The sequence below is a fragment of the Hordeum vulgare genome, chromosome 3H (genome assembly GCF_904849725.1).
Source record: "Hordeum vulgare subsp. vulgare chromosome 3H, MorexV3_pseudomolecules_assembly, whole genome shotgun sequence".
In the NCBI taxonomy this organism is placed as follows: domain Eukaryota; kingdom Viridiplantae; phylum Streptophyta; class Magnoliopsida; order Poales; family Poaceae; genus Hordeum; species Hordeum vulgare.
Window position 1 is genome coordinate 196,377,202 of NC_058520.1, and position 72,089 is coordinate 196,449,290.

Here is a 72,089-nt window from a genome sequence, read left to right on the forward strand (position 1 = left end):
GTTCTCGGATATAAGAGTATTAGACTAAGGTTGTTGTGATGATGATAGGTGTCTTGGGGATATAGCTAGACTATCTTGGTGAATCGTAAGACCTTATAAAGGTAGGTGAACTTGGTGGAACAAGTTGATAAGTAGCATAACCTACATATTCCTGGAGTAAGCTTGGATTCAGTAGGACGATTATGATCATGAGCAATAATTCTTGGTGGTGTAATTGACTTTATCAAGTAGTCGACATGGTTTGATGATTTTCCCATAAAGACTTGAAGTAGAAAGTAAGAGTTCTTATTGGACTCGAGTTTGGATTTAAATAGGTAACCATAATGGAGCATCAATAATGTATAAGGCCACGTGGTTTGGGTTAAATTGGATTTAGTCCGATGACCTCGATCAAGATGCCATGTTTGTCAGTGGATAACAAGTAGAAGTAATTGGAGTTGTCGGATTGATTTACGAACCAGTATAAGCATGGCCTTGGAGATTAGTTGGCCATGATAATGGAAGTTGGTGGATATACTGTGACGTAATCCTTGCAGTAATATGTGAATCATGAGGACTCTAAGTGATCATGTAGAACCCCATCAATATTGGATTTGTAGGAGTGATGGATCCAGTGGTGATCGACCAAATTGATGGACCACTTGATCGATTCGTAGGAAGGAAACAAGACCTTGGATTGCTACACTACGTGTTTCCTTAATATAGGGATGCAGTACCCTGTCCATTGGGTAATCTAGGTGGGCATTTGGATTTGTAACATCCCAGTTCAAGCTTAGCAGCTTGTATGCTTCCCCGAGGTTCTTGCATAGGAATGCATGTGCAACGTAGCTACATCACACCTGTGGTGTTGGGTTTAGTCCTTCCCTCAACCCCGGAGTCGACTAGCATGAGTGGTGTGGATTTGACTTATGTGAGATGGTATATTTGGTGAAGTAGGGTGATTTTGTCCACAGTGAGAGGTCAGACTATTGGCATCTAGGAATGTGCTAGGATAAGATGATAGACGTTCGCTCACGTCCTAAGTTCCTTGAGACCCAAAGCTTCACCAAGCCATAAGGTGATCGGATTATGACCATAGGAAACTGCTCTAAGTCGTTAGAATATGGTCGGTACTCCGCCCGACCGCCACCCCTCGTGTCTATGCCAAACTTGGGCATGAGGTACAAGGTCATGTTGGACCACAAACCTCTCGGCCAGTGACTGCCCATAGCAAGTTTCCACTCTCCTCACTTGTCTCATGAGCACTGTGCTTATGTGATGCTTGGGGAAGTATGGTGTTATCCTCAGGGATGACATACTTATGCCCCTCGAGAGTAAGGTGTTATCTCGAGAAGGTGGGCTTCTCGAAGCAACATCAAGGCAGCGGAAGTCTATCCTACCCAAGATAAGTCAAAGGACCGCCATGATTGGGAAAATCATGACAATGAAGGAGAAGCAAAAGAAGTCAACCACTGATCTCGCGCCGACTACATCAACAAAGCCATGAAGCCTCGACGATTCAAGCCGATGAAACCTTTGGACAGCGAGAGAAACCAGAGGGCTTCTTCTTGGTCCAGACCAAGGACGAGAGTCCTAATTGGAACATGGTAAAATCCTGCTAAAGGAGATCCACCGCTTGCCGAGCCGCAGACCTTGGGAGTGGATGATTGGTCTATGCTCTTGGGTAGCCAGCTCATCCAGAACCTGTCGCGAACCTTCCAAGATAGTAGAACCTGTTCTGAACACCGAGTCTCCGAGCTTAGACTCATGGGAGAGACCCGACCCAGACCCTTTCACGAGAAGCCTTTGAACATCCGTTGCAACATCCTCAAGGGTGGAGACCACCTGCGACCATAGCTCACCTGCCTTAAGGGAGTCAGGCACTTCCCCATTAGCAGGGAGCTACGCGAAGATCCTGACCATTATGTTCTAACACGAGACATCTAGATGTCACTAACCGACATTAGCAGCCCGAGGACCAGAACCCAGACACAGTATATTGCCACGTATTCCGACTTTGGAATGCACTTGCAAGCCAGTACCTTGCACGAACTTAGTTCACCTACCCCTTGACCCTCGGTCAAGCCTAACTTATTGCCACAACACGCTCATGGTCAGACAAGGAGTGTGGAGCACTCGAAGTTATATCATCAAGCACGTCAAGACCCACAGAAGCAACATGGGGACATGAAGACTACCTCCGATTCAAGACTTTGTATATCTCCAACCCTAGCCTAGAAATCTCGGGGACGAGATTTTCTTAAGGGGGTAAGGTCTGTGACACCCTGTGTTTAACTCTCCTGGCTTATTTGACTTTTCTCAAAAGTTAGGACCAATTAAATTTTTTGTGATTGCTTGTGATGCTTGATGTGATGGTTTCTTGCTTGCCTATTGCTTGTGTTTGGATACACTGCACCTGCTTCTCTCCAAACTCAGCTCCTTGACCCAAACACTTGCCTAATGATCATGCCATGCGTTTAGGACGAGAAACTATTTTTACCAAACCTTATTTTCACCACAAAGCATTTCCTCTATTTAAGCTTTCAAAAACCCCTGAGTTGGGATTTGTACTGGAAGTCCACAAATTAGGGAAGTTATTTTGCATAAAATATTTTATTTAAATCCCATTATCAAAATGACTTCCCAAAACCACAATATCATTATTTTAAAAGTTATTTTACCATTTTTAATACCTTTCTGCGAGGCCAGAAATGGTCCCTTATGAAGGAAAGTTATTTTTATTGCTTTCAAAATATTTGAGAGAATTCAGGAAAGCTCGGTAGACATATATATTCCATATATATGAGTTTCAACACATTGTGATGTTCAAAATATAGGGCAAAGCCCTTCAAAACTGTTTCTGCCTATTTCAAGCTTCTAGAATATTTCTCAATAAATTCCTGTAAAATTCTAGCATGTCACATATGATATATGTGATGATCTTGCCAAGTTTCATCTCAATCCAAGTTGATTTGATTCCCCTAATTGTTCTAAAACTCTATCTATCCAGATCCAAATTTGAGCAACTCTACATTGCCAAGTGTCTCCAATTGTGCTCAAATTTGGTTGACATGTTCTAATACTCCAATAATGCATCCACACCAAGTGGTGCATCAAGGAGAATAGAAGAACTTGTCCCAGGCCCCTCAAAACCCTCTTTGTTGATTTCTGACTTTGGGAAACTTTACATTATAAACTTTCTCCAATTGATTCCAAACTTTTTGGGCATGCTTTAATGCTCAAATAATGCCCCACACCAAATATTGGATTTGTGGGAATTGATTTGAATAGTTTTGTAAGAAGAAGGCCATTTCTTCCCATTTCATGGGTTTTCCAAGTCTACATTGGAGACCTTCTCCACCAAATTCCAAATTTGGTGTCCAAGCTTATTTTCATCTATTTTGATCCCGTTAAATTTCATATCAATTGGAATCCATCTGGTAGCCCTAACACCCATCCAACACCTTGTGAGCATTCACCAAAGTTGTTGCTTTGGCCCATTCCACTATTACCCTTGAGCTTAAGTTTTTACCACAACTCTATATAGTTACATTTTACCTACGGTAGCTTTTCCATGGCCTATGGTCAATTATTGAAGGGAAACTCCATGTAGCTACCTCTCATTTTCACCTTGGCAACACCATTTTTACCCCTCTTGACCCACCTCTGCTTAAGGTAATGCCCCCACCTCTTTCCAGAGGGCCCCTAGCATCCCAAGGCATTATTTAAAACCAAGTTATGGCATTATCATGTGGGAAAAATGAGCAACACATCTACAAGTTGATTTCTGGCTGAAAATGTAGCTTTGTACAGCAAGTACTAGCTACCCACCTGTGCGTGAGCTCAAACTTGCCATTGTTGTAGTCCTTCCATGTATAAGACTGGTAGACAAGGTTTCACCTCAATTCTCTTTCTGTGAAAATCACTTTTGCTAGCCCCTAGTTTCCTGTTGCAAACTTAATCACAGTCAAAACCCCACCTACCCTACCCCAAGTGCAACCAAATTCCTCCATCAGTCTCCATAGGGCATGCCTTTCATGTTTGACATCAAGGCTTGACCATAAGATGGTCCTGGATGCGCAGTGTCGCCGTGACCATGCCACTGGCATGCAAAACTGGTGCTTTGTGCATTTTTCTTTTGTTGCAGCACTTGTCCAGCCGTGGTAGCGTGTCCCAGCTCACCAAGGCATCTTCCTCTTCGTCTTTGACCACTCCCCGATACCAGCTTACCTCCAAAAACCCCCTGGCACGTGTCCATATCCCGTGCACAGAGTGCACCGAGGCACATCCGAGCTTCCCTCAGTTGCCCTCCTCTACTTGGCATCTCCCCCCGAGCCTCTCTTTCTCCCATCTCCCTTGTGCACCTCTAGGGCTCCCCCTTTTGAGCCCCCGCTCTCCTCCCAGGCATCCTCCTCCTACCCCTCCAATGGTCGAAGCCCCATCGGTGGCCTCCGCTCGAGCCGGACCAACCAGGGGCTCCCCCTCGCCTCTAGCCTCCCGTGGGATCCCTCCTAGCCGGCGCGAGTCCTCCCCACTCTCCCTCCTTCCTCTCAGGTGGCCGGAGCGCCGCTCTCACGGCCACCATCGCCACTCCTTGTCGCGGCCAGTGGCACGCTCGCCCTCGTCCTCCCAAGGCTCCAGGGGCAGCCAGGCGGTGCGGCGCGTCGCCCCGAGCCCGCCAGTGGGTGGAGCATCGCCGGGGCTGGCCAGTGCCGCCGGAGAAAGCGCTAGTGTCAGTCAGCTCCTCCCTCTCGTGCTCCCTCTCTGTTCGAGCGGAGGAGGAAGAAGACACACCTGTAGGCAGGGGCCCTGTCAGCGAGCCAAGGTCAGGCCCAAGTGTTTTAAGTAGAAGCGCCCCGTTGGGATTATGCCTCCCTATTGCAGAAGCGCCCTAGAGGGAAGCCGTCTTCGGCGTGGCCCTCTGCTGGCGTGCGCAAGCTGCTGGGTCGGCCCATCCGTCTATCTAGCATGCAGAGCATGATATAAGACTCTGGTAGCCCCCTTTTCCATTTTATTATCACCTGAATCTTCAAAAATCCATCCAAAATTTATCTGAAGTCCAAATATGGTGATTCGAGTTTCTGCACGTTTCTTAAATCAAGACCTACTCAGATATATGCCTTGCACAATTTTCCAGGGACATTTTTTGTAGATATCAAATCCAAACATGAAATTGATTTATTCAAACCCACTTTGTAAATTCCTAGAGCATTCCAATCAACTCCAAATGGAGTGATTCCAATTTCCAGAGCCTTCTTATAACTTGCACTATTTTTGAAGCCTTAGTCAACATTTTTATCTGGCATGATTCCGTTGCATTAAATAAATAGCTTCCTTTTCCTATTTATCCAATATTAGAAAATCCCTATAATATCCATATCAACTCCAAATCCGGTGAAACAACTTCCTAAATATTTCTAAAATCATGTTCTGTTTATTGAGTGCCTCCACTCACTTTTAACAGGATAATTTTTGTAGACTTCTTTAAGAATCACCTATTCCTGTTTTCATCCATTCAAAAATCCCTGATGATCCAAATCTCCTATGGCAAGCTTCAGGTATTTTTCTTATCACCAGAGAGGTCCAAGAAATAAAACTTCCATTTATATAGCTCTTTTGTTTTGGCTTGTTGTGTGGCTTACTGTGGTTATTTCCGACGGTAGTTGACGGGTAGACGGAGTACTCGGAGTTGGACCGGAAGACCTCGAAGACCCCGAGGACTTATGTGAGCAAGGAAAGCAGCCCTTTGACCATGTTTGAGCAAAGTATTATTTGCATGCCAAGTAGAGTAGTATTCCCGTTGCATATGATCATGAGTATTCGGTAAATCATTGATATGATGTTACCGGTGGCTCCTCCGGAGCCCTTGCATTTGAGCATGATCCTACCACCTATGAGGGTCACGCTAATATTATGTTGACAAGTAAATAGTAGATATAAGCATAGTAGAAGCATATGCATGATGACGGTAGATATCACAGGTTTATGAAAACCCCGTCCGGTGCCACTAATGACCGAGGGTGATGATGAGTTAGGTGGCCACTTGTGAAGAAGTGGTGCACCGGGTATATTTGGTGTGAGTATTTTCGGAAACAGTAATAGATTTATGATGTGTCGACCGTCCCAACCTTACATGTGCGACCACATTACCCCTTTATGGGACGGGGCTTTGTTGATTACTCTGCTCGATGCTAGCAAAGAACCACATTACTAGTGGCGGGAGTGATATGTGGTCACTCTCATGACGGGGTCATACCAAGTAGGTCGACTATGCTGTTTTTACGTGTTCCGGACACACCGTTGGTACCCACATGGATGATACTGTCCAGAGTTGGTACTCTTAAGACATACATCATGTGGGATGGGTACCAATCGAGTGGAACTCTTTGTCTAGTATCGTCAGGGGAAAGGCATTAATCGGGTACTTACCTCGGGTATGTTATATACCGCGAGTCGTGGATGACACAAAAGTTTCCCGGATCACGCCAGTACACCGTACAACCTTTGCAGAGTGTAAAACTATTCGAATACATGTGTCCACGGTCAAGGACAGTTGGGTAATCTTGCTTAGACTACGTCCGATTGTTTCCACATAAACCAAGTGTGTGTGTGTGTGTGTGTTCAAGGAGTTACGTGAAAGAGTTGATATGACCAAGTTTGGTGACTTGGCATATCGGGTGAACCCGAAGTGTTCAGCCCTCAACAGATATGTTGATATCTGTAACCTGTCCTTCTGGATACCATCTAGCTTATGATGCATATCCATACACATCTATGATCATGTTTATTTACCTTCAAAGCTTGCTTTCCGCAAAGGTTGCATACCACTTATTATCGTACCAACTGCATTATCCACATCATGGGATGTTTGCGAGTACATTCAAAGTACTCATTGGCTTGCCACTGGTTATTTCATTGACCAGGTATGAGAGATCAGGATATGGTGAAGAGTAGCTCGGTGACAATCCTGCAAGCTAGGACACTTCCCAGTCAGAAAGCCTGTAGGTTAAGGCTGATGGCATGGGTTCTCTCTTTCGACCAATATTTCCGCTATTGGTCCAGTTTGGTTTGCTGGCCTTCAAGGCCCAATATATGTAAGACTTGACCGCAATGGTCATTTATTGTAACAAACGATATGTGTGGATGTAAGACTCTTGTTATTCTGTTTCTGTGTGTTCAGTGAGCATTGATCTCTGGGATCACTGAGCACGTTCAGTCGGCAATCTCAACTCTTAAGTCGGGGTTCCCACAGTTTACTTGTTTTGCTTGTTACTATGGCTGGTTCTTCTCCTCTTCCGTGCATTCCCGAGAATGAGGTGCTTAATTTTAAACAAAGTGGTGTACAAAGTTTTTAAAAATGCTAGGCATATGATTTGCGATGCTTAAAAAAGATCACACATTTTGCTTCGTAATTTATATGTGGGTGTTACTACTTTGTATAGGTTTGTGCTTGACATTGAATGCAATCCATCTCTCTTTCTTGTTCTTAAGATGTCACGATTTTGATGTAACACAGGCTTTCTTAATATAGTTCAATCATATGGTGTTGTCCCTTGCTATCTTGATGTGATGAATTAAATCTTTCCCTTGCAATTTTTTTCTACGTGAGACTCAATATTGGATTTGGGATCACTTGATGTATGTCTTGCATGTGTATACACGTGGTGACAATGGGGTGTTCTATTGATTCGCTTGATATCTGTTTTGGTACTCAACTTGCGTATTATCGTGGTAACAATGGGGTAATCTATGCATATGGGTTTATACACGTTATTGTCCTACTTTGTCCGATAGAAATCTTGGGATACTTTTGAAGTTATTTGTTTTGGATTGATATGATGAATCTGAAATTGTTTGTTACATGCCAAATAATTAACCTATGGATACTTGAGGTGACATTGGAGTATCTATGTGACATTAGGGTTGATTTATGTGTATCATAGGTGCTAATCTTGTACGTACTCTAGGGATGTTTGTGCCACTTATAGGTATAGCTCAATAGATTGATCAGAAATAATAGCTTTGAGGTGGTTCTACTACCTACAACAATTTCATCTTATGTTCTCCGCTACTTATGAACTTTGGAGTGATTCTTTGCCGCGCGTTGAGGGATGATCATATGATTCTGTTATGTTAGCATTCTTGAGAAATTGCACTAGTGAAAGTATGAACCCTAGGCTTTATTTCCAATCATTGCAATACCATTTATGCTCGTTGTTTACTACTTGTTACCTTGTTGTTTTTTATATTTTCATATTACAAAAACCTATATGTACTACACTTTTATCACCATCTCTTGTCCGAACTAGTGCACCTATACAATTTTCCATTATGTTGGGTGAGTTTTGGACATAAGAGATTTCTTGTATTTCATTGCGGGGTTGTTTGAGAGAGATCATCTTCATCCTACACCTCCCGCGGATTGATAGACCTTAGGTCATCCACTTGAGGGAAAATTGTTATTGTCCTACAAAACTCTGCACTTGGTGGCCCAACTGAATCTACAAGAATAAAGTTGTGTAGTGGACATAACACCTCCCATGGATTGATAAACCTTAGGTCATCCACTTGAGGGAAATTTGATGTCCTACAAAACTCTACACTTGGAGGCCCAACAATGTCTACAAGAATAAAGTTGTGTAATAGACATCATTCACTTGTTCTAATTTTTATCTCCTTTTATATTTGCTTGCTTAAAATTTCGATAAAACAAAAATATTTATCTTGCTAGTTTACTTGTTTTGCTTGTTACTATGGTTAGTTCTTCTCTTGTTCCCTGCACTTGAGGTGCTTAATTTTAAACAAAGTGGATGACAAAGTTTAAAAGATGCTTGTCATTTGATTTGTAATACTTAAATAGATTAAATCATAGGCAATCCACAAATATTTTTCTTTGTAATTTATATGTGGTTGTTACTATTTGGTATAGATTTGTGCTTGATATTGAATGTAATTCGTTTCTCTCTCTCTCTCCCTCCCTCTCTCTTATTCTTGAGATGTCACGATTTCGATGTAACACACGCCTTCTTAACATTGTTGAATCATATGGTGTTGTCCCTTGCTATCTAGATGTGATGAATTAAATGTCTCCCTTGCAATATTGTTATGTCAGACTGAATATTGGATTTGAGATCACCTTATGTATGTCTTGCATGTGGATACATGTGGTGACAACGGGTTGTTCTATTTAGTCACTTGATATATATTTTGGTACTCAACTTGCGCTTTATCGTGGTAGCAATGGGGTTATCTATGCATATGGGTAGATGCACATTCTTGTCCTACTTTCTCCGATAGAAATCTTGGGATACTTTTTGAATTTCTGTGTGTTAAATTGAATATGATGAATATGAAGTTGTTTGATGCATGCCAAAAAATTAACCCATGGGTACTTGAGGTGACATTGGAGTCTCTAGGTGACATTAGAATTGATTTATGTGTATCATAGGTGTTATTCTTGTATGAACTCGAGGGATGTTTGTGACACTTATAGGAATAGCTCAATAGATTGATCAGAAAGAATAGCTTTGAGGTGGTTCTACTACCTACAAAAGTTTCATCTTATGGTCTGTGCTACTTATGAACTTTGGAGTGATTATTTGTCGCACATCGAGGGGTGATCATATGATTTTGTTATGTTACCTTTTTTCAGAGATTGCACTAGTGAAAGTATGAACCCTAGGCTTTATTACCAATCATTGCAATACCGTTTATGCTCGTTATTTACTACTTATTACCTTGTTGTTTTTATATTTTCAGATTTTGAAAACATATATCTACTATCCATACTACACTTGTATCACCATCTCTTAGCAAGCTAGTGCACCTATACGTTTTGCCATTGTATTGGGTGAGTTGAGGACACAAGAGATTTCTTGTATTTGATTGTAGGATTGTTTGAGACAGATCATCTTCATCCTACACCTCGTGCAGATTGATAAACCTTAGGTCATCCACTTGAGGGAAAATTCCTATTGTCCTACAAAACTCTGTGCTTGGTGGCCCAACTGAGTCTACAAGAATAAATATGTGTAGTAGACATCACACCTCCCATGGATTGATAAACCTTAGGTCATCCACTTGAGGGAAATTTCATGTTGTCGTACAAAACTCGGCACTTGGAGGCCCAACAACTTCTACAAGAATAAAGTTGTGTAGTAGACATCATTCACTTGTTCTACTTTATATTAGCTTGCTTAAAATTTCGATAACACAAAAATGTTTATCTTTGCTAGTTTACTTGTTTTGCTTGTTACTATGTCTAGTTGATGTGAGACTTCCTTTTCATTTTGACTCCTTTTGATATATACCACCATACTTTATTCCATCCATATGCTATATCCATGGTTCACGCTAATGTATTGAGTGAGTTTGAAAATGTTCAAGCACATTAAAAGTATGATCCAATTGCCTCACTCGACACCGAGGTGCTCCTGATGCAAATATGATAAAATGAGTAGGGAATAACATTCCTTAAGGATCATATATTTTTAATATGAATGATTATGCTTCTTATGTTTACGGATATTATTATGTTGATATCAATTAGTTCATCATTTCTCAAGATCTTACCTAAAAGAGATTATATGTTGGGTAGCATGCCTCATCAAAATTCTAGTTTTATCATCTACCTACTCGAGGACGACTAGGAATTAAGCTTGGGATGCTGATAAGTCTACAACATATCAATAAGTTTTTTATTGTTCCATGCTATTATATTATCAATCTTGGACGCTTTATATGCTATTTTATATATTTTTAGGGAACTAACCTATTAACCCAGTGATGACCCACAAGTATAGGGGATCAATCGTAGTCCTTTCGATAAGTAAGAGTGTCGAACCCAACGAGGAGCAGAAGGATCTGACAAGTGGTTTTCAGCAAGGTAAAATTTGCACGCACTGAAATTGTCGGTAACAAGTGATTGTGTGGTAAGATGATTCAGAGCAAGCAACAAGTAACAAAAGTAGCAACGGTGCAGCAAAGTGGCCCGGTCCCTTTTGTAGCAAGGGACAAGCCTGGACAAAGTCTTATAGGAGGAAAACCGCTCCCGAGGACACACGGGAATTTCTGTCATGCTAGTTTCATCATGTTCATATGATTCGCGTTCGTTACTTTGATAGTTTGATATGTGGGTGGACCAGCGCTTGGGTACTGCCCTTACTTGGACAAGAATCCCACTTATGATTAACCCCTCTCGCAAGCATCCGCAACTACGAAAGAAGAATTAAGACAAAGTCTAACCATAGCATTAAACTAGTGGATCCAAATCAGCCCCTTACGAAGCAACGCATAAACTAGGGTATAAGCTTCTGTCACTCTAGCAACTCATCATCTACTTACTACTTCCCAATGCCTTCCTCTAGGCCCAAATAATGGTGAAGTGTTATGTAGTCGACGTTCACATAACACCACTAGAGGAAAAACAACATACAACAATATCAAAATACCGAACGAATACCAAATTCACATGACTACTATTAGCATGACTTATCCCATGTCCTCAGGAACCAAAGTAACTACTCACAAAGCATAATCATATTCATGACCACAGAGGTAATGAGTAGCATCAAGGATCTGAACATAAAATCTTCCACCAAATAATCCAACTAGCATCAACTACAAAGAGTAATCAACACTACTAGCAACCTTACAAGTACCAATCGGAGTCGCGAGACGGAGATTGGTTACAAGTGATGAACTAGGGTTTGGAGATGAGATGGTGCTGATGAAGATGTTGATGGTGACGAGTCCCCTCCGATGAGAGGAGTGTTGGTGATGATGATGGCGACGATTTCCCCCTCCAGGAGGGAAGTTTCCCGGGCAGGATCGTCCTGCCGGAGCTCTAGATTGGTTCTGCTTAAGTTCCGCCTCGTGGCGGCAACGAATCCATGAAAAAGCTCCTCCTTGATTTTTTTTCCTGGACGAAACCCTTCATATAGCAAAAGAGGGGGGAAGTGGGCCAGTGGGCTGCCCACAAGCCCTCATGGCGCGGCCTGGGGGGTGGCCGCACCGTGCAGGCTTGTGGGAACCCCCTGGTGCCCCTCTAGCACTTCTTCGGCCCAGTATTTTTGATAAATCAAGAAAAAAATCCTCGTTGATTTTTACGGTGTTTGGAGTTGCGCAGAATATGTATCTCAACTTTGCTCCACTTTCAGGCCAGAATTCCAGTTGCCGGCATTCTCCCTCTTCATGCAAACCTTGCAAAATAAGAGAGAAAAGGCATAAGAATTGTACCGTGAAGTGAAATAACAGCCAAAGAAACGAAAATATCAACATGAAAACATGATGCAAAATGGACGTATCAACTCCCCCAAGCTTAGACCTCGCTTGTCCTCAAGCGAAAGCCTAGCTCAATAAATATGTCCACATGTTTAGGGAGAGAGGTGTCGACAAAACAAGATACAAACATGCATGCATCATGATCATGATCAGAACAGCAATACCAACATATAATCTCTCATGCTAAAGTGATAATTCCTTCACAAAGTAAAGCATGGATCAAGAACCTTACCGAGAAGTAATTAACAACCGATAGCCTTTAGTCATTGAAGCAATTGCAATTTATCACAACATCAGAAAGAGTCAAATAAGAGCTTGTAAAGCAAATCCACATACTCAATCATTCTTTCGTTCTCTACAATTGCCACAACTCACGTGGTACTCATGAGATCAAAGTTTCAGCTGGACACAGAGAAAGATAGGGCCTTATAGTTTTGCTTCCCAACTGCTTACCTCAAGGTTAATGTCAACAATAATAATTCATGAATGCCTACCTCCAAGTTGACATATGAATATAGATATTTCCCAAGCATATGATGTTAGCCAAGACATAGGCGAAGTAAGGAATTGTTGAAGATCACCATGACTCTTTCAAGGGCAAAAAGTAAAGGTACAAGATAGGCCCTTCGCAGAGGGAAGCAGAGGTTGTCATGCGCTTTTGAGGTTTGGATGCGTGTCCTCTTAGTGCGTGTCCTCTTTATATTGCCTCCTGTGATAAAGAACTTTATTATGCAGTTTGTTGCTTTTATGTCTTCCTCATCACAGGTTCGTATAAAGTTTATTTTCCACACACTAATAGATCATACATATTAGAGAGAAATTTTTATTGCTTGCACCGATGACAACTTACTTGAGGGATCTTATTCAATCCATAGGTAGGTATGGTGGACACTCATGGCAAAACTGGTTTGAAGGTTTATGGATGCACAAGTAGTATCTCTACTTGGTGCAGGGGGTTTGGCTAATGTGAGGTGGAAGCAATCGTCACATGCTAAGGGATCTCTAATCATATAACATTGTTCAGAGCCAAGCAAACACAATTCATTACGTTGTCTTCCTTGTCCAACATCTACTTCTAGGCATGCAATAGTTTAGTGAGTGTTCACAATCATAGGTGGTGTCAGAGATGATATATTTATATGTGAACCTCTCCTTCCTTATCATTTCCTATTAATTGCAACCATGACCAAGGTCTACGTTTGCCTACCCTCAACAAATTTAAATCCTCATTCTTTTTATATGTGAAGCCATCACTTCCCATAAGATCATTACATGATCTTTCATGCTTTTGTTCTATTCTCACTCTTTTGATCATGGCAAGAGGCAAATCCCTTCAACTAAGACACTCTTTATTATATGGCTCACGAGCAAGAATACATCGGGGGTGACACAAAGCAAAACTCAAGACTAAAACACTAAGACTTTTAAACTACTAGAGAAAGAGAAAACTGAAAAGGAAAACTAAAACAAAGGTAAAGGCAAAAGATGTGATGGTGATACGATACCGGGGCAACTCCCCCAAGCTTGGCACAAGCCAAGGGGGTTGCCCATACCAATGCTCAGTTGTCTTCCTTTGGTGGTGATGGTGGTGGATTTGTTGCAACATGAGTTTGATCCTCCGGCTTCCAAGGCATAGGTGCTCCATCATGGAAAGATGAACGAGTCTTCGGAATCCTCAAATCTGCAACCAACCTTATTGATTTAAATCTATACTCATACTCACAGTTTTGGTTCTGCAGGTCATAGATCTGGGCTTGGAGTTGACCAATCCAGTCATAGAGCCTGGAGAGGTGCTTCCCAATGTCATTGGCATCAATCCTGTGCTTGTTGGTGAACTCCGTGATCATCATGTGGTTGGCGTTGAGTCCACGCTCCACCATCCCTTGGCACTTGAAGACTTGTTGCTCCATTGCTTCGAGTCTCGTCTCCATGCTTCCGGTCTTCTTAGGCCCCTCAACATCACGGATGTGCAACATCCCCTCACGCATCTCGATAGATTGAGGATGTTGCAGCACTCCCGTGAGGTAGGGATTGATGACCTTCTCGAAGATCTTGTCCTACGGAGCTTTTGGGGAAGTCATGGTGATCTAGATCTCCAACAGAAACACGCTCGAAACGAAAAACAGAGGAAATCTACGTGATGCAGGGGTCAGACCAAACGGAAGTATATATAATATTTTTTCAGACTAGAAGGAGTACCCCGCACGAAAACAGAGTCCGGGAGGCGCACGAGGTGGCCACAAGCCCTCACGGCGCGGCCATGAGGTGGGCCCGCGCCGTGTAGGCTTGTCGCCTCCTCGCGCACTTTCCGGACTACTTCCATTTTTTGTATTTTTTCAAATATTCCAAAACGGAAAAAAAATCCTACTAGAAAAGTTTTGGACTTTGTTTTCTTACCGAATCACATACCTCTTCGTTTTCGGAGTCTGAAACAGGCTGATAAAGATCCCTTAGGTATTCTTCCGGGGTTATGGTATTGATTATATTGCTTTCAACATTTATGGGAGTACCTGAGATATAATGTTTGATTCTCTACCCATTTACCACTCTCGGACAATTACCTTCCGTGTTGTTGATCTTGATAGCACCAGAACAATATACTTCCTCAACAACATAGGGACCTTCCCATTTAGAGAGAAGCTTGCCTGCAAAGACTCTTAAACGAGAGTTATATAGCAAGACATAATCACCTACATTGAACTCACGCTTTTGTATCCTCTTATCATGCCACCTCTTAACCTTCTCTTTGAACAGCTTGGCATTCTCATATGCCTGAGTTCTCCACTCATCAAGCGAGCTAATATCGAATAACCTCTTCTCACCGGCAAGTTTGAAATCAAAGTTGAGCTCTTTGATTGCCCAATAAGCTTTATGCTCTAGCTCAAGAGGTAAATGACATGCTTTACCGTACACCATTTTGTACGGAGACATGCTCATGCGATTCTTATAGGCAGTTCTATAAGCCGACAGTGCATCATCGAGCTTCTTAGACCAATTATTTCTAGACCTGTTGACAGTCTTTTGCAGAATCAGTTTAATCTCTCTATTACTTAGCTCTACTTGACCACCGGACTGAGGGTGATAGGGAGACGCAATTCTATGGTTGACATCGTACTTAGAAAGCATTTTACGGAAAGCGCAATGAATGAAGTGTGAACCACCGTCGGTCATTAGATATCTAGGGACTCCAAATCTAGGGAAGATAACTTCTTTCAGCATCTTGATAGAGGTGTTGTGATCAACACTACTAGTGGGGATAGCTTCTACCCATTTAGTGATGTAATCAACAGCAACTAGGATATGAGTATACCCGTTGGATTTTGGAAAAGGTCCCATATAATCAAAGCCCCAGACATCAAATGGTTCAATGACAAGTGAATAGTTCATAGGCATTTCCTGACGTTTGCTAATATTACCTATTCTTTGACATTCGTCACAAGACAAGACAAACTTACGGGCATCCTTGAAGAGAGTGGGCCAATAGAAACCTGATTGCAATACCTTGTGTGCAGTTCTATCTCCCGCATGGTGGCCTCCATAGGCCTCAGAGTGACACTTCTGTAGGATCTGTCCTTGTTCATGTTTAGGTACACAACGTCTAATAACACCATCTAATCCTTCCTTATAAAGGTGAGGATCATCCCAAAAGTAATGCCTCAAGTCAAAGAAGAATTTCTTCTTTTGCTGGTATGTGAAACTAGGTGGTATATATTTGGCAACGATATAGTTGGCATAATCAGCATACCACGGTGCACTACGTGAAGCATTGATGACATTCAATTGCTCATCGGGAAAGATATCATCAATAGGTTGTGGGTCATCAAGAACGTTCTCCAACCTAGACAAGTTATCTGCTACTGGGTTATCAGCATCCTTTCTGTCGACAACGTGCAAATCAAATTGTAGCAAGAGAACCCATCTGATAAGTCTAGGTTTAGCGTCTTTCTTCTCCATGAGGTACTTAATAGCAGCATGATCAGTGTGAATAGTGACTTTGGAATCGACTATGTAAGACCTGAACTTTTCGCATGCAAACACGACTGCTAAAAACTCCTTCTCCGTAGTGGCATAGTTTCTCTTGGCATTGTCTAGAGTTTTACTAGCGTAGTGCATAACATTCAACTTATTATCAACTCTTTGCCCTAGAACAGCACCAACAGCATAATCACTAGCGTCACACATGATCTCAAAAGGTAAATTCCAATCAGGTGGTTGAACAATAGGTGCAGTTATCAAAGCCCTCTTAAGTATTTCGAAGGCTTCCTCACAATCATCGTCAAAGACAAAAGGAATATCCTTTTGCAAGAGATTGGTAAGAGGCCTAGAAATCTTAGAGAAGTCTTTAATGAACCTTCTATAGAAACCAGCATGACCAAGGAAACTTCTTATACCTTTGATATTTGTGCGGTATGGCATTTTCTCGATTGCATCAACCTTAGCCTTATCGACTTCAATACCTCTTTTAGAAAATTTATGTCCTAAGATGATGCCTTCATTAACCATAAAGTGGCACTTCTCCCAATTCAAGAAAAGATTGGTGTCTTTACATCTCTACAAGACTCGATCAAGGTTGCTGAGGCAATCATCAAAGGAAGACCCGTAAACGGAGAAGTCATCCATGAAAACCTCAACAATCTTTTCACAAAAGTCAGAGAATATAGCCATCATACATCTTTGAAAGGTGGCAGGTGCATTACATAAGCCAAAAGGCATACGTCTATAAGCAAAGGTACCGAAAGGACAGGTGAAAGTGGTTTTCTCCTGATCAAATTGTGCAACTGGTATTTGGGAGAAACCGGAATAACCATCTAGAAAGCAGAAGTGTGTGTGTTTGGACAGCCTTTCTAGCATTTGGTCGATAAAAGGCAGAGGGTAATGATCTTTCCTAGTGGCCTTATTCAATTTCCTAAAATCGATCACCATCCTATAGCCAGTAATAATCCTCTGTGGGATCAATTCATCCTTATCATTAGGGACAGCGGTAATGCCTCCCTTCTTAGGGATGCAATGCACAGGACTCACCCAATCGCTGTGAGCAACAGGATAAATGATACCTGCTTCCAGGAGCTTTAGTATTTCTTTTCTTACTACCTCTTTCATCTTAGGATTCAATCTCCTTTGATGATTAGCAACTGGTTTGAAGCCAGGATCAGTTTTAATCTTGTGCTGACGTAGAGTAGTACTAATGCCCTTAAGATCATCAAGAGTATATCCAATAGCAGCATGGTGCTTCCTCGGAGTTTTTAGTAACTTCTTTTCTTCATGCTCTGAGCGGCTAGCACTAATAATAACAGGATATATCTCCTTACGAGTATCAGGCAACTATTTAAGCTCGAACACAGGATCACCCTTTGGTGGGGGTGGATCCCCAAGCAGTTCAACATGCAAGTTATTCTTAAGGATAATATATTGTTCTAAGACAACTCTATCTATCTCATCCCTTTCATCCATATGCATATCATTTTCATGCTCAAGCAAGTATTGCTCTAAGGGATCAATAGGAGGCACGGCAATAGAGGCTAAGGCAATAGTTTCATCATGACTAGGAAACTCCTTTTCATGAGGTTGTCTACCAAACTTAGAGAAATTGAACTCATGTGACACACCTTCAAAGCCAATAGTGAAAGTTTGCTTCTCACAGTCAATATGAGCATCGACAGTATTGAGGAAGGGTCTGCCAAATATGATGGGACAAAAGCTATCTTGTGCAGTAGCAAGAATGAGGAAATCAGCAGGATACTTCGTTTTACCACACAAGACTTCAACATCCCTAACAATTCCCACAGGGCAGATATTATCTCTATTGGCAAGCTGAATAGTGACATCTATAGGTTCTATCTCAACAGGTGCAATCTCATCTTTGATTTCATCGTATAAGGATTGAGGTATTGCACTAACACTATCACCCACGTCACATAAGCCATGATAACAATAATCTCCTATCTTAACAGAAACCATAGGCATGCCAACAACAGGCCTATGTTTGTCTCTAACGTGAGGTTTAGCAATTCTAGCAGCATCTTCACAGAAGTGAATATTATGTCCCTCAACATCGTCGGACAGAAGATCTTTCATAACAGCAATGCTAGGTTCAACTCTAATTTTCTCAGGGGGTGTAGGTGTTCTAATGTAGCCTCTACGTATCACAATTGAAGCTTTAGAATGATCCTTTATCCTAATAGGGAAAGGTGGTTTCTCAATGTAAGCACTGGGAACAACAGGATCATTATAGGCAATGACTTTCTCTTCAATTGGAGTGGGTTTAACTACATTGACTTCTAAAGGAGGATGATATTTAAACCACTTCTCCTTGGGGAGATCAATATGACCATCAAAGGATTCACACAATGAAGCTACTATCTCAGAGTCAAGTCCATACTTAGCGCTAAAATCACTAAAGGTATTTATCTCAACAAAGGATTTAACGCAATCAAACGTGAAATTCATACCTGACTCCTTACCTTCTTCAAGCTCCCAATCTTCAGAGTTGCGTTTAATTCTCTCCAATAAATTCCATTTGAAGTCAATATCTCTCTTCATAAAAGAACCGGTACAAGAAGTGCCAAGCATGGTGCGATCATCAGAGCATAGAAGTTCGGAATGATAATTTCTCTCGAGAGCTCATGATTGGGGCATGAATATAACATTGATTTAAGCCTCCCCCAAGCTTGAGCGATGCTTTCTCTGTCACGAGGCCAAAAATTATAAATATAATTCCGATCACGATGTACTAAATGCATAGGATAAAACTTTTGATGAAATTTCAATTTCAACCGATTGTAGTCCCATGATCCAGTATCATCACATAACCTATACCATGTCAACGCCTTATCCTTCAAAGATAAAGGAAAGACCTTCTTCTTGACCTCATCCTCGGGCACACCTGCAAGCTTAAATAAACCACAAACTTCATCTACATAGATTAGTGCAAGTCTGGATGTGATGTTCCATCTCGTGTAAAAGGATTAGCCAGGAGTTTGTCAAGCATACCCGAAGGAAATTCAAAGCAACTATTTTCAGTAGGTGCAGCAGGTTGAGGAGCAACTCTTTGTGCTTCCGTTCGAGTTGAAGATACCCCGAACAAGCCCCTCAAAGGATTAGTATCCATGGTGACAAGTGACAATAAATTTCAGCACACTATATGAATGTTTCCTTACCAAGTTCCACTTACCAAAGGCGCTTCACTCCCCGGCAACGGCACCAGAAAAGAGTCTTGATGACCCACAAGTTTAGGGGATCAATCGTAGTCCTTTCGATAAGTAAGAGTGTCGAACCCAACGAGGAGCAGAAGGATCTGACAAGTGGTTTTCAGCAAGGTAAAATCTGCAGGCGCTGAAATTGTCGGTAACAAGTAATTGTGTGGTGAGATGATTCGTAGCAAGCAACAAGTAACAAAAGTAGCAACGGTGCACAAAAGTGGCCCAATCCCTTTTGTAGCAAGGGACAAGCCTCGACAAAGTCTTATAGGAGGAAAAACGCTCCCGAGGACACACGGGAATTTCTGTCATGCTAGTTTCATCATGTTCATATGATTCGCGTTCGTTACTTTGATAGTTTGATATGTGGGTGGACCAGCGCTTGGGTACTGCCATTACTTAGACAAGCATCCCACTTATGGTTAACCCCTCTCGCAAGCATCCACAACTACGAAAGAAGAATTAAGACAAAGTCTAACCATAGCATTAAACTAGTGGATCCAAATCGGCCCCTTACGAAGCAACGCATAAACTAGGGTTTAAGCTTCTGTCACTCTAGCAACTCATCATCTACTTACTACTTCCCAATGCCTTCCTCTAGGCCCAAATAATGGTGAAGTGTTATGTAGTCGACGTTCACATAACACCACTAGAGGAAAAACAACATACAACATATCAAAATACCGAACGAATACCAAATTCACATGACTACCATTAGCATGACTTATCCCATGTCCTCGGGAACCAAAGTAACTACTCACAAAGCATAATCATATTCATGACCAGAGAGGTAATGAGTAGCATCAAGGATCTGAACATAAACTCTTCCACCAAATAATCCAACTAGCATCAACTACAAAGAGTAATCAACACTACTAGCAACCTTACAAGTACCAATCGGAGTCGCGAGACGGAGATTGGTTACAAGTGATGAACAAGGGTTTGGAGATGAGATGGTGCTGATGAAGATGTTGATGGTGACGAGTCCCCTCCGATGAGAGGAGTGTTGGTGATGACGATGGCGACGATTTCCCCCTCCGGGAGGGAAGTTTCCCTGGCAGGATCGTCCTGCCGGAGCTCTAGATTGGTTCTGCTCAAGTTCCACCTCGTGGCGGCGGCGAATCCACGAAAAAGCTCCTCCTTGATTTTTTTCTTAGACGAAACCCTTCATATAGCAAAAGAGGGGGGCCGTATCGTGCAGGCTTGTGGGCACCCCCTGGTGCCCCTCTCGCACTTCTTCGGCCCAGTATTTTTGATAAATCAGGAAAAAAATCCTCGTTGATTTTTACGGCGTTTGGAGTTGCACAGAATGGGTATCTCAACTTTGCTCCACTTTCAGGCCAAAATTCCAGTTGCCAGCATTCTCCCTCTTCATGTAAACCTTGCAAAATAAGAGAGAAAAGGCATAATAATTGTACCGTGAAGTGAAATAACAGCCAAAGAAATGATAAATATCAACATCAAAACATGATGCAAAATGGACTTATCACCCACCGCCTAGTGTCAGTTTCTGTTTTCTGCTTGTTTTTGGCTTTTCAAGAAATGACTACCAAACGGAGTCCAAACACTACGGAACTTTTTGACGATTTTTTTTCTCGACAAAAATAGGACATGGAAGCTTCGGAAGGAGACGAGATGACACATGAGGAGACGGCAAGCCAACAGAGCACGCTCAAGGGGTAGGCCCACTCTGATACTTTGTGGGGCCCTCATGGCTCTATATGACCTAATCCCGCCTCCATAAATTCTCTAAAATCAGAAACCAACATAGAGCCACCAGAAACACTTTTTCGCTGCTGCAAGTCTGTGTTCTGACGGGGGGGCATCTGGCAACCTTTTCTAGTGACCTGTCGAAGGGGGAATGAATCACGGAGTCCATCTACATCAACCTTGCTGCCTCCCTCATGATGTGTGAGTAGTCCACCACAGACCTACGTGTCCATATCTAGTACCTTGATGGCTTCTTCTCTCTCTTTGATCTTCAATACAAAGTTCACCGCGATTCCCATGGTGATCTATCTAATGTAAATGTAATCCTCTTTTACGGTGTGTTTGTTAGGATCCGATGAATTGTGGGTTTATGATAAGATTATTCATGAATATATATTGAGCCTTCTCTAAATTCTTTTGTGCATGATTGTTATAGCTTCGTATTTCTCTCTGAACTATCAGTTTGGTTTGGTCAACTAGATTGATTTATCTTTAGTGGGTGTGGTGCATAGTGATGGTTGATACGTCTCCAGCATATCTATATTTTTTTATTATTCCATGCTGATATATTATTATTTTAGAACTCTTTTGGGGTATTTATTTACCAATTTATATTATTTTTTAGCACTAACCTATTGACCCAGTGCCCACTGCGAGTTGTTGTTTTATGCATGTTTTTTAATTTTTACGTTTTCCATACCAAACGAAGCCCAATTGACCAGAAACTTTTTGGCTACTTTTTCTGGACCAAAAGAAGACTGAGGAGTGTCAAAACAAGGCTCGAGGTCGCATAAGGAGCCCCGAAACACATTTTACGTTGTCGCAAGTCTCTGTTCTGATGGGAGGTCATCTGGAGCTCCGTTTCGGCACCCTGTCGGAGGGGGGTCGTTCACGAAGGGCCTCTTCATCAACATTGATACCCTCACTATGATGTGTGAGTAGTTCAACATAGATCTATGGGTCCATGTGCAGTACCCATATGGTAATCTCTCTCTTTGATCTTCAATACAATGATCATTGCATCTTCGCTTTGATCCATATGATGTAATTCCTTTTGTGCGGTGCGTTTGTTGGGATCCAATGAATTGTGGGTTTATGTTTAGATTATTAATGATGAATATTTGAGTCTCTATGATATATAATATGATTCCTATGTGCATGATTATGATAGCTTTGTAATTCTCTACGATCTATTGAAATAGTTTGGCCAACTAGACTGATATTTCTTCAGTGGGAGAGGTGTGTTGCGGTAGGTTCAACCTGGCAAATTTCTATATCCTAGTGACAGATGGGGACAAGATGAATCATTGTTTTGCTACTACTAAGGATGAAATGATGGGGTTTATTCATATAGCTTGAGTTTACTTTGTCTACATCATGTCATTGTTCTCCATGCATTACTCTGTTTTACTTAATACTCTAGATGCATACTGGATAGTGGCCAATGAGTGGAGTAATAGTAATAGGTGCAGGCAGGAGTCGGCCTATTTCTTTATGGACGTGATGCCTATATACACGTGATCATTTTCGTGAAAATCGCATAACTATCCGTTTTTTTTTCAGTTGCCCAAGAGTAATTTGTTTACCCACCATATGTTATTTTTCATGAGAGATGCCATTAGGGAAAACTATGGCCCCGGGGTCTATTCACAATATATTGATAAAACCTTCAATACCTTGTTGCCATTTACTTGTTTTTATTTTATCTTTCTATCTACAAATCTACACACCTCACTCGCTTGAAAATAACAAGAACAAGAGGATTGACAAAACTCTTGCCCGCGTTGGATGCAAGTTTTTTGTTCTTTTATGTGCAGCCGCTGAAAACGGTTGTGGTTGATATTCCTATTAGTTCGATAAACCTTGGTTCCATAAATGAGGGAAGTACTTACCCACATTGTGATATGATAACTCGTTCCTCTTCATGAAAACCCTAGCACATATCACATGTATCAGGAAGGATTTCTCGCGCCGTTGCCGACGAATATCATCACCAACTACCAATTAAATCCACACAAAATTTCATTCACTTGTTCCTGTTTTTATTTGCTTGTATACTTAGTTGGTATCATAAAAAATAAAAATACAAAATATTTATCTTTGCTTGTTACCGATCTTCTTGTTTGAAGTCATGGCTTGTTCTTCCTTTGTTCGTGTTACTCCCAATAATGATGTTGTCAATTTTAAACAAAGGGGAGGAGAAAGTTTGAAAGATCCATGGTATAGGATTTGCTACGCTCAAAATAAAGCAACTAATAGGATATCCACTACTACCTTGCTCCATAATTTTTTTTTTGGTGTGACAACTTGGTATAGGTTTGTCCTTGACACCATCACCGATGGGAACTTCCTAATGTGTCACACTTTGGATGCCTATAATTCCATTGAAAATCTTGTTGGAACACCACCCATTATTATTAATGAAACAAATTTAACCTTGGAACATGTTAAGCAAAGGCTTGATTCTATTTAAATAAAAATGGTTAGTCGTGAACCAATTGAGGAGTTAGATAAAAAATTGCCTAATTATATCACTCAACTTGGGTCATGTGTAGGAATGATTTTGAAAACCTTAAAGGAAAAGGACACTGTTATTGATGAGAGGGTAGAACAAGGTTTGAGTAGAATTTATAAAATGGAGGAGGTGATTGACAAAGTAGGTTCCTCCTTTACACCATCTAAAACTAATGCTAGTACTTCTGGAGACAAAAGTCCCAAGTTCATATACGTTCCTAAAAGCATTAGTTGTCGGGACTCCGATCCTAAGCCATAGAAATCCAGCGTGTAACACATTGCATCCCTTTGCGGTCTCATGCACGGTTAACCCCACGGCTGCCACCTTACCTTAGTTGGGATCGTTTGCGCCTTTTGACTCACGTATGCAATTGTGTCGCTAGAATTCCAATGTCAAAGAACCCAGGTCAACATAACTAGTCATAAACACAAGTGGCTCAACTATACAGAGACAGGCATACATAACCCAGCAAAGCATGTGCCGGTCATCAGCGAGTGTAGGCGAGTCGTAGCAAGCTACAAGGACTCCATTACATCACGTGACATTTCCCCGTAGGGACAGACACAACAACTAAGAAGGATACATGTCGGTCAACCAATGTGTCCGGAGCAGTAGCAAACTACCAAGGCTCGGTGGAAGCACAAAGGGGCATTTCTCTATATAGAGAGCTACTAAGGGCATACGACTAGGTGTCGAACCCCATACATATCACAGTACATCACACGTACGCATGACATACTTGATATGCATAGATACAACAATGGCATCACAACATAACCATACAACATCACAACATTTATTTAGAAGACTCGGAAGACTCTTGCATAATAAGTGCATACAGGTAGGGGTCACATGACCCGACACTCAAGTCATACAAACAAAGTCATACAAGCCATACGAAAGCATTAAAGTTGTCTGAGTACAGACAGATGAAAGGAAAAGGCATAAAGCCTGACTATCTACAGAACCCTTGTGAAAGGGGCCAGGTCGTAGCTGGGACACCAGCTACTCGTCATCATCGACGTCTAGATACAATCCACCTGTTGGCTCGTGGGTGTCTTCTGCAACATTTATTAAACAAACATGAGTACAAAGGTACTCAGCAAGACTTTAGAACACATCTATCTACTCATGCACATGTATCAATAAAGGGGGTTGTGGGGTTTCATGCAGCAAGCCAGCTTTGACTCTTGGCTAGCTTATACTACAACTTTAAATAGTTTTAAACAACTTTTATAAGTCGTACACGAGTCCACTACCACCACAACAATACACTATCATGGATTCCTTCCTGTCTCCCTACGGGAATGCCATACATGATACTCACACTTATCTTGATACTTTTATGAGTAGCCATTAAAGTTATCTATGAACAACATATGTCTCCAAGTAGTCCATATCCGCGGACGCGGCTATTCGAATAGATCATAACCCTGCACGGGTGTACTTCTTCACACACTCTCTCGCCACTTATCGCCATGTGCACTTTACGCACCTCGGAAACCTTCAAGCGGAAGCCCAGCGAGGGAGTCGGCCACGACCGTCAACCACGCTAATACCTAGTCCAAATGTATCGCCTATTTGAGAGTGAACTCGCACGGAAGTCCGGCCGAAGTTTTCGCTACGGCCCCAAACGATGTGCGTAGGGTTCCCAAGCCCACCATCGGGGTGCCACTTGGTACACCATGCCACTACCTACCGCATCATAGCCCACCTCTAAGGTCAGCACTATGCACGGCCTCCAGCATGACTACAAACACCACAAACTACTTGCAACTCCTGGACCGAGTACTAGGCGATTAATAAGCCGAGAGGGTCAATTAAGTATCCCAACGTGTGGTAGTATCTAGTCTTGGAATAAACACACGGAACTCAGTTCCTAAGGACGGTTCCAATGAAACAACCCGCCATGTACTCCTACATAGCCTTTCATCAGTACCTTTACCAAATCAGGTTCCACACTTATTATTTGTCACTAGAACACATTCGTTCATTCCTGTTCATCACCCAGATGAAACAGACCTGACACAATTCTAAGCATAGCAAGCATAGCAGGATAAGACACATCATGGCTCAAGCAACTACCAGGTATGTTAGGTTGCAAGGTTTAGCTATTTACTGTGAAAATGATAGGTCATGCAAAGGAATGGTTTCAACTATCGAAGTAAAGCATTTGAAATATTTTGTCCTAATGCAATAAGTGAGAGCAGGAGCGGGAACATGGGATTTTATCGGGACGATCAAAAATGGTGCTTGCCTTGTTGCTCACTGGAGGGATAAAATCCGTCAGTCGGATATTCGGACGTATCCGGAGGGGCAGAGCCTACCAAAATAATAGCGGCAATCAGTATCATTCATATGCAACAATATGATGCATGATCACGCATGGAATGAAATGTAATATGGTTTAATGTGGCTAACAGAACCTTACTTTGATTCTGATTTGAATTCAAAATTCAAATATTATTTAAAATAGGGTATTTATCAAATTCCTTTAATTGATTTGACCTGATGTTGTTTCATAACTTTGTTTGTCATGCATGAAAGTAGCACCATTATGTTCATTGAATTTTTCTGATACTTCTACATATATTATTTATCAAATTTGGAGTTATCTTTTATTTTCTATGATTTTTCAAAGTTTTCAGCATTTCTGGAATTATTTTTAATCACAGAAATTGATTTATTGCGTCAGGCTGACGTCACTGGGTCAACAACGCCTGGGTCTGGTCAAACTAGCCAATGGGGGCCACTCGTCAGTGTCACAGGGAATAATCCCGCGCTGACTAGCCCCTAAGTGGGGTTTGACCCACCCTGGGGCCCACTGGCAGTGGCACATGGGGGGTTAATTAAGCTCTAATGAGCTCGCCACATCGGCCCCCACCGGAGGGTGGTCACCGGCGACCTTAGCCGCGGCGGAGGGCTCGCCGGAGATGCTCTGGCTTGCGCTACAAGGGGCCAAATCGTGAGCTTCGGGCACCAGCAGGTACCCCTCGCTCGGCCTCATCTACCAGGTGCACAGAGACGGGCTGAGGGTGGCTAGAGGGCACCGGCGACGAGCCGTGGCGGCTGCCGGAGCTCGGGATCACGGCTAGGTAGCTAGGGTGCAGGAGAGAGAGGGGAAAGTGAGGGGAAACACTTAGAAGCTCACGGCAGTGATGAGGAGAGGCTCGGACTGCTAGGGGAGGTAGCGTAGCCAATGAATCAATGACGGCTTGCTGGCGGCCAAAGGTTGAAGATGACGGTGTTGGTGGCGTTGCAGGGCTCGGGGGCTCGATTTCGTTGGCGTAGAGGACGAGATTGACGAGGCGGAGGCGATGAGATGCTCGGGGAAGCCTTGCGGTGACCGGAGATGACGGCGAGCTCGAGCTCGGCTCCAATGGCGGCTGAGAGAGGAGAGGGAAAGATCCCGAATGAGGAAGAGGAGAGGCTTGGAATGGGTTGCGGGGGAGCTTATCTCCCTCGCCAGCGCGACAGGGCAGCCAGGCAGGCACGCAGTTGCGTGCTGCGGGCGGGTGAAGCGGCGGCCACCTCCTGCTGCTGACTCGCGAGGAGGAAGACGACGGGAGGGGTAAGTGGGTTGGGTCAGGTGAGCGGTAGATAGGGTTTTTCCTATTTTCTTATTTTTTGTTTTCTGTTTTACATTTCTGACATTTGTTTGCTTTATTTTTGGCTCCAAACTATTCCTATAAATAGTGAATATAGTTATGGGTGTTATTTGAATTATTTCCAAGTCCACAAAATTATTTCAACATTTTATAATATCCTGAGATATTTAAAACCACATATTTGGGTAATATCACTGGCTTTTGTGAAAAAAATAAAATGCCAAAAGTATTTTATAAATAATATCCACCCGTGAAATATTGTTTCCAATATTTATCAAAAAGAGTGGGCTTTTATGAAGGCCATTTTGGGTTCATTGAAATCACACACTATTTATTTTGGTTTAAACAAGGTGAGGTGCTAGGGTTTCTTTAATCCCTATTTCATTTTTAATGCAATAATAAAACATGAGCACAATCTTGCTAATCACCAAATAGCAAATCCAGGGATGTGACATTAGTACACCTCTTACCAACAGAAACGAAGACCTCAAAACGATTAGTGTTCACCCCAACTTCGTAAACCTGATAAAGGATCCTATTCTTAAGCCTCCTCTTACTCATGGTTGTGATATTAAGGGGCTCAATGTCAAAGATGACAACACTTGAAACGGCGCAATATGCCTAGCTAGGGGCGTAAAATAATAGTGTGTGTTGGGAGACAACCCAATAGTTATCTTTATCTTTGCTTTTTTACTTTCTATTTGTTTGTGATAACATGATTATTGGCTCTGTAATGATTGTGTTTTAATGTTTTAATTTGTGTTTGTGCAAAGTAAAGCCCTTGGGATAATTTGTGTTTGTGCAAAGTAAAGCCCTTTGACGTCCAGTGCAAAATTTATCTGACTTTATGGAATGTATTTTTAAGATGGATGTTTTACATAGTATTGCTATAAAAATTACTTAGGTCTTCCTAATTTTTCAGAATTTTTGAAGTTATAGAAGTATAGGTTCATTACAGATTACTACACACTGTTCTGTTTAAGTCAGATTCTGTTTTTGCTTATGTAGTTTGCTTATTTTGATGATCCTATGGATCGTATCGGGGGTATAAGCCATGGAGGATTTAGTATACAGTACCCTATGCTAAAATTAAATAAGAATCAACTTATAATAGCACCTAGAATTATTTTATAGGTTGCTTATACTAACGGATCTCACGAAGATTTGTTGAGTTTTATGTGATTGAAGTTTTCGTGTTTTGGGTATTATCCCGATGGAGGAAGGACTGAGGAGCAGCAAAAGCCTAGGCTTGGGGATTCCCAAGGCACCACAGGGTAATATTCTAGGAAGAATCAAGTGTCTAAGCTTGGTATGCCCCGGAAGCCAGCCCCTCTTTTCATCTCAATCCATAGGTATGTAACTTGGGGCTATATTTTTATTCATCACATGATATGAGTTTTGCTTGGAGAGTCGTTTGCTTTTGTTTTCTTTTACTTTCAGTTTTCCACAATCATGGTTTGATGGACACATATATTTGAGAGAGATAACACATCATCACAATTTGTTAGAATACTTTATGTGCTTCACTTATATCTTTTGAGCTTAGCAGTTGCTCTAGTACTTCACTTATATCTTTTTTAGCACGGTAGCATGTAGATTTTATAGAAATGTTATGATCTCGTTCTTCACTTATATTTGTTTGAGATCTAGATAATTAGTGATGGTAATTTTCATGGGTCGTAAGACTAGATAAAAATAATGGGTATTCAATGACTGATAATTAAACCATCATATAGCACATATAAAGAAATTGTGGGTTAATGATATTAATGTGGTGATATGGAAAAGGTGTGAGTACATTATTATTAATTAAGATAGGTGTCCATCTTAAGAGATGTTCAACTTCTTGTTCATCTGAAAAGTTAAAAGGGCATGGTGATGATGTGTGAGCATTTCTATTCCTTGTTGAAATCCTAGTGTTGTTTTGTGTCAGAGTCACGCGATGGTTAATTCCTACCAACCCTCTCCCTCTAGGCATGCGAGTAGTACTTTGATTTATGATAAAAATGATAAAACTTTGCAATAAGTATATGAGTTCTTCATGACTAATGTGACACCATGTACATACGCAATCTCACCTGCTCAAATTTGCGAGCCTCTTCGGTACCCTGCATCGCTCGTTCTCACCTTGAGGATCAATGGAACTTTCGCTGGTGCATCCAAACCCCGTGACATGACACACTCTATTGCACATAAACCTTTTTATATCCCCCTCAAAACAACCACTATACCTACCTATTATGTCATTTCCATAGCCATTCCGAGATATATTTCCATGCAAATGCCATCGTCACTTCACATGGCTAGTTTGTTCATCATCATAATGATTTACATGATCATATAGAGCTGACATAATATTTGTGGCAAAGCTACTGTTCATCATATTTTTTATACAAGTCACGCTAGACCTTTACACATCTTGGTACACTGCCAGAGGCATTCATGCATAGTCATATCGTCCTATCAGTTTTCATATTGAGTTATAAGTAAATAAAAGTGTGATGATCATAATTATTAGAGCATTGTCCTAGTGAGCAATTAAAAATGTGGGAGGACAAATGAGCCCACCATAAAACAATGAATGAGATAAAAAGAGAGAAGGGACTTTGCTACTATCCTTTACCACATTTGTGCATCAAAGTGGCACCTTGTTCTTCATATAGAGAGTCTCATGTTATATCATTCATATGCTAGTGGGAATCACTTTTTCATAAACTTAGCTTGTATATTCTGATGACGGGCTTCCTCAAATGCCCGAGGTATTCATGAGCAAGCAAGTTGGATGCACACCCCACTTAGCTTCAGTGGAGATTTCATACAATTATAGCTCTAGTGCATCATTTGCATGGCAATCCCTAGTCCTTGCATTGATATCTATCGACAAGCATCTCCATAGCCCATTGGTACGCCTTATTGATGTGAGACTATCTTCTCCACTTTTACCCCTTTGTAACCTACCACCATATTCTATTCCACCTTTATGGTATGTCCAATGGTTCACACTCATGTATTGTGTGAAGAATAAAAAGTTGATGCATATTGAAAAAGTATGATCCAATTGCCTCACTTGGACACCGTGGTTCTTAACATTTTTATTGATGTGGTGAAGATGGAGATTCACCCATATAAAGCTCGCCATGCATGCACTTTGATCTTCGTCGGTACTTGAAGCTTCCATAGAATGCGCCAGACTAGAGTAATACTTGATGACAATACTTAATTTGTTTGTCTCAACTTTCGTCCATGTTGGTGATCCCACTCCATGTGGTAAGTCGTCTTGACCGAGAAAATACATGTTTTGTTATAGTGCGAGGAAACAAAGTCCTCCATCATCCCCGTAGCTAGGGGTATATTCAAAATATGATTTGCATCAATGGGCTAGAATACTTGCCTGATAAGTTGTTCATCCCAACATCTATTCTCCATATAAATCAGTTCAGAAACTTTACTCAGGATGATATTACCTCTTCGGGTCATTACCTTCATGTTTGGGATGCTAGGAACCCAAGGATCATCCCAAATGTTTATTTGTGTGCCATCTCCAACTCTCCATATGTGCCCCTTTTTGAACGTCTGAATACCACTCCACAAACTCTGCCACCTATAATGAGCTTCCTTTCTTGTGGGTACAATTTAGTAAATCACCATGCGGGAAATATTTTGCTCTCATCACTCTAGCACATAAAGATTCGGGTTCTGCTATCAGTCTCCAACACTGTTTATCTAGAAGATCCAAGTTAAAAGAGTGTACATCTCTGAACCCCATACCTCCATGGCTCTGAGGCACACACATCTTCCACCATGCAAACCAATGCATGTGCCTCTTCACATCCTCATCTCCCCACCAGTACTGAGACATAGTGGTTGTTATCGCATTGCAAATTTGTTTTCGAAGCTTGAAAACTAGCATGGCATATGAAGGAATGGCTTGAACAACAACCTTCACCAACACTTCTTTTCCTCCGAAAGAGAGCATCTTCTCCTTCCATCCTCTTATCCTGTTCAATATTCTATCCACAATATGCTGAAAACAATCAGTTCGCTCCACCCAAACAATTGGGGACAACCCCAAATACTTATCCGTAATCGTATCCGCCATAATATTCAGTGTAGTGCAAACCTCTGCCCGAACTTCCACCGGTGTACAAGGGCTGAAGAAGATGCTCGATTTTGCTTCACTCACCAGCTGGCCCGAGGTAGCACAATAGTCATCAAGAGCATGAGGAAGACTCGCGGCATTAGTGACATCTGCTCGCATCAAAATGAGGGAGTCGTCTGCAAAAAGGAGATGAGAGACGACCGGTGCATCCTTACAGACTCGCACCCTCATCAAGTTACCAATTTCCTCCTCATGGTTGAGCAAACTTGAGAGGCCCTCCCCACAAAGTAAAAACGGGTAAGGTGATAACGGGTCTCCTTGGCGGAGGCCACGAGACGGAGCAAAAAAACTGTAAGAGAATTATTAAACCGGACTTGGTACTTCACTGACCATACACATTCCACAATGAGCGCAACCCAATTTGATGTGAAGACCATCTAAAGCATAATTCTCTCAAGAAACCCCCACTCGGCCCTATCGTAGGCCTTGTGCATCCAATTTGACCGCACATGTTCCAAACTTCCCGGTCCTCTTACTCTTAATAGCATGATAGGACTCAAAAGCAACTAAGAAGTTGTCCGTAATCAAGCGCCCGGGAACAAAGGCACTTTGATTTAGTGAAATAATCTCTCGCAATAGATATTTTAGCCTATTGGTTAGCAGTTTTGAAATCACCTTGTAGACCACGTTACAGAGACTGATTGGATGGAACTGTGTGATGACTTTCAGATTTTCCACCTTTGGGATAAGAACAGGTGTGGTGTTATTCCAACCCTCTGATATCTTTCTATTATTCACTACCATCAACACTTCATCAACTAAATCATCTCCGATAATGTGCCAGAATCTCTTGTAAAACACCGCATGAAGACCATCAGGTCTCGGTGCCTTAAGGTCACCAATGTTATACATAGCTCTCTTCACTTCCTCCCTAGTATAAGGTTTCATTAACTCATCATTCATCTCAGCCAAAACTCTAGGCTTTACCTTGTCCAAGACATTTTGGTTCGTATCTTGCACTTCAGAGGAGAATAGACCCTCAAAATAATTCGCCACATGCCCCTTGAGTTGGTCCTCATCCTCAATCCAATCACCTGACTCTCCCTTCAGTTTCTTAATAAAGTTTTTCTTGCGTCTTCCAGTGGCTGCGTGATGAAAGAAATCTATATTTTGGTCACCACGACATAGCCAGTCAGCATGTCCTCTCTGCATCCAATATATCTCTTCTTGCTCAAGAATATTTTCAATCTACATGTGTAGCACATGTTGTCGAGCAACAACCTCATCTGACAGCGGCCCCGACAACACATCATTAAGCTCCTTCTACAGTTTCCTCAGCCGGGTTCTAGGGCCCTTAAGTGTTTCTTTATCCCATGTATGCAACGCTGCATGTATATCTCCTGTGACTTGCGAGTATGGTTGAATTCCTCTAGCTTTTCCCCGATCCCATGCAGTCTGAACTATCACCTCGACATCTTCCTCCGCGAGCCATCTTGCTTCAAATTTCCTTGGACCCGTCGGACCCCTTGGTTGTGAACCTTGATGGAAGTCAGTGTCAATCAAGATCGGTCGGTGATCCAACTTGTTAAAAGGTTCATTTGAAACACCATATATTGGAAACATATCTGCCCAAGTGCTACTCGAAACAGCTCTGTCAAGCTGTTCTCGTATTTGACCTCTTCGCGAGCTGAAAATGTCCCCCGAATAGCCAAGGTCATCAAGCCTGCAGTCGCTCAGCGCACTGCTAAAAGCATGCATACAACGTTGGGGGCGTGCCTGCCCCCCTTCTTTCTCATGAGCATGTAATATTTCATTAAAGTCCCCTGCCACTAACCATTGCAGACCAGTCATTGCGTGAAGTTCACGCAAATACTCCCACGACAAGTGTTTCCAGTTGCTACCTGGCTCGCCATAGAATCTAGTGAACCGCCATCCTGCAGGTGTTTCCTCCTTGATGCGTATGTCTATGAAGTTTGCCCGAGCTTCCCAAGATGAGACTCCCATGCTGGTTTGCCAAAGCATGATCGGTCCTCCACTTCTGTCGTCACTTTCCCACACTTCCATCTCATCAAACCCCAATCTCCTCCTTAGTTTTCCTGCCTTAGCCTTGTCCAGATGTGTTTCAGATAGGAACAACACATCTGACTTTATTCGCTCTTGGATCCCCAAGAGCGCCCGAACTGCCGCAGGTTTACGCATCCCACGGTAGTTCCATACAAGGATTTTCATTGCGACCGGTCGAGCCCCTTCTCGGAGCTCGCCGATAAATTGTGGCTGGCATCCATCACAACCGAGTTGTCCTTCCTTAACCTCTTCGAATCATGCGATGAAGTGTCACCATCCTCATCTTCCTTCTATGTGATCAATTCCATCTGCGAGTGAACCACCACCGCATTTGACATAGCGACCGGGGGCTCCTGTGCTTGGGCTGACAGCCCCGCTTCGGTAGCTGCAGGGTTCGTGCTCTTCTCCTCAAAGGTAAGACTTTTTCGCCCAGAAAATTTATCTCCTACCTCCCCCCAATAGGTTTCACAGGGCTATTGCTAGTGTCATTCAGATCATCATCATCATCCGAGCCATTGTTTCTTCCCCGACCACCCGTGTTAGCCCTGTCCTTCTGCCTACCCTTCAAGCTTTGACCTGTTTGCCTCCTTACTCCTGGCCGAGCTGCAAGTATGAACTCACCCTACTCCATGTTCTGCGGGTCATGCTTTCCATTACCATGCTCGAGGTATGTATGTCCCATATGGCCACACACATAGCAGAACACCGGCATCTTCTTGTATAGAACCGAGTAATACACCTTCTTTTTATCCTTCGTGATAGAGACATATCTCATCAGTGACTCATGGATGTCAAGCTTAACTCTGATCCTCACAATCCTTCCATCACCCCACCTGGGGTTTAGCATTACCTTCTCCACCGTTCCAACTTTCTTTGTCAATGATTGAACCACGTGTTCCTTCCCGAAGAGTGGAGGAAGATCAACAATCTGGATCCAGACTGCAAGTTTATCCAGCACCACTTCATCGTATCTGGTGTATCCATCATACTTCTCAATTAGCACTCCATGATCACGAAACAGCCAAGGACCCTCTTCCAATCCCCCAGGCAGTTTACTATCAGGGAGAATAGGTTTTCGCCCAACGGTTTGAAGGTTACTCCGTGCGCTAGGCTCCACACAAGTCTCATCGTCTCGTAGAACAAACCCCTACTAAAAGGCTTGTTCGTATGCACCATCGCCAGCGCCATGAACTTCGCTTCCTCGATCTCATGTGGGAACTCCTGATTAAAGATCAGATCGTCCTCCTCCCGCTCCTGAAGATTGAGTTTCTCGATCATCTCCTCAACTCCGATTGGCTTTCCTCCGGAGGCTGCGCTTCCTGCTGACGGTTGCGATCCCGATCCCGTCATGGCCAAAACCTAGCAAGCTACGTATTCCAGCCGCCAAAACCCTAGCAACCCGCAAAAGGAACCAAGGTCGGGTAGAGTTCGGGATCGAGAACCTAGTCGAGAAGGAGTAGGATTGGTGGTAGAGTTCGGATCAGCCTTGCAGTGTCGCCACGAGAGGTATCTAAAACCCGAGGGGAAAACCCGTTTTAGATGCTCTTTTTTTTTAAGGCGGTTTTAGACGCTCTTACGTACACGTATAAAGCGTTTTTTGTTTTTGTTTTGAGAAACGCTTACGTTTTCTTCGGTGGGCTCTGAAAGAGCACGTAAAAAACAACAGTACGAGCCCACCCTACTGGAAAAAAGCCCATACACTCGACCTTCTCCCCTTCACATTTCCACCTGATCTCGCCGCCGCGACGCACCACCGCCGGCGCTGACCTGCCCTTCCCAACATCCGCCTGCTCGAAGTGCGTCCTGTTTTTGCTTTTATTTCGAGCGTCTCCTCCGTGCTCAGCGGGCTACCGCCCTGCAGCAGATCCCGCGACCCCGATGCCTACTCAGGCCGCCCCGACGCCTCCTCCCGCCGAACCGCTGCCAAGTTCGTCAGATTCTACCTCCCCTACGGTTCGCGACCTGTCCCCTGCTGCTTATGGTTTAGAGTTATTTATTTTTCTGACGTGCTTTGAGTGGGGATGACCCAGGAGGACGCTGAGGCGGATGCGGAAGGCACGCCGTCGAGGTCTGGGCCAGTGGGGACAGTAAGCTGGGGAACTGGGACCCTCGTAGGCGTATTCACCGGTCTTCTCTACGGCGGGGCCAAGGAGGCCAACGCCAACGTCGTAAGCTACCGCCCCACTTCATTATTACATCTTCCTTTCTGTTACTGCCTCGTATGTAACCTTTGTGGATGTAAAAATGGAGCTGATTAGTGATAATAATCAGTACACATATATAGGAACTAGAGTTCTAGCATAATTTTGTAAATTTACAAAATACAGACTACCTTATGCAACAGTATTGAATTAGAACATATATATAGGAAATTACTCGTTACCTACTTAGGATTTGGTATCCCAAAAATTTGATTAGATATTTACCCCTTTCTTTCTTTCTTTTTGCTGAGGATGATATTTCACTCCTTTCCCTCTAAATGTTAGCATGCTTTAGGCCAAAAGAATGACTTATGTGAAAACTACATTCGTATCCTATTTTACAGAGCAAAGATGCTGAAGTGATGTTGAAGATGGGGAGCACCACAGACAAGCGCGAACAGTATAGGTTGATGAGAGATGCCATGGAGAAAAGGTTCATCCGGGTTGCCAAAGGCTCACTAGTTGGTGGTGCTCGCCTTGGGATGTTCACTGCAACTTTCTTTGGCATACAGAACCTTCTTATTGAGAACCGTGGGGTACATGATGTGTTCAATATTGCTGGAGCTGGCTCGGCTACTGCAGCCGCTTTTGGGCTTATATGTATGTATCTCACCATTTTTTATCTTGGATTTTAGTTGCATTTGGTTAAAACATCTCATTGGTCACCAAAAAACATTTACCTATTATTGTATACTAAGGTATAACATGAAAAGCTTATGAAATATACTATAAACTGATTAAAATGGAATATAGAACAGCACCGCATTCATAGTTAGAAGTTAACCAGACATACCCTCAGTGTGTTGCTATGGCTAACCCTGGTTTGTAACTACTACTCTTTGTTAAATACTCCCTCCGTCCCAAAATTCTTGTCTTAAGTTTGTCTAGAAATGGATGTATGTATACATCCATTTCTAGACAAACTTAAGACAAGAATTTTGGGACGGAGGGAGTATTCTGTTGTTGGCAATGATTATACTATTAGTTATCACAGGCTATTTAGTTAACTGTAAGGTTGGCTGCCTCTAGAGGCCTTCTATGGCTATGTAACCCCTAACATTTGATGATTGCAGTATCGGGTATATGGTTTGATGGAATTGGCCTGCCAAGATACGTCTAATGGAATTTTTGCATCAATCAAGATACTTGAAATTTTTTTATTACTTGTGGAGGAAGAATACATATCATAATGTTTGCCTAAATATCTTGATGATTCTTGATATCCATATTGTTTTCCTTAATCAGCATATATCTTCAGAAACTGTAAATAATATCATCGTTTGTATTTACTATTAATAACTGATATTGCTCGGTATACTGGATTCATCTCAACTGATGTCTATACCTTCAGTACCTGGTTCACCAATGTGGCGTGCAAGGAATGTATTGGTTGGATCTGCTCTAGGTGCCGGAATTTGCTTTCCCCTTGGTATTCTCACCTCCATATACTTTAGTGGTTTTCTAGACTAGCTTCGTCGGATATGCAGATCATTTCTTTATGGACCTTTGCTTGTGGGCTGGTTAGTTATGGACCTGATGATGCAAATATTAATAGATGTGTAATATCCTCTATGATAGATTAATAGTATAGAATTTAGTGCAAAGTAAATAGCATCTTCGTGCAACGCTTTCTTCCATACTTAATTGTAGCCCTCGTGTTCCATTCTTTTAAGAATGTTTGAACTTGTCTCATTATGGGTAGCCTATAATTTCACCTTTTCACACGTTAAGCTTAGCCTATGCTACCTTCTCATTATGTATTTCTTTGTGGCCAAATACCAGTCACCTAGGTTCCTTGTTCATGTGGGGGTGCTTTAATAAGTGTTATTATTATTAGAAAGCAGATGCACATAATCCATTTATATACAGCCATCTTGACATAAGCATCTGCATTACTAACACTCTGCGCCACCAGTTGCCAATTTAGCAGCGTCATGTCATTCTTAAACAATGGTTATTATACACCATGTGAATTAGTTAAGTCTGCTGGTGACTTGTTGTGGTTATTTGCTCAAGAAGCTCACGTTGGGAATTCTTCTACAGGTTGGGTACAGTTGAAGCTCGCAGAAAAGGCCAATCTTGAGATTGAAAATTCAAAATCGTCGTCGGATTTACAAGGCAATCAAAGTCGTGTGGGGGCTGCTATAGACAGACTAGAGAGCAGCCTGAGGAAGTAACAGTTTGTACCCATGCAAGGAGCCAAGGACCTGTTGTCAACACCCACGGCTATTTTACTTTTGTTTTGTTCATGTACTTGTCAATTGTCATAGGAATGCCGTTACTCTTTGAAGTGGTAATGGCAGCAAGGGAAATTGTCTCTTGTATGAAGATAAATTTTGATACGAACTCCTTGCTGGAGCTGGATATTTCTAGTTAAGTTACATATTTGGGTGTTTGTGCCATTATGACCTCTATGATCAGCATTGTGCGTAGTATTCATGACTTCTCGTCAGCTTGACAATACCTCGGGAAGGATCCTGCCATCTTTTATTTTCTTAGTAAGTTTGTATCAGTGGTCCATCACAAACTATGCTTGTTTGGTTTGATGCCCATGTTTACTAGTTAAGTTTGTAACCAATTTTCTTGCACATGAATTGTCCTGTAAAGCTGGAGGAGATAAAACAGTCGCTAAAATTTTGACAAATCAGTCAACCTTCATGGGCATCGGACTTATGCAATGTGAACCCACGTCAAAACCTTAGCAGATATAGGGGGTATTCATTTAGGCTTAACTTTGGCTCAGCCAAAAGCACAAAAATAGGTGATTTGGGGGCTTTAAGCCAAACTCCAAAAGGGAAAGTAAAGGCTAATCAAACACCGAAAGTGATGTTCAACAGTAGAATCAAAAAAAGTGAAAAATTCAGATTTTCTTTTTTGTGCCAAACATTGACAAATATTTTGATTGGTTGCAAGGTTTCATCATGATTTTTTTCTTTTACCACGTTTTCCACAAATGTCATCCGGTGATGAAATTTTGCAAGCAATCAAAACATTTGTCAATGTTTGGCTCACAATAAAAAATCAGAACTTTATTTCCGTTCTTTACTGTTCACCCGAGCTCACACAAGATCAGGGCCAGAACAACCACATCCAACCAAACACGCCTTACACGACACACCGTTACTGCAGTATATCAACAGGAACATTCTTAGTATATCAACAGGAACATCCTTAAACACAACAGCATCAGAACAACGGCAACAGCACAACAGATCAACCGGTGTTTCATCCGACACACAACAGGCTCAAGAATATAATTGCAGCTTCAATCGCAAAAAGGACTGCAATACAGATGAAAATTAAGAGCAAGTGAGGTTTGAAACATGGCAGTATTTCAACAGGAACATTCTTTAATATTCAGACATGACATTTACCACAGATCTGGATACGATAACCCAAATCTCATCTTGATATTTGTTCCACACAATCCCATATCCTGGTAGCAGTTGGCGTATACTCAAACATGCAAAAGGAATTGATACACTGGATAATCAAGTCCGAGACACTGAAGAACCAAAATCTGAAGTTCCAAGTTTCAGCCATTACAACAGCAGTTTTGATACCAATAAGGCTGCAACTTAATGCCCAAAAACGTACCACAATTTAACTAACATCGTTTGTAGAAGCTAGGCTCCAGTAACAATCGATGTGGACTTCTGTCGGCCGTCTGGAATGGCAAAAAGCATAATTGGCTTGGACGACCTGACAAATGGAACATCACACCTGTAGTACCCTTTCCTTTCGAGCTGTATAACTTCTCCTTTCTTCACGCTCCGCATGTTCGGGTCTCCAAGAGCTAAAGCTTCTCGTCGAGTGCAAGGGTTGAGATTGTCAAGGAAGTCCTCATCTTCTTCCAGCTACAAAATGTGCTAGATATTAGGATCTAAAGTACATGTAGATACCACTTAAAGATGGACAGAGACATGTGCACAATGATGGAAAAGATAACTCATCCACATCATGACATACATATAAAAAGAAAACTAAATATCATCAGCATCAGATTTCAACACTAGTAGGACAGAGTATGGATAGGTTGCCATGTTGAGTCCCAAGGACCAACCAGTTCATCAAAAGTCTTGAGCTGTTGACTGTTGAGGCAAGATAAGTTGGCCAAACCATGTATACTTGAAAACGGGGGATTAGATGATTTGCCACACTTTATCAGGGGTTTGATGATTTGCCCCAGGATTGTGTGAATGGCAAGTGGACCCGGCCCCACCCGTCAATCTCAGGGGGAGGGGCAAATGATTAAAGTGAAAAGTAAAGTGTGGGTTAAGATCTAATTTCTCAGTTGAAAACATAGTAATTGTGCTACAGAAGTACTCCCTCCGTCCCAAAATAAGTGTCTCAACTTTATACTAGCTCTAGTATAAATTTATACTAAGCTCAAGACACTTATTTTGGGACGGAGGGAGTATCTAACTAGTCCAAGTGAAAAAGCCTAACCAGTCTAAGTGAAAAAGCCCAACCAGTCTAAGGGAAAAAGCCTAACTAGTCTAAGTGAAAAAGCATGCATACTACTAGAATGATAGCACAAAACGTGCATAGTTGAAAACATAGTAACTGTGCCACAGAAGTATCTAACTAGTCTAAGTGAAAAAGCCTGCATACTACTAGAATGATGATAGCACATATGCAGTATAAGAATATGGTTCTGGTGACCATGTGGGTGCATGCCTACCAACATGAAAGTTAAAACATGGGTTCTTACCTTCTTTTTATTAATTAGGTAGTCAAATTCTACCAAAGAGAGAGACACAAGATCTTCAATATCTGATAGCCATGTTAGTTTCAGCTTTGTCATCTTCACTGACCCTTCAAGATGGAGTTCACCAACGAGCTGAGTAACTGTTCCATTAGTCTTGATTTCTCTAATGATAGCATTTCCCCAGTCCATCAAAGTAACTTCCTCGCCCACGCTAACGACTGATGCATCAGCATACTCTAGCCAAATTCTGTTTGCAAACGTTGTAGCCTTCTTTCCAGCACCCTCGTGTTTCTTGTGCCTTGGTAAGATTCGAACAAATGGTTCCTCTGGACCATTAGTAAGGGTCAAAAGCACACGTTTGTCTTTCAGCACAGCAGTATGCCTTCCACACACTGGATCAACTATCTTCTTGTTGATTGTCCAGAGTTTATCCCACTCCATAAGATTGAGATTTTTCGAAGCACCCTTCACAAATAGGAAATACAAAAAAAAGTAAAAGAGAGTTAATAACTCAGTTACTCATATGCATATAGTTGCAAGATCGTAAAGAGCAATTCATTAGAAAATTACCTGCTCCAGTATAAATTGGATCAATGCTTCAATCTTCAAGCCACGGCGTACTATGCCTTGTACAGTGGGAAAGCGTGCGTCGGTCCAGTCCTCCACCATCCTGTTTTGGACGAACCACAGAAGCTTGCGCTTGCTAAGAACGGTATAAACCATATTCAGCCTGCTGAACTCATAGATTTCTACCCTCCGCAGGCCCATGTCTTGAAGAATACGATAGTACTGTGCATTCCGATCATGGTATTCGCTCGAACGAAGAGCATGAGTCACTCCTTCTAGTGCATCCACAAATGGGCAAGCAAAGTCATAAGTTGGATAGACCTTGTATTTTGAGCCAACGCGATGATGGGGATCAGGGTTGCAACGGTAGTAAACAGGATCTCGGAGTGATTTGTTTGGGTCCTGCATGTCAAGTTTACCACGTACACAGCACTCGGTACCCCTTTTGGTGCCATTAACCATCTCTTTCCACAACGACAAGTTCTCCTCGACAGTACTGTTTCTACGCTTAGATTCCACACCATCCATCCTTTCACTCCTCATTTGCTCCTTGGGTGTATCATCAACATATGCCTTTCCCTGCTTAATCAAACTTTCAGCCATTTCCATTAGCTTTGGAAAATGATCTGATGTGTATGTAACTACATCGTATTTAACACCAAGTGTCTCAATATCTTTCAGGACATTCTCAACAAATTCATTGCTTTCTTTAGAAGGATTTGTGTCATCAAATCGAACTATTAGACGCCCTTTATATCTTTCTGCAAAATACTTGTTCAACAGTGCAGCCTTTGCATGACCAATGTGGAGATACCCGCTAGGCTCTGGAGCAAAACGAACGCAAACTTCGCCAACTGTGGCACCTGGGAGATCTATTTCATGACCCGACGTATTCTCCTTCAAACCAGGCACCTTTTCTTTCAAGCTTGGAGCAGGAGATTTGCCAATTCCACGCTTTCCAACATAAGCAGATGTAACTTCATCTAGTGCATCCGCATAGTCTGCAGCTACACTGTTGAACCAGCGGACAAGGCTCTGATATTTCTTTGACCTCCTTAGACTTTCCCATCGTTGACCAGTTCCTGAGGAAAAGAGTTGTTACCTCCAAGGCAAGACGAGAGAGAGAGAGAGAGGAAAGGAGGGAGGGAGGGAGGAAGGGAGAGGGAGAGAGAAAGAGAAAGAGAGAGACACATTAATTACTCAACCATGAAAGAAGCCAGGTAATTACCTGTGAGATTTGACCACACAACAATATCAGCAATTGATAAACCATAACCAACCAAAAAGGTTCGAGATGACAAGTATCCATCAAGAAATGAGCAAGCAGCTTCAAATTCAGAGCCTGACAGAATGAGTGGTGCATACTCGAGCCATTGGTCAACCTACACATATGAAAACAATAGCAACTCAGGAAATAGTGAGATGATCTTGAAAATCAATTACAACCCCAATAAAAGCAAAACATACATGTGATGCCTGAATATGGTCTTGGCCATAGAAGCTGGAAACAGATGCAGCACGTGCAATGTACCGGAGAATTGTGTTGACACCATGTATAAAATCCCTGTACAGAATCATGATAGAATCATTGAGACACTACAAAGTACCATACAAAAATATTGCCATATTTCACCAATAAAACTGTTTTGGTTGACACATCATGTTCTAACAGTCATCAGTTCCATCACAATAATTTCCTTGAACCAATAATATAAGACGAGGAGATTAAAATAAGAGGTAACCTTCAGAGTCGACTACAGTAACTATTCAAACATATATCATGGTAGTAAAGTGTCCACAAATAATTGTAACATAAGGAATGTAGTAATTTAATCAGAAAGAGACGGAGAGAGCCTAAAAGATGTACTTGAACATTGATCACTTACCCAGAACTGAAGTGTAGTGTGGGCACTGAACCTGAGGCAAGGGTCGGATCAATGATTAGAGGAACACCTGCAATCTTAGCAGCCGAAATGATGGAAAGTGGGAGGCTGTCCTGGGGGAATGCTAGTTTGAGCTCCATTCAGTCCCTTGCAATCCGAAGAGCGGAACCTGCCGCAGACAAATGTTAGTGGATCAATGAATAAGTCATGACTCGCACCCATGTTTATATTTTCATTTTCACAAGCAGCAAAGATGCATTAACCCCACAATTTAGCAAAGATGCAAAAGTAAACTTGATCGTTGGAACATTAATTAGGTCAAGCAGATTTCAGAAGACCCAGACATGGTAAAATGAACGGACTTAGCGGTTACAGCAATTAAGCCTTTGGACTAGAAACTGCTTTAAGCAAATTGCGAACCTTTGGCCGACAATAAGCACACTTCATGTTGTGGCGCAACTCTCACATGATTCATCGCATGAGCAACAGCCGTTATTAATTTCTACTCCCTCCGTCCCAAAATACTTGTCTTAGGTTTGTCTAGAAATGAATGTATCTAAATACTAAAGTGTGACTAGATACACTCATATCTAAACAAATGGAACTATGGAAGACAAGAATTTTGGGACGGAGGGAGTACAAAGATAAAAACATTAAGAATAAAACGCACTTTGCGGCAAGCAGACTGTCCCGAGTTCACATTCACAAGAGATAAAGTTTCTGTAGACTCTTGTATTTTGAGACGACACGGCATCAGATCAAGGTCTGAGACCGAAGCTGGGGCATGGAGAAGGGGCGGATCTAGATAGCGTGCCGGACGCACACCGCCACAACCAAAACTTGGAGGTTAATCGGTTTGGGTTTAAGCAATTACTGGGTGACTGTGAAGCTCATACCTGAAAATCGGATGTCCAAGATGGCGGACGGAGTGAAGACAGCAAGGGCGGCGATGGCGGCGGCGATGGCGGCGGCAACGCGGAGGGTCAGGAGGAGGCGGAGGTGGTGACTGCGGCCGGCGGCTATAGGGACTAGGGCACCGCGGACCAAAAGAGATTTATTATTATAGCCGCATCAGGTCGGGTTGGACTTGGGGACGGGTGGCTCGGAGCCAACATACACACGCCGTGTTTTGGTAGCCTCCACGGAGGACGCATTAGACCAAAAAAATTCAATCAAACTTACTATTCATTGTTTAATAGAGTACTAACGGAGGACGCATTAGACCAAAAAAATTCAATCAAACTTACTATTCATTGTTTAATAGAGTACTAGTACATAGTAGATTTTTACTGAACTATGTTCTCACTCGAGCACTCACTCGAGCACCCTTGCGGAGACGAGCTGAGCAGAGCGAGGGTATGTTCGACCCACCAATCCCTCGAACGACCACCCCTCCTGAGCCCTGGGCGCCTCGCCCTCGCCCTTGCCCTGGTGCCCCTCCCGAGCCCCGGCCGCCTCGCCCTCGTCCCGCCGCGTCGCGCCCCTCCCGAGCCCCGTCCGCTTCGCCCTTGCCCATCGCGTCGTGCCCCTTCCGAGCCCCGTCAACCTCGCCCTCGCCCCGCCGCGCCCTCCCGAGCCCTGACGGACTCGCCCTCACCCCGCCGCATCGCGCCCCTCCTGAGCCACGGCAGCCTCGCCCCTCCCGAGCCTCAATCACATCGCCCTTGCCTCGCCGTGCCCCGACGGCCCTCCTCTTCCCCCTCGCCCTCTTCGATGGCCATATTGAGATTGCCTCGAAGTGCACCTCTTCCCCATCTCACACAAATCCTACCAAACACAGTCTCATACAAGCATGTCTCGACACATACATGACCACCAAACAACTAAAGATGCATGTACTCATCATGTCTATACTTAGCATGCATCAACCCTCGAAATAGGCTTTCGCCCGCTATATGGATATAGCAACCAACCGATACAACATCCCGATCAACGCTGGGGCGGACAGCACAAGCACGCCCAAAAGAAAATACAAGAGAAAATAAGAGGAAAAATGCCAACAACGTCGGATCAACGAAAGCTACGGCTCCCCGCGACCGCTGTGCCCACCGAAAATAACCACCACGCTCCAAAGCCACCGAGTTGCCGTGTACCAAGCACCACCTTCAAGAAGGAATGCGACGATGACGACGCTGCTGCCCGGACGAATCCTAGGATTTCTCCCGGTACATGGAGGGTGGTGGGGTGAGAGGGTCACCCGACGCCCTTCAGGAAGGATGGCAGCGCCCGCGGGCGTCACCGCGTTGGTGCCGGCAAGACCCGACATGGATTTCTCCCGACCCTTCGCACCCGTCACCCAGGACCAACCTTCGGCTTCACCACACCCGCCGCCCACAAACATGCACCAACACAGTCACGAGGACACCATCGTTGTCTCACCACGGCCAACGAAGCGAGGCCGATCGGATCCAAACGAGACACCCGTAGACAAGGACCGATAGCACCGCATCCACGAGGGAGGGAACAACCTCCACCGGCTTAGGCGGTAGCAGACCGGGCATAGTAGCAGAGGCACACCAGACCAAATGTCCAGCCGAGCTCAGAACGGGTCCGTGCAGCTCCGCCGCCACAGCAGTCGCGACGCAACAGCCGCCGTCCTTGTCGCGAGGAGCTCGCCAGAGCCACCGGAGAACAACCCACCGCAGTCCCCCAGCAGGCCCACCCTGACCCAGATCGGGCCCATAGGGCCTAGATGTGAGCCAGTCGGGCGCCACCGGCCGCCGCAAGCCATGGGCCATCACCGCCAACAAGGGGCACCGCCTCCGCACCGCCGTCGTCCAGATTCACGCCGGAACGCCGCCGGCCGAAGGGCTCCGCCGCCAGGACCGCATGCCCGAACCGAGGTCCAGCGACGGGGGAAGAAGGGGGCCCGCCATCGTCGGACTGCGGGGCACCGCGTGGGCAACGCCCGGCCGCGCTCGCCAGCGGTAGCGGCGAGGGGGAAGGGCGGCGGTGACTCGCGGGAAGGGAGAGGAGTGGGGAGTCGCCCCGGTCGCCTCGCTCAGGAAGGGCGACGCGGGGGGGGGGGGGGCGAGGAACGGTTCCGGTTTCCTCAGCATGCATCAACAGGGAACAACTATGCTAGGGTGAGAACAACTACCAAACATAGAGGATCGGCTTGACTTGACAGGAGCTTGAGCGGCTCGCGGAGCCCGACAAAGCAATAACTGTAGTGTGAGGTGGGCTCAGTGGGTAGCGAGTGCCATGACAATGGCATTGAGAGCATATGCAGTCTCACGCAAATCTGGGCTCGTACGGCTCGCGAACGTGTGTGTTCATGGATAGCACCCCAATCCGTCTCACTTTTTTTTGGAATGATGGCTTGAGAAGAGCCCGGCTTTGAATTAACAAATCCATCAACCAACCAGGATTACAGACTCAAAACCAACACAAAGAGAAAATAAACGACAAGATCCAAAGGTGTTGGTAAGAAGCTCACAAGCATCGGACACACCAAGCTAAAAAGGGATCAACAAGGAGAAGCATAGCTCGGAGATGGAGAGGTCCTCATCGTGAGCAGAACATCAGGGAAAGAGAATGTCGACCCTCGATCAACACGTCCAATGACGAGGAAGAGCACGCCGTCGTCTAAACACTAGAAGCCCCGACACGACATATCAGCCCAGCTCCAATGTCAAAGAAGGGCCCTGCCTCCTCACCTAGCTCGAAAGGCGACGCACCATTGACAAGAGAGGTAGTTCTCCCTAGAACATGAGAGATAGTCGCCGGCAGGCTGCAGCTGGAAAGAAACCTAGCACACCCAACAAGCCACGGATAGATCACCAAGAGCAGAGCATCGCCGAATCCCATGGTCCGATCACGGGAAAGGAGGAGATGCCGAGCCAGATAAAGACGAGCAGCAGCTAGAACTCCCGGAGGACGAAGCGTACCCAAGTGAAGTCACTGAAAGATGGGCTAATGCTCTCATGCGACACTAAGAAGGGTGTTCAAAGGAGGGGAACCCGATCCCCTCGTACCTGGAGGAACCACAGTCCTGGTAGGACACCCTGCAGCAGCCCGGAGAGCTCCCGAAAAGTGAGGGACCACTTAGGAATATGTCATCATCGTGGGAGATCAACTATCGCAGCCGTTGCACACGAAGCACAACGCCGAGCAGTCCCACGCCCACCAAGCTCCCAAAAATGGCTCCTTCAGGAAGGACGTGACGCCAAAGGCACCGCCGCCATCCAAACTACGTTCATGATTTCTCACGGGAAGCAGGGGAGAGAGGTGGAGGAACAAACCAGATCGGTGCCTCCAAGGAGGGGAGTGACGCCCTCAAGGTCAGATGGTATTTCTCCCGGTCTTCACTTCCCCGCCACCCACACCTCAATGGAGCGAGAACCGGCGCCCCACGACGTGCAGACCAGATCCGGACGGGGCAGGGCTTGCCCGGTAACATATGAGTGATACGTCTCCAACGTATCTATAATTTATGAAGTATTCATGCCATATTTACAATAATTCTATATGATTTCGGTATGATTTTATTGGAACTAACCCGGACTGATGTTGTTTTCAACAAAACTACCATGTTGTCGTTTTTTGTGCAGAAATAAAAGTTCTTGGAATGGGCTGGAAATTTACGGTGATTTTTATGGACCAAAAGAGACCCCCAAAGCACTAGAGCTGGGCCAGGAAGTGGATGAGGAGGTCACAAGCCTGCAGGGCGCCCCCCTAGGCCGCACCCCCTGGCTTGTGAATTCCTTGCGAACCTTCCTGGCGTGATTCTGACGCCAAAAATTCCTATAAATACCAAAACCCCCAGAAACAAACCTAGATCGGGAGTTCCACCGCAGCAAGCCTCCAGAGCCACGAAAAACCAATTGGGGGCCGTGTCGGCACCCTGTCGGAGGGGAAACCATCACCGTAGGCCATCTTCATCATTCCGGCGGTCTCCATGATGAGGAGGGAGTAGTTCACCCTCGAGGCTGAGGGTATGTACCAGTAGCTGTGTGTTTGATCTCTCTCTCTCTCTCTCGTGTTCTTGAGATGGCACGATCTTGATGTATCGCGAGCTTTACTAATATAGATGAATCATATGGAGTTTTCCCCTCTCTATCTTCTTCTGATGAATTGAGTTTTCCCTTTGAAGTTTACTTATCAGAATTGAGTCTTTAAGGATTTGAGAACACTTGATGCATGTCTTGCGATGGGATATCTGTGGTGACAATGGGATGTTCTATTGATTTACTTGATGTATGTTTTGGTGATCAACTTGCGGGTTCCGTGACCTTGGGAATCTACCCATAGGGGTTGGCACATGTTTTTGTCTTGACTTTCCGGTAGAAACTTTGGGGCACTCTTTGAAGTTCTTTGTGTTGGATTGAACATGATGAATCTGAAATTATGTGATGCATATCGTATAATCAAGCCCACGGGTACTCGAGGTGACATTGGGGTATCTAGGTGACATTAGGGTATTAGTTGATGTGTATCTTAAGGTGTTATTTTAGTACAAACTCTAGGGATGTTCATGACACTTATAGGGATAGCTCATAAGATTGATCGAAAAAGATAACTTTGAGGTGGTTTCGTACCCTACAATAATTTCTTCGTTTGTTCTCCGCTATTTGTGACTTTGGAGTGAACTCTTTGTCCCACGTGAGGGATTTATATATGATTCAACTATGTTAGTATTGTTGAGAGAACTTGCACTAGTGAAAGTATGGACCCTAGGCCTTGTTTCCAAACATTTATACAATGTTTTGCTCATTGTTTACTATTTTTTACCTTGTCGTTTTTATATTTTTAGAATAGAAACATATATCTAGCATCCATATTACACTAGTATCACCATCTCTTCGCCGAACTAGTGCACCTATACAATTTACCTTTGTATTGGGTGTGTTGGGGACACAAGAGACTCTTTGTTATTTGATTGCATAGTTGCTTGAGAGATACCATCTTCATCCTACGCCTCCCACGGATTGATAAACCTTAGTTCATCCACTTAAGGGAAATTTGCTACTGTCCTACAAAACTCTGCGCTTGGAGGCCCAACACGAGTCTACAAGAAGAAGGTTGTGTAGTAGACATCAAGCTAATTTCTGGCGCCGTTGTTGGGGAGGTTAGGTAAGAGACACTCACATCCCGTCAACGAAGCTAACTTCTGGTGTTGTTGCCGGGGAGGTGAGTGCTTGAAGGTATGTCTTTAGATCTTGCAATTAAATCTTTTAGTTTCTTGTTTTTCACTAGTTTGGTTTTATAAAAGAAAACTACAAAAAAATGGAATTGAGGTTGCCTCATATGCTTCATCTTTTCAATGTCTTTCGTGAAAATGATGGAAAGGAAAATTGTGCTCAAGTGTTAGAAGAAGAAGTTATTAAAATGTTTGGTACTAAATCTTTGAGTGACGAGATTGATTGCAATGTTGTTAGTATGAATTCCTTGAATATTCATGAAGCTAATGATATACAAAGCCATGAGCTTGGGGATGATATGTTTGATAAAGATGATATTTTTAGTCCCGCAAGTTTTGATGAGCAAATTCATTATGATGAAAGCATGTCTCCTATTTATGATGATTATATTGATGAAAGTGGATTTGGAAGAGTTTCGACTCTAGGTACTAATGATCCCACTAATTTGGAGGGTGTTGAATCTTTTCATAATAATAAAAGTGGATATGGAGAGGTCATGACTTTATTTAGTGACGAGTCCACTATTTTGGAAGAGGCTTCAGTTGACTTTGACAACAAAGTTGCTATCTATGATGATTATGATGATGACATGTATGTTATAAAGACTAATAAAAATCATGTAACCTTTCATTGTGATTTTAATTTTTAATTGGATTATGCCAATCAAGTATCACATGGTAGCTATTTTGTTGAGTTTGCTCCAACTACTATGAATGCGAAGAATTTTGCATGTGCGGAGAGTGACAAATTTTCTATGCTTATGTATCATAAAGATAATTCTTTATAAGATAGTTATGTTGTGAAATTCCTTCATGATGCTACTGAAAATTATTATGAGGGAGGAACATATGCCTGTAGGAATTGCAGTAATATCAAGTTTCATCTCTATGTGTTCAAAGTTTTGAAGTTATGCTTGTTTTGCCTTCCTATGCTAGTTGATTATTGCTCCCATAAATTGTTTGTTCACAAAATACCTATGCATAGTAATTGTGTTAGACTTAAATGTGCTTTTCATGAGATTCACGATTCTCTTTTGCATGTTATAATTATTATTCCTATGTGAGCATCATTGAAATCATCATGCCTAGCTAAGAGGCTTTAAAGAAAAGCGCTTGTTGGGAGACAACCCAACACTTTTACTTTCTGTTTTTTGGTGTTAACATGATTAATATACTGCATAATCATGTTTTATAGCTTTTATTTTGATAAAGTGCTAAGTAAAGCCTTTGGGATAGTGTGGATGATAGTTGACTTGATTCTGTGCAAAAACAGAAACTTTTGCTCTCAGTACAGGAATTTTGTAAATTCACTGGAATGTTATTTTGATATTAATGTTTTATAAATAATTTATATACAAATTTCCTGTATTTTCCTAATTTTTCAGAATTTTTAGAGGTGGGGAAGTATGGTTACACTACAGATCTTCACAGTCTGTTCTGTTTTGGACAGATTCTGTTTTGCATGCATAGTTTGCTTGTTTTAGTGTTCCCATAGCTTATATTCAGTGATATAAATTATGGGAATAGTATAATATATTAGGTATAATTTGGGAACAATTATGAATCTTGTCTTGGCAGTACCTAAGTGAATGTTCATTACTTATTATACTAATCCATCTCACGAAGTTCCGTTAAGTTTTATGTGATTGAAGTTTTCAAGTTTTGGATGAGACACTGATACGAGGATAATAAGGAGTGACAAGAACCTAAGCTTGGGGATTCCCAAGGCACCCCCAATGTAATATACAAGGAAGACTCAAGCGCCTAATCTTGGGGATGCCCCGGAAGGCATCCCCTCTTTCGTCTTCAACATTAGCGGTATATCTTACTTGGACCTATATTTTTATTCGTCACATAATATGAGTTTTGCTTGGAGCATAATTTAATTTGTTTTTATATGTTAGGTGTTATTTATAATATTGTTTTTCAATAAAAAGTTCCAAGAATTGCATTAGGATGCTTGCATTGCATGGTTTGATTGGTGTTGTATAAAAACAGAAACTTTTGCTGAAGTGTTTGAATTTTCATATTTTACTGGAACGTAAAAAGTTACTGAAATGTTTACAGAGTGTTTTCATACAAATTTTATAGAATTTCCTAAATTTTCATAATTTTCTGAGTTACATAAGTTCACCTTTTTCATAAATTTCTACAGACTGTTCTGTTTGGACAGATTGTTGTCATAGTTTTGTTATCTACTTATCCTATAGTTTCTATAGCCTATATTGATAGATATAAATTGTGGAAATGATAGTAAATAGTAGATAATGTTTGAAAATTATTATAAAACTTGTATTGGCAGTACATAAAGAGTTGATTTATTATTATGTGCACTAACCTATCTCACGAGTTCTTTTCAAGTTTTGTGTGGATGAAGTTTTTGAGAATAGGTGAAACCGGGATTCAAGAGGATTGAAAAAGATACAAAAGCTCAAGCTTGGGGATGCCCAAGGCACACCAAGTAAATATTTCAAGAAATCTCAAGAATATAAGCTTGGGGATGCTACGTATCCCACCTCCCTTCGTCAACTATCGGTTAGACTATGTTGAGCCTAAATTTTTATTCGTTCACATGATGTGTGCTATTCTTGGAGTGATGTTTTTCTTTTACTTGCTATTTAGATAAAATACTCATACCTGAACATCTTTATTAAGAGAGAGAGATAAAGTCCTCACATAGCTACTTAATTGTTTGACTACTCATTGATCTTCACTTATATGTTTTGGAGTAGTTTTGTCATTTACTCTCGTGCTTCACTTTTATCATATAAGTAAATGGTTGAATGAATTGAATATCATAAATCTGAAATTAAATATGCTTCATATACTTATCCCATGGGGAGTAATGTGACACCCTGAATTTGGTGCTACAGTAATCCGAGGATTAAACTAATCCAATTATGATCAGTGTTGGAATCAACCCTGATTCAAATTCCTTGCAATTCAAAATCATTTGAAAAGTGAAATTAAAAGTTTTGCAAACCAGTAAATAAAAAATCATGCATAGGTTTAAAATATTTCCTGGGATTTCTAAAAATGCAAACACATCTTTGCAAATGTTTAGGTGCCCCTAAAACAATTTAACACATGCGAGAACAATTCTTAAGTGCCTTTTGAGATTATAATATTTTATATTGTTTCAAAAGCTCTCCAAATTTAATTGTGTCTATACCAAATATTGCAATGCAAATATTGGGCAGGTTCACTTATTTTTGTAACGGTCATTTATTACTAATCTTTAAAACATAATATTCTATTTAAAAAGGTTTTAGAAAAGAAAATAAAATGATAAAAAAAGAGGAAAAGGCCCCAGCCCAGTTGGCCGGCCCACCCCGCCCCGAGGGTATATAACCCTCACCCCTGAAACCCTAAGCGCTCCCCACAGCCCCACTTCCCCTACCCTACCACCAACCACGAGGGAGCCAGGCTCCCTCGTCACCCGCACGCCCTCGCTCGACTTCTCTCCTCACGAGCCCACGCGCTCACCTCGCCCTTGCCCTCGCTCAACCCAAATCCCATCGAGCCCCCAGCCCCTCGTGGCTCGTTGCCCTGTCGCCCTCCAGATCGCCCCGCTCTCCCTTCCCTCATCTCCCCCACGAGAGCCGGCCTCTCCCCTAGCACCGCCCCCGCCCTGCATCGGCAGCCAGCCCCTGTCGCCACTGCACCTCCCCTGGTTCCCTCACCTCACCCCGGCCCTATTGTCGGCCGAGCACCATCGCCCGCCGTCGCCGGGGTCCCTTCCCGCCTTAGATGCGGGCCGCCACCACCGGCGCCTCCCCTAGCCGTCCCCATCTCTGCTCGCCTCGGCCCCAATCGTCGGATCCTCCCTTGCCTCCGGCCTTCTCCAACGCCACCTCCGTTCCGGTCACCCCGCCGCATTGCACCGCCGGCCGACATCACCATGCCCTCCCGCCGTCGGCCTAGGTGTTGCTGCTGCCTTGCTCGCGTCTGTGCGCTTGCCCGCGCTTCTCGCCGCGCCTATCGCTAGAACCGCGCCACCCCCATGCCCTGGGCCCCTTTCCCATCGCCGTTGGCCACCGGGACCTCGCCCCCCTCCCACCGGCTGCACCGGCCCTGGCCGCCGGTGAGCTCCTCGAGCCCCTGGCCCCTGGACACCCCCAGCCAATCTGGTTAGTGGGGAGGATTAACCTCCCCCACTAACCCCTTTCTTTTGTGTGTGTGAGAATGACATAAAGGGCCCACGACCCCCTCTCTAAAACTGTTAAAAAATAAATATAATAAATAAATAATATATATATATATGTTTTAATAATAATAATAATAAAGTAAAGTATATAAATAACTAATTATATTTGATTAATTAATTAGTTAATTAATTAAATAGATGATTAAGTATTAATTAAAGGTTGTTAATTAATTCTGTTAATTAGATTATCCTAACAGAGCATGACACGTTGATCCTCCACTAAATTAATCTGATTAATTAATAATTAACCCTAATTAAAAATTGTGTGTATGACACATGGGACCCACTGGTCAGAGTTGACCAATCAACTGCTGATGTCAGCATGACATCGTGCTGATGTCATAAATGTATTTAATTGATTTAGTTTAATCCCTTTTAATTTCATAATATTAATCAAAATTTAAAATATAATATAAAATAAACCATAGATCAGATGAAAATAAGTTATGCATGAAAGCTGATCAGCAGAACGAGACGAACCCGGATACGCTATCCGTTTGTCTCTCACACGTCCCGAGCATAACAAACGTGGAACTTTTCCATCGTTTTCGTCCGACCGGTAGTAGCTAGAGACCCGGGAAATATCATATCATATTTTCCCGATCCGTCTGTGACGGATGTTATTGCGTTAGCTCATGCCTAGCATGCATATTGCCATGTCATGCTAAGTGTTGCACCTGTTGCTGCTATTTATTGTTTCTGCCCCCCTCTTCTTACCGGTAGACCCCGAGGCTGACGCTGTGTTGGGGCATAGTTTATGCCTAAGTACTTCTGGTGATTGATGACAATACCGCAAAGTACTAACCGTCTGTGTGATTAAGATTTCAGATAACACACGTCAACGGCATAAGACGACTTGCCCCCTCGTTCGTGGAACAGAAGGCCAGCGTTCTCTATGATTCTCTTTATTTGAGTCATAGGAAAGCCGTACTATTAAGAGGGGAACCATAGTGGAAAGGTTTGGGTGGAATCAATCTTTGAACGTGCACACTTCACACATTTTCCCCTTGCCAGCATCTTTGGAGTGGCTCCCGCCTTTGTGTTTCCTTCTTCTTTGCAAATGGTCCCTCAGCGGTAGTACCGCTGGGCCAAGCGGTAGTACCGCTGGCCCTAGCGGTAGTACCGCTGGAGTGCTAGCGGTAGTACCGCTGCAGCCAGCGGTAGTACCGCTGCAGCCAGCGGTAGTACCGCCCCTGGTCAGCGGTAGTACCGCTCCAGGAGCTTAGTACCGCCTGCCTAGCGGTTGTACGTGGACGGACCTTTTTGCGAAGACTTTCTTGGCGGTGGTAGTACTTATGCACTACCAGGGGGCCAGTGGTAGTACCGCTGCAGCCAGCGGTAGTACCGCTGGAGTGCTAGCGGTAGTACCGCTGCACCCAGCGGTAGTACCGCTCGACTCGGGCTGAGAGTGGGAAAATGGTAGGATTTCCCCCCCCCCCACTATATAAAGGGTTCTTCTAGCTGTGGAACCTCATCTTTTCCCCTCCTAAGCTCCATTGTTGCTCCCTAAGCTCAAAAGTACCTGATCTGTCTCCCTAGCCAATCAAACTTGTTGATTCTTTAGGGATTGGTTGAGAAGGCCTAGATCCACACTTCCACCAAGAGAAAAGTTGATTCCCCCACCAATCCCTTGTGGGTCTTGTTACTCTTGGGTGTTTGAGCATCCTAGACGGTTGAGGTCACCTCGAAGCCACATTGCATTGCGGTGAAGCTTCGTGGTCTTGTTGGGAGCCTCCAAGCTTTGTGTGGAGTTTGCCCCAACCTTGTTTGTAAAGGTTCGGTCGCCGCCTTCAAGGGCACCTATAGTGGAATCATGGTACCTTGCATCGTGCGAGGGCGTGAGGAGAATACGATGGCCTTAGTGGCTTATTGGGGAGCATTGTGCCTCCACACCGCTCCAACGGAGACGTACTTCCTGTCAAAGGGAAGGAACTTCGGTAACACATCCTCGTCTCCATCGGTTCCACTTGTGGTTATCTCTAACCTTTACTTTGTGTATGTTTATGTTGTCGTCTATCTCTTACTTGTCTTAGTAGCTCTCATTATTAGCTTCATTAGGGTTCACCCCATTGTTGTAATATTTGTGAACTCATATGTTGTTTACCTTAACTTGCTAAGATTAATTAAAAAGTGGTCGTTGCCTATTCACCCCCCTCTAGTCAACCATATCGATCCTTTCAATTGGTATCAGAGCCACGTCTCTTTATTAAGGGTTTAACCACCCGAAGAGTATGGAAGGCGAAGAGGGAATTAACCATGGGCAACCCGAGGCCATGGACTTGACTTCGGTCACAAGGGACGACTTGAATACGGCTATGGCCGCCCTCAAGACGTCCTTGACGAACGAAGTCAAGACCATGCTTAAAGAGTTAATTGAGGGATTTAAAAGTTCACCCGAACTGGCTATAGTGGTTAAACCCACCGTCACCGATTCGGAGGCCAACTCCTCTAAGGAAGCGGCTAAAGGTATGCGACCTTCCTCATCTCACGAAAAGGATGGGACTGGAACATATGCCTCAGTTCCACCCCCCATGGTCTATGGAGGATCCGTTCCCGCACCGCGTCTTAATCCTGTTGGTCCTCCTCCTAAGCTTGTAAAAGGTGACTTTGCTAACTGGGTGTTTTCTATTAAGTCTCATTTGAATCACAGCTCAACAAACTTGTGGAGAATCATCGAGCAAGGATATTATCCCCATGATCCAAGCAACCTCACTCCAAGAGAAGATGCAGACAATCAATACAATCACTCCGCTTTGTTTATTCTCCAGTCCGCAGTGCCACCTGAAGATCTTCCTCACTTGCGTCCCTTCACATTGGCCAAGGATTGTTGGGAGCACATTATGGTGTTGTACAAGGGAAGCTCAAGTATTCAACGATCCAACTATGAAGTGATACTTGATAAGGCCGATGAGTTTGTGATGAAGGAAGACGAGGACCCTCGTGATCTCTATCGGAGGGTGACTGCTATTGCTGTGGCACTCAAGGATCATGGGAGCAAGGATGTGGATGATACATGGGTCAAGCGCAAGTTTCTCAAAGCCATCATGCCTTTCAACAAAGCCATGTCATCTTTCATTCGTCAGCGGCCAGACTTCCACTCCTTGTCTTCCAGTGAGGTGTTGGATGGATTCATTGCAATGTCAATCATGAACGAAACAGCCGACAATGCACTTGCTCGTGTTCGCTCAAAGACAACTTCACCCAACCTTGCGTTGAAAGCAAAAGCAATTCTTGAAGAAGAAGAAGAGGATGATGAAGAGGAGAGCTGCCCTGAAGACACAAAGTATGCCTATCATGAGCACATGGCTCTTGCATCAAGGCAATTCTGGGGCAACAAGAGGAACTCAAGACCCACCTTCACCAAGAACAACTCGAGTGGATTCAAACCCAAACAACGAGTAAGGACATGTTATAACTGTGGTAACATGTGTCACTTCGTGGCCGAATGTCCCTATGAGAAAAGGGAAGACAACGGGGGCAAGCTCATTCGCAAAGACAAAACCAAATCATTTCCAATCAAGAACAACTTTGTGAAGAAACCCCACCCAAAAGGGATGGTGGCCCTTGAAGAGTACCCTTCCGATGATGATGATGATGATGATGATACAGTGGCAACGGCAACTGTTGCTATTGCCACTACCTCTCCCCAGAAGGTGTCTCTCTTCAACGCCCCCAACGAGAACCACATCACCAAGTGCCTCATGGCAAAAGGTATCAATCAGGTAACTCCCATCATTAAGACCAACATCGCTCCTGCTCCCTCATTGTTAAATTGTGTTGATGATAGTGATGTTGGGGAACTTAATGAGCATGATCTTGACAAGTTTCTGTGCACTATTAAGGGAGAACCCAAGAAGCACTTTGTTGCTCTCTTGGAACAACTGGGTGAGGCCATTGACCTCATTGAGTCTCATGAGGAGACCATCTCCGAGCTTCAGGGACACAGTCGTGACTATGCCGATGAAATTGCTGAATTATCTAATGCTCTAGAAAAGGAGCGCACTCTTCGTTTGGCTCTTGAGGAGTCATATAACGATGACTGCGCTAAAATTCAAAAGAAACTAGATCATGATGTTGTTCTTACTCGTATGCTTAAGTCTGAAAAGTATGCTCTTGGGGTTGGCCATGACAGACTCAAAGAGGAGTTTGACACACTTGACAAGGCCCACAAGGTCTTGAAAGGTGTTCATTTCTCTCTGAAAGAGTCTCATGATCAACTCCAAGCAAAGCTTACCAAGGAGATCTCTACTTGTCCTCCCTTTGTGTTAATTGATAATGCTTGTGCAACTAATCCCTGTTGTGAGCATGTACATCTTATGGAGGAAAATGCCAAGTTAAAGGAGAAACTTGAGAAGGGCCTTGTGGCATGCATACAAGGTGTGAAGAGCCTGAACGACCTCTTGAGCACTCAAAAAGGTGTTGTAGGAAAGGAGGGACTTGGACTTACCTCCAAGTCAAAAGGTAAAAGGAGGAACAGGAACAAACGATCTCCTACCCTCATGGACATCTTTGTCAAAGAGGGTGAGGGGACTCAGAAGGTGAACAGGAACAAGGTGGACTATGGAAACCTCAAGAAGGGCAAAACCATTCCTACTAACACAGCCAACAAACTCAATTCTTCTTATGTCTTATGTTGTGCTAGTGATGGGCATGTTTATGCCAGATTTGTTGGTTCCTATGATGAGTATATTGAATGGGCTATCTGGGTTCCTAAGACCCTTGTCTCTAACATGAAAGGACCCATTAAAAAATGGGTACCTAAAACCAAGCCTTGATCTATTGCAGGAGTTTGCTTCCGGTGGGGTGTCATGGTTGCTCGATAGTGGAGCAACAAATCATATGACCGGAAGCAAGGACTTAGTGGTGGATGTGCATCCTTCTCCATCTATGCCCACCCATGTCCAATTCGCCGATGCATCCTCGTCAAAGGCATTGGGATTTGGTAAGGTGGTCGTCTCTCAAGAGTTATCTATTGAGAAGGTCATGCTTGTTGAGTCACTTGCCTACAATTTACTTTCGGTTCGTCAACTTGCAATTATGGGTTTTTCCACATTCTTTAATCTTGATACTGTGGTCCTCCTGAGGAGCAAGACTCTTAAAGTAGCCTATGTTGGATATGTCGAAAATGGTCTTTATGTGGTGAACTTCTCAAAGCAACCCCCTAAGACCGCGACATGTTTAATGGCTAAAGTTGATGTGGGTTGGCTTTGGCATCGCCGTTTAGCTCATGTCAATATGAGATCTTTGCAAAGTCTTCTGACAGGGGACCATATTCGTGGACTAACAAATGTGAGTTTTGCTAAAGATCGTGTTTGCAGTGCCTGCATTGAAGGAAAGATTCATGAAACTGCTCATCGTCCAATGACTCTTATCTACACTAAGAGGCCATTGGAGCTTCTCCATATGGATCTGTTTGGCCCTCCATCATTTGATAGTCTTGGAGGCAGAAAGTATTGCTTGGTGATTGTTGACGACTACTCAAGATATACCTGGGTATATTTCTTCAAAAAGAAGAGTGAAACTCAACAAACTGTCATCAACTTTGCTAATGAAGCCCAACGTCAACATGAAGCAAAGATCTTGATGATTAGAAGTGACAACGGCACCGAGTTCAAGAAATACACCTTGGATGAGTTTCTAGGTGATGAGGGAATAAAACACCAATATTCTGCACCATATACCCCTCAACAAAACGGCGTGGCAGAAAGGAAGAACCAGACCTTGATAGACGCTGCAAGGACAATGATGGCAGAATTCAAATCTCCATATAACTTCTGGGCAGAGGCCATCAACACAGCATGTCATGCATCCAATCGGCTCTATATCCGCAAAGGCTTGAACAAGACTCTGTATGAGATTCTAACTGGAAACAAACCCAATCTCAAGTACTTCCGGGTATTCGGTCGTAAGTGTTTCATTCTCAAGAAAGGTGCACGTTTAGCTAAATTTGATTCTAGAGCATATGAGGGCATCTTTGTTGGTTATGCTACAAACTCTCATGCTTACCGTGTCCTCAACAAGTCCACCGGACTCATTGAGGAGACGTGTAACGTGGAGTTTGATGAAAATGATGGCTCCCAAGTGGAGCAAAGTGGTCTTTGTGATGTAGGTGATGAAATTCCTCCCCAAGCCATAAGAAGAATGGGGATTGGTCAAATACTCCCCATCGAGGAACCCCTTGTGGCCGAAGGAGAAGGACAATGCTCTACTCAAGTGGAGCCATCACCTCCACAAGCCCCACACGCTTCCGATGAACAAAGAGAAGACTCTCAACAAAATGAACAAGATCAAGGTCAAGATAAATTGCCCAACAATGATGATGCGTCTCATGATATTCAAGCACTCTCCCAAGACTACGAACCTGCTCATGATCAAGATCAAGTGCAACCACGAGATCCAGACCAAGTAGAAGCACAAGATCAAGATCAAGAGCAACCACAAATACAAGAACAAACTTGTGAACCTGCTCAAGTCGAAGGACAAGATGATCAGGATATTGTCTCACAATTCCCTTCTGCAGCACCAACAGCCGGTGCCAAGGGAGGCTCAAGACGCAAGGGCAAGCAAAGTAAACAAGTCGATGCTCCCCCATTATCCAATGAAGAACTCTTGGAGCGTCGAGCAGCCAAGATTGCGAACAAGCTGAGAGTCAAGTCACATCTTATGAAGAACGTACTTGGCAGTTTGAAAAGGGGAGTATCCACCCGTCAACAGATTTGGAATTATTGTGAGCATCACGCGTTTGTTTCGTATTGTGAACCTCAACAGGTACAGGAAGCGCTCGATGATGAGCATTGGCTTATGGCCATGCATGAAGAACTTAACAACTTCGAGCGCAACCAAGTCTGGGATTTAGTGCCTAAGCCAACGGAGGAACATAATGTCATCGGGACCAAATGGATATTCAAGAACAAGCAAGATGGCAATGGGATTGTGATTCGAAACAAGGCAAGACTGGTGGTTCAAGGCTACTCCCAAGTCGAGGGTATCGACTACGGTGAAACCTTTGCCCCTGTTGCTCGTCTAGAATCTATTCGCATGTTGCTTGCATTTGCTTCTCATCATAACTTCAAATTACAACAAATGGGTGTGAAAAGTGCCTTTCTTAATGGTCCTTTAAATGAGTTGGTCTATGTCAAACAACCCCCGGGATTCGAACATCCCAAGCTCCCCAATCATGTGTACAAACTTAATAAGGCACTCTATGGCCTTAAACAAGCCCCACGTGCGTGGTATGAGTATCTTACTGAGTTGTTACAAGATCGTGGGTTTGAAATTGGGAAGATAGATCCCACTCTTTTTACTAAGAGGGTTAAAGGGGATTTGTTCATATGCCAACTATATGTTGATGATATTATCTTTGGCTCTCCTAACATTTCCTTCAATGAATAATTTGCTGCACTAATGACTGAGAAATTTGAGATGTCCATGATGGGAGAGTTGAAGTTCTTCCTCGGGTTCGAGATTAAACAAGGCCTAGAAGGGACCTTCATCAAACAAGCCAAGTATACTCAAGACATGCTCAAACGGTTCGAGTTTGAAGATGTCAAACCGGTCAAGTTCCCCATGCCAACAAGATGCAAGCTTGACAGTGATCCCAATGGTAAAGCAGTGGATCAAAAGGTATATCGCTCCATGATTGGATCCCTCCTTTACCTTTGTGCATCTAGACCGGATATTATGTTGAGTGTAGGGATATGTGCACGGTTTCAATCCGCACCTAAAGAAAGTCATTATATGGCTGTTAAGCGAATCTTTTGATATTTGGCTCATACCCCAAACTTTCGTCTTTGGTATCCCAAAGGAGCAAACTTCAATCTAGTTGGCTATTCTGACTCAGATTGGGCAGGAGATTGTGTGGAGAGGAAGTCAACTTCTGGAGGATGCCAATTCCTTGGTCGCTCATTGGTAAGTTGGTCTTCAAAGAAGCAGAATTGCGTCTCTCTATCATCCACCGAAGCTGAGTATGTGGCAGCTGCAAGTTGTTGTGCACAATTGCTATGGATGAGGCAAACTTTAAAGGATTACGGTGTCACTTGTGACAAAGTGCCTCTTCTATGTGACAATCAAAGTGCTATCAAGATTTCCCTCAACCCAGTGCAACATAGCAAAACCAAGCATATTGATATTCGTCATCACTTCATTCGTGAACATATCAAGCTAGGTGATATTGAGGTTCACTTCATCCACACTGAAGAGCAACTTGCAGATATTTTCACTAAGCCTCTAGATGAAGCAAGGTTCCGGGAGTTAAGGCATGAGCTAAATATCATTGATTCAAGTAATGTGGATTGAAGCTAGGCATGTTGCACCTCACTATGAATTCTATCTTGGTCTAGATGTAGGCATGGACATAGGGGGAGTGTTGTTCTCTCAATGAACTTTTCCTCCCCCCATTATGCATAAATCGATCTAGTCTTTCACTTTAGCCATTGTCAAATGGCACTTGGGCTTCAAAGACGAGCATTGGTCATGAACCCAAGGATAATTCTTCGCGGTGTCATACCTTTGTCTCAAACATAGGTGGCCTCGGCCACCGCCCCCCACCTTTCTCTCATATCGGAGAAAGGATATAAAATGACAAGTCAGTATATATTTCTGGTGCTATCTTCTTTTTCCACTTACTTGTCATTTGCCCACGTTCTTCTCTTCTCCTAGGTCCCGTTGTGACATTTGCAGCGGTACTACCGCCAGGGGTAGCGGTACTACCGCCCGGACCCGAGCGGTACTACCGCTAGGGATAGCGGTACTACCGCCAGGATCCCAATCTACCATGACCTCGCTAGGAAATTTTTAGGGCTGTCTCAGGGGGAGCGGTACTACCGCCAGGACCCCAGCGGTACTACTGCTGCAGCCAGCGGTACTACCGCCAGGTAGCGGTACTACCGCTGGCTCGTACCCCTTGGGCTATATAAAGGAGGGGGAGCCCTTTTTTTGCTGCCTCTTTCTTCTTCCTCGCGGCTCCTCCCTCCCCAACCCCGAACTCCTCCTATTTCGATCTCTATTCGTGGAGCCCCTTATCTCCGTTGAGTTGGAGGGTTTGCTTCACTTCTCCTTCCTCCTCCAAGTGCCATGGACCCCGGTAAAGCTCCTCTCCTTCTTCTCTTGGTTGATGTTCATGTTCTAGGGTTAGGAGCATTGGTGGTTTGGATCCATGTCTTTGCCTTGTTCTTGGATGGCATGAAGGAGATATTTGAGGTGAGTGTAGGTCTTATGAATCATTGCTGTTTATTTTGCCATGCCCTAGGATTTACATGTTTTAGATCAAGCACTTGAACTATGTTTGGATTAGATCTAAAACTTGCTCTCTCTTGACTAGGCATGCGCTTATTTAGATGGTACTTGTGATCCTCATGTGATTAGGGCTGTGGTGGAGTTCTTAGTGTTCATACACAGCCCATGCCCCTCGTAAAATCCGTGTAGCCATATCTATGGGGTCTATTTTTAATTCAGATATGAAAATCAAACCCCAGCGGTACTACCGCCAGGGGTAGCGGTACTACCGCCAGGACCCCAGCGGTACTACCGCCAGGGGTAGTGGTACTACCGCTAGGACCCCAGCGGTACTACCGCCAGGGGTAGCGGTACTACTGCCGGAAGGATTCTCTGTGTATTATTTTCATATGCTTGGCAATGTGTGTTTACTTTTCTGCCTTCTCTTGTTCATTGCCTTGACTCCTTTTGTCGCTCTTTTTCGGTGTGCGTTTTGTGTCACACGTGGTGCTCGCCGCTCGAACCCCCCATGGGACACACAGTCAAAGCAGTTTCGCAATCCAGAGGCTCCAGAGGGTTCCGCCACTTCACGTCTGCAACCCAAAAAGCAGGCCTCCAAGAAGACCGCTCACAAGGACAAGGGGCTCAACGTTCGCACCATGCCCCCTAAGGATTTTCTACGGTTCCGCACCCAAAACCACTATCTCCAAGAGCGGGCTGTGATCAAGAATGTCGAGCATGTGTGGACAAGGGATCATTGCAGGATCTACCGTGATATCATCAACCATTTCAAGAAGAACTGTGTCCCCGTTCAGTGGATTGACCTGGCTCACCTTCAGCGGAACATGGACTACTTTGGTGATGCTCTCTCTTTGATTGACAAACTGGGCATCAAGGACATCATCTCTTTCAAGACAGACTTTGACCCCAATGTTGTTGCCCAGTTCTATGTCACGGTTCACTTCTCTCCTGATGACGAGCGCTCCATGGTGTGGATGACTGGGACTCAGAAGATGACCGGTTCCTGGCGTGAATTCATGGCATTCCTCAAGGTTGAGTTCCAGGGAGCTGACACTCCACTTGGGTCGCGTCCTCATGCTGCAGCTTCCATTGATAGGGCCCCCGCCAAGGACAGATTGCAGCTACTCTATGTGAAGAAGGGTGTGCTCCCCAAGCATCTGGACATCATGCATCGGATCTTCCGCAACACCCTTTTTCCTCGCATTGGCAACTTCGACGAGGTACATGGCTCTCTGGCTGAGATGGTACTGCTCTGTGAGGAGGCTATGACTAAGGAGTCTGCCCCTCTTGATATTTCTGATGTGATGTTCACTGAGCTCTGGAACTGCATCATGATGCGCAAGGTTCCCATCTACGGGCCCTATCCGTTTGCTTATATCCGTCAGAAGTGGCAAGACACCTATCCGCAGGAGGAGTTATACATTCACGCTGACTACATTGTGCACGATCGTGTCAAGCTTCGCGTCAAGGATAAATGGGCCAACCCATCAACTTCCTCTCAGCACATGGACACTGACACAGAGACTGCTGCTGACAGAGGAACCGCCTCTCAGTCCCGCCCTTCTGCCATGCCATCTTGGGCCATCAAACTGCAGGATAAGATGAAGACTCTCTTGTGTATGCAGGCTAAGGGCCAGTATCAGACGCACGTGGCTCAGAAGGAGAACCGACAGAGGCACAAGCGTGTCCTAAGGACTCTTGATGTTGACATCTCCAGCGGATCAGAGGACGACATAACTCCAGAGGCTACTTGGATGCGGGCTCAAGGTTACCAGTGGTCTGGCGCTGAGGAGGAAGAGGAGGAGCAGGACGATCCAGAGGGTACGGACGAGTCTGGCGATGCTGAGGATGAGGAGTAACCATCTGTGGCGTTAGGTGTGCCCCTTTTTGGTGTCTTGTGCCAAAGGGGGAGAGAGTCTAGGAGCTGGATTTTCTTTGAGAGTCGAACTTTGCTTTGCTTTGCTTATCTTTCGTGTTTTGCTTCGAACTTGGTTTGCTTCTATTTTGCTATATTTTGTGAGACATGAACTTGTGTGAGATCTATTTCCATCATATGTTGTGAGTCATATGCTCCTTATTGTCATATATCTCTATCTTTTAGTTCTCATATTATTCTCTGTGCAAATCCGGTATTGTCATCATTCCACCAAAAAGGGGGAGATTGTTGGGGCATAGTTTATGCCTAAGTAATTTTGGTGATTGATGACAGTACCGCAAAGTACTAACCGTGTGTGTGATTAAGATTTCAGATAACACACGTCAACGGCACAAGACGACTTGCCCCCTCGTTCGTGGAACAGAAGGTCGGCGTTCTCTACGATTCTCTTTATTTGAGTCATAGGAAAGCCGTACTATTAAGAGGGGAACCGTAGTGGAAAGGTTTGGGTGGAATCAATCTTTGCACGCGCACACTTCACATATTTTCCCCTTGCCAGCATCTTTGGAGTGGCTCCCACCTTTGTGTTTCCTTCTTCTTTGCAAATGGTCCCTCATCGGTAGTACCGCTGGCCCTAGCGGTAGTACCGCTGGAGTGCTAGCGGTAGTACCGCCCCTGGTCAGCGGTAGTACCGCTCCAGGAGCTTAGTACCGCCTGCCTAGCGGTTGTACATGGACGGACCTTTTTGCGAAGACTTTCTTGGCGGTGGTAGTACTTATGCACTACCAGGGGGCCAGCGGTAGTACCGCTGGAGAGCCAGCGGTAGTACCGCTGGAGTGCCAGCGGTAGTACCGCTGCACCCAGCGGTAGTACCGCTCGACTCGGGCTGAGAGTGGGAAAATGGTAGGATTTCCCCCCCCCCACTATATAAAGGGTTCTTCTAGCTGTGGAACCTCATCTTTTCCCCTCCTAAGCTCCATTGTTGCTCCCTAAGCTCAAAAGTGCCCGATCTCTCTCCCTAGCCAATCAAACTTGTTGATTCTTTAGGGATTGGTTGAGAAGGCCTAGATCCACACTTCCACCAAGAGAAAAGTTGATTCCCCCACCAATCCCTTGCGGATCTTGTTACTCTTGGGTGTTTGAGCATCCTAGACGGTTGAGGTCACCTCGAAGCCACATTCCATTGTGGTGAAGCTTCGTGGTCTTGTTGGGAGCCTCCAAGCTTTGTGTGGAGTTTGCCCCAACCTTGTTTGTAAAGGTTCGGTCGCCGCCTTCAAGGGCACCTATAGTGGAATCACGGTACCTTGCATCGTGCGAGGGCGTGAGGAGAATACGGTGGCCTTAGTGGCTTATTGGGGAGCATTGTGCCTCCACACCGCTCCAACGGAGACGTACTTCCTGTCAAAGGGAAGGAACTTCGGTAACACATCCTCGTCTCCATCGGTTCCACTTGTGGTTATCTCTAACCTTTACTTTGTGTATGTTTATGTTGTCGTCTATCTCTTACTTGTCTTAGTAGCTCTCATTACTAGCTTCATTAGGGTTCACCCCATTGTTGTAATATTTGTGAACTCATATGTTGTTTACCTTAACTTGCTAAGATTAATTAAAAAGTGGCCGTTGCCTATTCACCCCCCCCTCTAGTCAACCATATCGATCCTTTCACGCTGCTACCGGGTACTTCGACCCTCCTGACGACCAGCCCTTTGCTGTAGAGCAAGAAGGCAAGCAAACCCCCTTGATCATCCCTATATCGCCCATGTATTTTCTCCCTCCTGCTCGCATTAGAATTTTGCTACTGTTGTAGATAGCTCATATATCTGATGCATAGCCTGATTTTGTTGAACTGCTACTTTCAGTACCACTTAAAACTTCTTAGTATAGGTGGCTCCCTCTGACCCCTTAGACCAGTTGCCCCGCTTATTGTCCAGTCTCGATCTCCTGATTGACGAGCCAAGACCTGGCACCGCACTTACACCCCCCTTAGTTGTACGACGCTGCAGGGCTACTGTCAGGTACCGAGGGTGACACCTTGTTACGTACCTCGATGTTAGCATTGTAGTGAAGTTGATCGGCGGCGGTTCTTAGAGGGTGATTCCACATACCCCACCTCCGACAACGACTCTGTCGTACAACCCTTCGAGCTGGTCCAGCGAGGGTGATTCCTCCCTGGCCACCTTGACGATTACATCATACGACATCGATCGAGGGTGATACCTCGGATCCCTCTGATGTTTCGACCACACCGTTACTTGACCATGTTACTGGGAAACATTGATGGCAATGTTTGGCGGGTGGATTCCCGCGTGAATGTGACGAGGCGTGGCTGGGCATCGTGGTCCTTGCCACACCCCTCGAGTTAATTAAAATGCTAATGGATTTGGGTATTTGATCTAAGTTGGTCGGGAGACCTTTTCGCACCAACCTTCTACGTGGGAGAAGTTATGGGTACTTGACGTCGTGGTATCAGGCGAATCTCTTCAGACGTCAGCAATGGAGCGGCGCGCGCCCGAGTGGTTTGGATAGGCATCGCGCTTGTTATAAGGGGTGCTAGGACGGACCTCGGTCGCCCTCGCATCGTGCAGGAGCGCAGAGGGCAAGTGGGCCCATGAACCCTTTGTGCTTAGGATTTAGACTGGCAGGCTGGCCTCTTTGTTGAGCTTAGGTGGGGTTGCGACGTGTTGATGTTCCGAGGCCGGGCATGACCCAAAAAAGTATGTCCAGCTAGAGTGTCATCAAGCGTGTTGGGAACTATGGTGCACCCTGTAGGCAAGAACTTATCTATTCGAATAGACGTGTCCATGGTTACAGGACGACTTGGAGTTGTGCCTTGATCTTATATAACTACAGTTGTTACTTAACTGGATTTGTTTGCTCCGGGATCGCTTCATCACACGGAGTCGAGGAAGGATCTTCGGGCGTGACCTCATATTTAATATTGCTGCAACAATATGATTATTATTTGTGTTACATGTTCTACTCTCGTCTGTTGCTGCAAGACCCCTGAAGATGCTAGTCTTCGATAGGACTAGACTTCTCTCTCTATTCTCGCATTATTGCAGTCAGTCCAAATATAACCCCTTCCTTTGATACTAATGCATACTTAGCATAGTTCCGATGTCAGTCTTGTGAGTACTTTGGATGAGTACTCACCGTTGCTTTGCTTCCCCTTTGTTCCCTTGATCTGTTGCTGCAACCAGATGATGGAGCCGAGGAGTTGGAGTATCCCGTCGACGACGACTGCTACCCCGACGGTGCCTACTACTACGTGGAGGCTGCTGAAGACGAGGAGTAGTTAGGAGGTTCCCAGGCAGGAGGCCTCGCCTCGTTCGATCGTTGTATCTTTTGTTCTAGCCTTTTCTAAGGCACCCCTTGTTTAATGTCTTACTCAGATATTTGTTGCTTCCGCTGACTCGTGTGTTTATCGAGCATTTGTATTCTAGCCCTCGAGGCTCCTGGCTTGTAATATGAAGCTTGTTTATTTTTTCTTGTCTAGTGTTGTGTTGTGATATCTTCCCATGAATCCTTGAGCTTGGTCGTACGCATTTGCATGTATGATTAGCGTACGATCAAATCGAGGGCGTCACAAGTTGGTATCAGAGCCGACTGCCTGTAGGTAGCCCCCTTTCCAACTCCTTGGCCGAAGTTGAGTCTAGTAATTGAAAAACTTACTAACTTTGATGTTGTGGGTTACGGGCCAACATCTCAATCACGTGGTATTAGTATCTTTTACTCTTTTTCTATACTCTGGGTTCTACTCTCTCTTCTCTTCCGGGTTAAATATTTTGCTAACTCTAACTCTAGGTTCTCATAAATACTTCCTCCCGGAGAACCCCACAATTCCTGACGAAGACTTGATTCCTCAGAAGACTCCGAAGATACTCTCCGATGTTCTCTCGGGAGCTGGTGCTCATCGCTTCTGCGATTTCCCTTCCTACGTCAACCCTTATGGATGACTGCATACAAATGTCGTCATACTTTCTTTTCCAATTGCTCTTGTTTTACGAGATGCAACGAATTATCTTATCGGTGATTCGCCCATCATCACTTGTCATGGGTTTCGAAAGTTCTTCGAATTACTATTCGATCTTCCGAAGTTCCCAGTAGTCTATTGCTCTTGACCTTCCTCACGTGCTTGCATTATGGTTAAATCCATATGTCTAGCCGCATCTAGTAAAATCCTTTGTGAATTTCATGTGATCTTATTGATTCTACCTTTGTGTGAATGCACACCATCATCTGTTGATACTCATAAATTATCTTCTGGCTCAGACGACCTTCCACGCAGAGCTGGTTCTCAACAAATCAACCTCGATTGATTGTCCATCTAAGTTCATTCAACTTACTTATATTTGACCGGAGCATCTGAATCCGATACACCAACCGGGAAATCATAAATTCCTTTGGTATTTAAGTAATGATATTTTTCAGATGTTCTAAAATCCGATGCCTTACATTCTATCTTCCTCTGATTGAGTACCAATACTCACGTTAGGTCCCTTGTGGACTGTCGAACCATTGTTGGGTTATTATCCAACGACATCCTTTACATTCAGAAAATTCTTGTGAGATTGATCCCGTGATACATAAAGCCATTGGTAAATTGTGTCTTCCCCTTTGATGTTTGCTGTGTATCCCTTGCAACGGCGCCAGGTATACTTCTTCTACCTCAAAAAGATCTCCGGCAACGGCGCCGGAAATTGTTGTGTCGACGGCACCAGGAATCCTTCAGCTATGGCTACGCCTTAAGGACTTCCTAGGCAAGTATGCAAAGGATTTCCCCCGTGGCCTTGGAGCTTTGCGTTGGTGTTCCCTCGAAGCGGAAAGGGTGATGTAGCACAGCGACGGTAAGTATTTCCCTCAGTTTGAGAACCAAGGTATCAATCCGGCGGAAGAGTATCTCAAGTTCCTTCACAAACACAAAAGCTTGCACCCAACGCTATGAAGTGGTTGTCAATCCCTTATAGATTGTTTGCCAAGTGAGAACTGAAAGCAACAAAGTAACAAAGCAAAGTAAAAGCAGAGTTGTAAACGATGGATGTGAATAGACCCGGGGGCCGTAGTGTTTACTAGTGGCTTCTCTCATGGAAGCAAGTAGATGGAGGGTGAAAAAATTATTGTCGAGCAAGTAATAGAACTTTGCAGAGTCGTGACGATATCTATGCAATGATTATTTCTATAGGCATCACGTCCGAAACAAGTAGACCGATGCTGTCTGCATCTACTACTATTACTCCACACGTCGACCGCTATCCAGCATGCATCTAGTGTATTAAGTCCATAAGAACAGAGTAACGCCTTAAGCAAGATGACATGATGTAGAGGGATAATCTCAAACCAATGAGAAAAACCCCATCTTTTTACCCTTGATGGCAACTGCTTGATGTGTGCCTTGCTGCCCGTACTGTCACTGGGAAAGGTCACCACATGGCAGAACCCAAAACCAAGCACTTCTCCCATTGCAAGAATCATAGATCTAGTTGGCCAAACAAAACCCAAGACTCGGAGAGACTTACAAGGATATCAAATCATGCATATAAGAAATCAGCAGAGACTCAAATATATATCATAGATAATCTGATCACAAGTCCACAATTCATCGGATCTCGACAAACACACCGCCAAAGAAGATTACATCGGATAGATCTCCATGAAGATCATGGAGAACTTTGTATTGAAGATCCAAGAGAGAGAAGAAGCCATCTAGCTACTAACTACGGACCCGTAGGTCTGAAGTGAACTACTGACGAGTCATTGGACGGGCGATGATGATGATGAAGAAGCCCTCCACCTCCAAAGTCCCCTCCGGCAAGGCGCCGGGAAGGTTCTCCAGATGAGATCTCGCGGAAACGGAAGCTTGCGGCGGCGGAAAAGTATTTTCGAGGCTCCCCTGATTTTTTGTGGAATATTTGGGAATATATAGGCACAAGACCTAGGCCAGGAGGCGGCCAGGGAAGCCACAAGCTTGCCCACCGCCGCCTCCCCCCTGGTGGCATGGTGGGTGGGAGCTTGTGGGCTCCCTGGGGCCCAACTGGCTTGGACCAAAGGCTCCCTGGTCTTCTTTCGTTCGGGAAAAAATCATTTCGGGGTTTTTATTCCGTTTGGACTCTGTTCCAAAATCAGATTTGAAAAGAGTCAAAAACACGGAAAAAATAGGAACTGGCACTTGGCATTGAATTAATAAGTTAGTCCCAAAAAAGATATAAAAAGGTACATAAAACATACAAAGAAGGCAAGATAACAGCGTGAAACCATCAAAAATTATAGATACGTTTGAGACGTATCAAGCATCCCCAAGCTTAACTCCTGCTCGTCCTCGAGTAGGGAAGTGATAAGAATGAATTTTTGATGCTTTCATGCTACCTAGCATAGGTGTCCTTTGTAATTCCTCTTATGTGATGTGAATGTTTAGATCCATTAGATTCAAAACAATAGTTTGCTATTGACGTGGAAACAATAATAATTCAAGCAAACTAGCAAAGTAATCATGAACTTTCAAAATAACAAGGCCAAAAGAAAGTTATCCCTACAAAAGCATATAGATTGGCTATGCTCTATCATCATTGCACAACGAGTTTAAATCATGCACAACCCCGATATTGGCCAAGTAATTGTTTCACACCTTTACTTTCTTCGACATTTTCAACTCTCACGCAATACATGAGCGTGAGCCTTGGTTATGGCACTATAGATGGTGTGGAATGTGGTGGAGCTTGCAAGACAAAAAGGAGAAGATAGTCACATTAACTAGGCATATTAATGAGCTGTGGAGATGCTCATCAATAGATATCAATGTGAATGAGTAGGGATTGCCATACAAATGATGCACTAGAGCTACAAGTATGTGAAAGCTCTTAAAGAAAACTAGTGGGTGTGCATCCAACTTGCTTGCTCACGAAGACCTAAGGCAATTTTGAGGAAGCCTATCATTGGAATATACAAGCCAAGTTATATAATGAGAATTTCCCACTAGCTATATGGTGGTGACAAAACGAGAGGCTCTCAATCATGAAGATCATGGTGCTCAAAATGCACAAGTGTGGAAAAAGTGGTAACATTGTCCCTTCTCTCTTTTTCTCTTTTTTTGGTGGGCTCTTTGGCCTCTTTTTTTTATGGGCTTCTCTGGCCTCTTTTATTTCCTCACATGGGACAATGCTCCAATAATTATGATCATCACACTTTCAACTCAAAACTTAGAGCAATTATGACTATATATGGAATGCCTTCGGTAGTGTACCGTGGCAATGATCTAGCATGGAATAGACATCAATGGAAACATCATGCTAGCTATCTTAAGATCATGCAATGGCAATGTAGACATGGTGGCACATGTCATGGTGGTAGTTGCATGGCAATATATCTCGGAATGACTTTGAAAAAGCCATAGTAGGTAGGTATGGTGGCTGTTTTGAGGGAGGCTAATGGTGGGTTTTGTGCACCGGCGAAAGTTGCACAACACTAAGAAGATAGTGATGGTGGAAGGTGAAAGTGCATCTAAACCATGGAATGAACATTAGTCATGAAGAACTCATATACTTGTTGCAAAAGTTTTATTAGTAATCGAAACAAAGCATTCAACGCATACTCCTAGGGGAAGGGTTGGTAGGTATAAACCATCGCGCGATCCCGACCGCCACGCAAAGGATGACAATCAATATACTAATCATGCTCAGACTTCATCACATAGCGGTTCACCATACGTGCATGCTACGGGAATCACTAACTTCAACACAAGTATTTCTAGATCCACAACACCTTACTAGCATGACTTTAATATTACCATAACCACAACTCAAAACTAATTGAGATGAATCA

At 43.7% G+C, this 72,089-nt stretch overlaps 2 protein-coding genes across 3 annotated transcripts; one reads left to right on the top strand and one right to left on the bottom strand.

Moving 5' to 3' along the window:
* Positions 1 to 35,134: 35,134 nt before the first annotated feature.
* On the top strand, positions 35,135 to 38,068 carry LOC123443499. Of its 2 annotated transcripts, XM_045119883.1 has the most exons (5): positions 35,138 to 35,406; positions 35,484 to 35,621; positions 35,999 to 36,254; positions 37,006 to 37,083; positions 37,698 to 38,068. In XM_045119883.1, the coding sequence occupies exons 1-5, from the start codon at positions 35,332 to 35,334 to the stop codon at positions 37,829 to 37,831; spliced, it is 681 nt and encodes a 226-aa protein (XP_044975818.1). In that variant the 5' UTR covers positions 35,138 to 35,331; the 3' UTR covers positions 37,832 to 38,068. The 2 variants fall into 2 exon arrangements, with proteins under 2 accessions (XP_044975819.1, XP_044975818.1); XM_045119884.1 differs by lacking the exon at positions 37,006 to 37,083 and having other exon boundaries at positions 35,135 to 35,406.
* Positions 38,069 to 38,986: 918 nt separating this feature from the next.
* LOC123443500 (glutamate--tRNA ligase, cytoplasmic-like) lies at positions 38,987 to 43,869 on the bottom strand. The gene is made up of 7 exons (XM_045119885.1): positions 43,712 to 43,869; positions 42,819 to 42,984; positions 42,400 to 42,496; positions 42,161 to 42,314; positions 40,936 to 42,014; positions 40,369 to 40,830; positions 38,987 to 39,511 (listed from the first exon to the last, which is right to left on the bottom strand). The coding sequence occupies exons 2-7, from the start codon at positions 42,953 to 42,955 to the stop codon at positions 39,281 to 39,283; spliced, it is 2,160 nt and encodes a 719-aa protein (XP_044975820.1). The 5' UTR covers positions 42,956 to 42,984; positions 43,712 to 43,869; the 3' UTR covers positions 38,987 to 39,280.
* Between the last annotated feature and the right edge of the window lie 28,220 nt (positions 43,870 to 72,089).

What these genes read in the sequence shown, in the direction of transcription:
- LOC123443499 (XM_045119883.1), top strand. Translation starts at nt 35,332, where the DNA reads ATGCCTACTCAGGCCGCCCCGACGCCTCCTCCCGCCGAACCGCTGCCA. An exon ending in CAGATTCTACCTCCCCTACG is followed by an intron (nt 35,407 to 35,483) that starts GTTCGCGACCTG and finishes GGGATGACCCAG; the next exon opens with GAGGACGCTGAGGCGGATGC. An exon ending in AGGAGGCCAACGCCAACGTC is followed by an intron (nt 35,622 to 35,998) that starts GTAAGCTACCGC and finishes CCTATTTTACAG; the next exon opens with AGCAAAGATGCTGAAGTGAT.
- LOC123443500 (XM_045119885.1), bottom strand. Translation starts at nt 42,955, where the DNA reads ATGGAGCTCAAACTAGCATTCCCCCAGGACAGCCTCCCACTTTCCATC. An exon ending in ACACTACACTTCAGTTCTGG is followed by an intron (nt 42,497 to 42,818) that starts GTAAGTGATCAA and finishes GATTCTGTACAG; the next exon opens with GGATTTTATACATGGTGTCA. An exon ending in ACCATATTCAGGCATCACAT is followed by an intron (nt 42,315 to 42,399) that starts GTATGTTTTGCT and finishes TCATATGTGTAG; the next exon opens with GTTGACCAATGGCTCGAGTA.